The 63,899-nt window shown below is 53.7% G+C and overlaps 1 protein-coding gene across 1 annotated transcript; it reads right to left on the reverse strand.

The window, feature by feature from the left end:
• Positions 1 to 30,919: 30,919 nt before the first annotated feature.
• FGF4 (fibroblast growth factor 4) lies at positions 30,920 to 32,846 on the reverse strand. Its single transcript, XM_069566423.1, has 3 exons — positions 32,507 to 32,846; positions 31,822 to 31,925; positions 30,920 to 31,096 (listed from the first exon to the last, which is right to left on the reverse strand). The coding sequence occupies exons 1-3, from the start codon at positions 32,844 to 32,846 to the stop codon at positions 30,920 to 30,922; spliced, it is 621 nt and encodes a 206-aa protein (XP_069422524.1).
• Positions 32,847 to 63,899: the final 31,053 nt, after the last annotated feature.

Below are 63,899 nucleotides of genomic sequence, written 5' to 3' on the forward strand. Positions count from 1 at the left end.
AATGACGTAGCCATCAGGAGAGGCTAGGTTACGCTGCAGTAGCAAACATCCCCCAAATCTCAGTAGCTTGAAACAACAAATTTGATCTTTCTAGGCCTATGTCCTTCCAGGGTCAGCAGGGGATTATTTATTTGTTGCTCAGAGAACCAGACTGATGGAGGGCCCGCTCCCCAGGTGCCTTTACGGTTACAGAGGCAGGGGCACTGTGAATCACTGGTTCTTAGAGCTTCAGCCCAGAGTGGCCATTTTGTTGGTCAGAGCAAGTCACCTGGCAACAGCTGGGTTCACATGATACCAGGTTCCCAGGATGAGAGAAGTGAGCTGCTCAGACATGGCCACCGTGGGAGTCTGAATCTCCTTGGCTAGCGGGTCACTCTAGTACTGAGCCCAGGAGCCACCAGGCTGTGGGAAGAACAGCTCAGTCTTCCATGTCCTTGTCATCAGAGACCCAGCCCTGACTGAGTCTCCAGTGTGGGAGGAGCCCCCAGGAGGTAGGCTGTCAGGAGCTGAAGACCCCAAATGTGGACAGCCGGAAGTCCCACCCAATGCACCTTAGGCCTCATCCTGAAAAGAAGGCCAGCCCCAAGGAATGGAAGCTGGGGAGAGCATGGTTGGTTTTAAGGGGACACGCTAGCCTGGTCAAGGGTGAAGGTCAAGGGTGAAGGTCAAGGGTGAGTCAGCTGTAAGTAAAGGAAGACTCAAACCCAATTATTTCGGGGAAGAGAAAAATGGAAGGAGAAAATTACTGATTCATGCAACTAGGTAGGTGGGGATTTCTGCCTTCCGCTCTGGTTTGTTCCAGCAGTTCAAAGGGGATCATGAAGACCTTGCTTCTTTTTCTCAGTCTCCTGGTTCTGCCTCCTCTAGGCTGGATCCAGGCCCGGATAATCACTTCCAAATGGTATAGCACCCAGTCCAGAGGATGGGATGAGAGCACCTCCCCAGGCCCCAGGATTTCCCTGCTCGGACGAGCGTGGGCCATGTGCCATCTCTGAACCAACGATTGCTGTTGGAGGACTGACCTGCACTGGTCGGCCAGGCCTGGGTCACATGATCTGCCGGGTAGGGGAAAGAGACTGGGGAGGGAGAGTTTCCTTATCATGCATGCGTGCAGAGTCATGTCCGACTCTTTGTGACCCTATGGACTGTGGCCCACCAGGCTCCTCTGTCTGTGGGATTTCCCAGGCAAGAACACTGGATTGGATTGCTGTTTTCTGCCCCAGGGGATCTTCTCGACCCAGGAATCGAACCTGTGTCTCCTGCATTGGCAGGCAGATTCCTTACCACTGAGCCACCTGGGAAGCCTTTCTTTATCATGAGAAATCTTAAAACAAAATTCCACATTTGAAATTGCAGCTGTGCCCCTTCAAGTTACACAGAGTCCCAAGCCTTTCTTTGGCCTTAGTTTACCTTTGGCATGAGGTACCAGCTGATACACAACATGGGTTTTCTTTGCTTGACCACATCACACAGCAGGTGGGAACTTAGTTCCCCGACCAGGGATCGAACCTGTGCCCCCAGCGGACGGGCAGAGTCTCAACTACTGGACTGCCAGGGAAGCCCCTGATATACTGGACATTTTTAAGAACTTCTTCCTTATTTGTCTTCCCCACCGAAATGTCAGCCCCAGGAAGGAGCAGAGGCCGTCCATCTTGTCTATTCACTGCTGTGGGCCTGCATAGTAGGCTCTCAGGAAGGGACTGTGGAGTGAATGGATGAATGAAGAGGCTCCTGTAGGCTGCAGGAAGGTACCGGCGGCCTTTCTGAGCGCAGCCTGGAGGCCTGGTGCTATGCTAAATGCCGCCCATCAGCTGTCTCAGCTAAGCCCCCAGCAGCCCTCCCCAGTTTCCGATGAGGCTCAGAGAAGCTCCGTCACCTGCTGGAGGACACAGAGGACGTGGGGCCAGAGCCACTAGGTCCCAAGCCCACATTCTCACTCCTCACCCGCTGCCTCCACGGAGCTCGACAGCTAAGAGCAGGGATTGACCCACTGGAGGATTAACCCCCAAGAGGACCTTAAAAATGCCTGTCCTTCAGGACTCTTGGGGACAGCTGATGGAAGTTTAAACCGGAACCACTGGTTTAGGAAAACGATCTGGCGTTATCTGATCCCAGTGAAGGTGAACACATCTTCCCATGAGATGACTCAGCTCCGAGGTGCCGGAGAGATCTGTGCGCTGCAGACAGCATTGCTGGGAAGAGAACAGGACCTGAGCGTTGCCCCTCCTGCCACCAGGAGGGCCATTTGAATCCACGGGGACAGAACCTGCGATCCAGAGAGCCGAAAGTACGTGGCGAAGTTCATGACTGAGCAGATTCCAGCGGCATTTGTGGTCAGGTTCATGTGTAAATCACATGCGCATGCACGGGGCACACGCCTTCACGTGCACGAACGCACGTGTGCTGACATTCACACGTGCGCAGTCCAGCAGGGCTGCGGTCTGGCCCTGGGGAGTATCCCACACATGGCTGCTCAGACCTCCAGGCTGCCCACTGCTCTCCGAGAACGTGTCTGTTCTCCCTTGCCCAGAGCTGATGCTCCTCAAATCTTCAGGCGGCAGGATCCCCCCAAGAAGGGGGGAGGCCCCTAGTGGGGGCTGCTGACTCGGGCCCTGGGCCAGCCATCTGCAATCAGGGGCTTTGTGACCCTATGAAATGGGGCGGAAAATGCCGGCCCTGTGTGTCCGCGTGGGGGAGACACAGAGAGACACGGCGGGGATTCAGACGTCAGATGACAGTCCAGCTGCCAGGCGTGTGGCCAGCTTAGCCTGCTGGCTCCTAGGGAGCTGGACTCCGGGACAAATCTGGGAGGGTGAAGCCACCTGTCGGTGTGGGATCCTGCCTGCCAGCGTCCCTGGGAACACCTGGTCGTCTTGCTCTGCAGTAGCCAGCCTCCAAGACCACCTCTGGTGACCCGTCTCCTGGGGCTCTGTGCCCTTGCAGAGACGGCTCCACGCTGCGGCAGCGTGGCTCTGCGACCAGCAGGATGCGGCAGAGGCGATGGTGTGTGACCTCCCGGGCATCACTGCTGCTGCCTTGCTCCCGGGGTGGCTGGCTGCCCTGTTGCAAAGTGACCCAAGCAGCTGCCTGGAAAAGTCCATGCGGGAGAAACTGAGACCCCATGCCAACAGCCGCGGGAGTGAACCCCCTGGAGGCTCATCTTCCAGCCCCGGTTAAGCCTTCCGATGAGACCGTGGCCCCAGTCAGCTGCTTGACTCCGACATCAGAAGAGGTCTTGAGCCAGAAACAGCCGGCTACGTTTCCCTCACGTTCCCGATGCTGAGCTACCATCTGAGATCATAACCGCTCCTTGCTCTTTCCAGCCTCTACCTGTCCAGATGCTCTGCCGGCAACAATAGATGATGACTTTGCTTCCCCAGTGACTCATCGGTAAAGACTCTGCCTGCAATGCCAGAGCCCAAAGAGATGAGGGTTCAATCCCTGGGTTGGGAAGATCCCCTGGAGAAGGGCACGGCAACCGACTCATGGACAGAGGAGGTTGTCTTGTGGCAGTCCATGGGGTTGCAAAGAGTTGGACATGACTGCAGCGACTTAGCATGCACAAACACCCTTTTCCATTTATTGAACACTCAGCACACAAATGTTTTACATCCCGCATTAGTTTCATCATCACAGAAATCCTGAAGGTGGATGTAATGGTCCCCATTGCATAGAAGAAGACACCGAGGTTCAGAGAGGAGCAGTGACTTGTCAAAGTCTGTGCCCTGGGCAGAGGCAGAGAGCCACACTTCTCAACCCAGACTATGTGTGCAAGTGTGTTCAGCGCTCAGTTGTGTTAGACTCCGCAACCCAAGGACTGTAGCCTACCCGGCTCCTCTGTCCATGGGATTTCTCAGGGAAGAATTCTGGGGTGGGTTGCCATTTTCTACTCCAGGGGATCTTCCCGACCCAGGGGTTGAACCCGCATCTCTTGCGTCTCATGCACTGGCAGGCGGATTCTTTACCACTGAGCCACCTGGAAAGCTCCATACTGTCAACTCGAAAACCTCTTTTCCTTAAGCTCTGCACCTTCCTTCCTAACTTGCTTTGGAAGCAGAGGTTAATGCCAGAAGTCGGGCCCAGGTTTCTGTCGGGACATTTCAGTTGCACAGAGAATTTTTCTAAGTTTGATTTATTTATTTTGGCCATGCTAGGCCCTTGTGGCTGCCCGTGGGGGTTCTCCTGCTTCAGCGAGCAGAACCTGCTCTCGAGTCGTGGTGCCAGGCTTCTCACTGCGGCGGCGGCTCTTGCTGCAGAGAACAGCCTCTAGGGTGCTTGGGTTCAGCAGCTGTGGCTCAAGCGCACCGTTGCCCGCCGCGTGTGGGGTCTTCCCGGATCAGGGATCGAACCCATGTCCCCTTGGCAGGCGGATTCTTAACCCCTGGATGCCGAGGGAAACCCCCAAGAGAATTCTCTAGAGCAGTAGCTACAATAACAACTAGAATTTGTTCTTTTTCTCCAGGGCTGCTATAACAAACTGTTGCAAACTTAGAGGCTTCAAAGCCCAGACATGCACTTTCTCCGTCTGGGAGAGCAGAGTCTGGAATCAAGGTGTCCGCAGGGCCGTCCTCCCACTGAAGGCTCTGGGGGAGAGTGCTTCCTGCCTCTTCCAGCTTCTGGGGCTCTGGTGTTCCTGGGCTGGTGGCCACGTCCCTCCAGCCGCTGTCTCCTTCTCACACGGCCTCCTCGTCTGTGCGTCTGCCTTCTCCTCTTCTTATCTCTTGGTGGTTGGATTCGGGGCTCCTCCTAAACCAGCATGAGCTCATCTTGGTCCTTACCTGAGTTACCTCTACAGAGACCCTCTTCCAAATAAGGTCAAGTTTGGAATCCAGAAAAATGATGCAAATAAACTTCTTTACAAAACAGAAGTAGACTCCCAGATATAGAAAACAAGCTTACAGTTACTAAAGGGGAGAGGGAGAGGGATAAATTGGGATTAACAGACACTATATATACAAAATAGATCAGCAACAAAGACCTACAGCACAGGGGATGATATTCACTATCTTATAATAACCTGTAATCAAAAAGAATATGAAAAAAGAATATATGTACATATATAATACACCTATGAATCACTTTGCTGGATACCTGAATCATTATAAATCAATTATACTTTTTTTTTTTTTTTTTTTGCTGCACTGCCCTGCACATAGGATCTAGTTCCCTGACCAGGGATCAAACTTGCACCCCCAGCCTTGGAAGTACAGAGTCTTAACCACTGGACCGCCAGGAAAGCCCATATACTTCAATTACAGAAAGAAAACGTCCCAAGTGGGCAGGGATTTCGGCAGAGGGGACATTATTCAACCCATTTCACACTTGCTTGGTGTTTTGTATTTATAAGATCCCAGCACGGCTCAGTGAACCCGATAGGTAGGTTTCAGTATTATTTGACACTGACGGTCGTAAGGGGCTTCCCTGGTGGCTCAGTGGAAAAGAATCCACCTGCAGTGCAGGAGATCCGGGTTTGATCCCTGGGTTGGGAAGATCCCCTGGAGAAGGGAACGGCTGCCCACTAAAGTATTCTTGCCTGTAAGACTGGCTCAGCTCCGGGATGGGCCTCAGGCCTCCCAGCCAGCAGGTAGTGGAGTGGGGCTTCTCGTCCCGAGTATGTGACCTGGCATCCATCCACGCAGGTGAGTCCGGCAGCCTGTGTGCTCCGGGTCCACACTGCAGCCCGACAGGGTCCTGGCCTTCCCTGGCCTTGCAGGAGCTGTCACTGCAGGTGGCTGCTGGGGGGCCGCTCCAGGTGGGCTCGGAGGCCATCGGAACCTGGTAATGATTGGGGAGGTCTCCTCGCAGAGTTCCCTAATGGTCCATTAAAGGCAAGTTGGGACCTCATGATTACAGGGAAAGTTCAGCGGGCTTCCTCTTTGAAATACACAAAGGCTGCTCAGGTGATGGCTTGAGCTGCGGCGTTTGAAGTGGCCGTCCTCCTAAGGAACAGCTGGTAGGCTGGGCCGCCAGCACTACAAACATGCCGGGCACAGCTGGCCCTCAAAGGCTGCCCGGGCCAAACACGGGGGCCAGGTTCTGCTTTTTTCTTTGGTTTTGACTCGCCCCAAACTCTCGGCTGCTCACTTGTACCTTGCTTTGGTGGGTGGGTGGGTGGGTAAGGAGGAGGGGTTCTTTCTTTTTATTTTTCCCTGAGCTGAACTTCAGAGAATATTAACACCAAAGAACCCAGGCTTGCCTCATTAATTCAGGATTAGTGCCGAGCCCAGCGATTATTGTGGATTCTCAACAACAGCTAAAAGAACTCACGCAGTCAAGACCAGAGGACTGCCCTGATCAGAGCCCCATCGCAGGAGTCTCGGCAGTATTTTAGGGATCAGCAAATCCCCCTTTTTTCTAATCATCCATGCATTCAGCAAATAGTTATTAAGTGCCTACTACGTGCCAGGTAGTGGGAACACCAAGTGCAAAGGCCCTGGGGCAGAGAGAGCTTGGAGCATTGGAGAGCCAGCAGGAAAGGGCAGTGTGGCCAGAGGGTGGTGGGCAAAGGGGTGCAGGGAGAATGAGGGGCCATGGCAGGAGGTCCCAGCAGAGCCCAATTCCCCAGGGCACATGGGTCTTCGCTGGGCACCGCTGGAATCTGGGGCACCAGAGGAGTGACTTAGGTTTAACACGCATTTCCTGTGTCTACTTTCTCAGATATCTTTCCCAGAAAGCACCATTGAATAGGGAACTCCAAGCAGGTCCCACATCTGACTCTTGTCCAGCGTGCAGCCTTGGGCCTGGCACATAGTGGTGACTTGGCGCTTGTCAGCTTACCAGCTCAGTCAAGTCCAATGCCAGGGAGCAAGGTGCCAGTGATGGACCCAGGAGCCTTCCCCAAGATTGTTAGGGGAAGGGGATGTGGCTAGTTTGGAGAAGATTAATCCCCTTCCGAGGGGGGTGGACCCCTCCGCAACAACACAGAGAGCATCCCCTCTCAGCCCTGGCTGGTGCGGACCAGCACTCTGCTGCCCCCGAGAAGCTCGGAGCACTGCAGGGTGTTCGGAGGGGACAGAGCCTCTTGCAGAGGGGCAGAAGCACCCCTGGCATCCTCTCGTCCCTCCTTTCAGCCTCCCTGCCTCATCCAGTCTCCGGGCTTCCCAGACCCTCACGTGGAACCTGAGAAGACACGCAGCGAGTGTTGGGTCCAACGACAGCTTCAGTGAAAGAGTGGTGGATGAGTGAACGCTGGTCCACAGTGGAACGCCGTCTGTCTTCCCCGGCCCCGGAATACCTTCCCCCGGCCCCTGCAAATCCCTCCTTGGCTCCCGGCCCTCCTGGGCAGGAAGGGCCAATGGCTGGGCGATGTGTAGCCCGCTTGGGCCGGGGAGGGGGCCTGTGATGAGTCGCACATCTGCGTCCTGCGACGGGCTGGAAGGATTTCCAATAAGTCTCTCTTTTTTTAAAGGTCTGTTTGTTTGTTTACTTTTGACCTTTCTGGGTTTTCATTGCTTCATGGGCTTTTTCTCTAGTTCCAGAGAGCCAGGGCTACTCCCTAGCTGCGGAGTGCGAGCTTCTTATCGCTGTGATTTCTCTTGTTGCCGAGCACAGGCTGCAGGGTGCTCAGGCTTCAGAAGCTGCGGCCCGAGGGCTCCATAGCTGCAGCTTCCCGGCTCCAGAGCACAGGCTCAGTGGTCACGGAGCACTCGCGGGCTCAGCTGCTCTGCAGCCTGTGGGATCTTCCCAGATCAGGGATCAAAGCTGTGTCTCCTGCACTGGCAGGCGGATTCTTCACCACGGAGCCACCAGGGAGGCCCTCAGAGAAATCTTGATGCTTTCTCCTTTTTCCATCTCTGAAACGCTTTCTGGTTCCAAGAGCTTGCCATGGACATTCTAGAAATAATCGAGGATGGAGGTGCCCACACAGACGCCCACGCAGTGCTTTTATGACTCCCCCACCCAGAGATGGGCTGCTTAAGTCTTTGGGCCTCTATCCTTCCATAATTTCTATGCATAATCACATCTATTTATATTTTCCAAACACCTTTCTGTTCAAACTGTTGCTGACCTGTCCTTTTCACTTAAGATCTGGGGAGCAAATTTCTGAGGCTTTTCTTTTTGGCCACACCATGCAGTGTACGGGACCTTGTTCCCTGACCAGGGATCAAACCGTGCCCCCTGCGTTGGCAGTGTGGAGTCTTAACCGATGGACTACCAGGGAAGTCCCCGTTTCTGCACCCTTTAAATGTCACAGAAGGTCAATTCAGCATGATTCTCTGCGCCCTTCCGGGAGGCACTGACCTTGCATCCTTCTCTGAGTATAAGTTTTTCTGATTGTGGAGAATACAGGTAACACAAGATGGATCATTTCAACCGTTTTGAAGTGTATGATTCTGATGCATTGAGCCCATTCACAATCTGTGTGACCACCACCCCCATCTAGTTCCAGAACACCCTCATCCCACAAGGAGTCAACAACCCTGAAGCGTCAGCAGTCAGCCCCATCCACCCCTGGCTCAGCCTCTGGGGACCGACCTATTCCGGATGCATCATAGACAGGGAATCCTGCACCACGTGGCCTTTTGTGTCTGGCTTCTCCACGTGGCAGAATGTCTTCAGGGTCCATCCACGCTGCAGCCTGAGTCAGGGCTTTGCCCCTTTTGATGGCCGAGTAATATTCCACTGCATGGATGGACCCGAGTCTGGTTCTCTATGTGTCATTTGGGTGCGTGGGCTCTTTCCAGCCTTTGGTCACTGTGAACAGTGCTGGCTGAGCATCTGTGCGCAGGTTGCTGTGTGGACATGAGTTTTCATTTCTTATTTTTCACTTTGTATCCCTGGGAGTCAGATTTCTGAGTCCTGGGGTGTTTCTACTTTTAACTCCCTGGGGAATTGCCTGAACGTTCTCCACAGAGGCTGCCCATTGCACAATCCCTCCAGCAGATGTGCAGCAGCTTCAGTGATCCCGAGACCCCAGGCCTCAGGGGCCGAGTCACAGGTGGGTGCATGGGGGCACTAGCTTTCACTGCCATGTTGCTCTCCAAGAAAGGCTCAATCCCCGTAGGCCCTCTGGGGGGCAGGCACCTTGAGGGGATGGACAGCCCTGGGCGACCTTGGGCTCATCTGGCCCCTCTCGGGGACCTCATTTTAGCCTCTGGGCTGGTGCTGTGCACACAGAGGCTGCCCTGAGAATCAGTGCTTCTAGGGGGAGAACTTGGGAGGTCAGGGCTCCAGCAGGCAGCCCAGGGCCTCGGGCTGGAGGCAGGGAGACTGGCCTCATCAGGGACCCCGAGATGGGGTGGGGGGAGGGCCCTCTGCACCCAGATTCTTCCTGGGCAAGCGCTGGTCATGCCCAGAAGCCCGCTTTCTATAAATCGCTGGTGCGGAAGCTGGGAGGGGTCTGCACCCCTCTGGATGGGTCGAGGGAGGGGACTGGAGCTGCTGGCGGCCAGGAGGTAACGTGTGAGTCTTCAGCCAGAGTTTCCTCAGCGCCATCCCAGGAGCCTGGGCTGGGATCTTGGGAAAGTAGAGGAAGAAGGGGAGTCTAGCGTCTTCCAGACAGTGAGTGAGGTCCTTACAGGTGGGAAGATGCTCCCAGAATGTTGGGGGACACGTGCCCTTGTGATGGGGTGTGATCAGGCCAGGAGTTGGGAAGTTAGCCCATGTCTGGGGTTGGGATGCGACCCCCAAGGACCGCTGGGATGAGGAAGTACATGTGATGACATGCCCAGGCAGGGGGGTCCTGAGCCCCCGGGAGCCAGGCCTGGAGCCTCAGGTCAGCACCCATTATGGAGGGGCAAGGATAGCGCCCCTGGCGGCCTTGAAGAAGAGCAAAGCCTAGGAGGGAGGTGAGAAGGGGGATCTCTGGGCGTGTGAAGGGCAGGGCGGAGGCCTGGAGGCGGCCTGGACCAGGACAGAAGAATGGGCTGGCGGGGCTGCGTGCGGGGCCTGGAACACCAGTCCAAGGCAGGCGTCCCCAGCCCCTGAGCAGGACATCACATCCCTTGGTCTGCCCTGAGGACAGCCTGCCCCGGAGGCTGCAGTGCCCGTGGTGGTGCCCAGGGAGGGGACAGGGGCAGGCTGGCCTCACCTCAGCACAGGCGGGTTGGTGCCGGGGCCCGGGTGACCTTGGCCACCGCCTCCCTTCTCCTCTCATGGCCGTCGCTCCCACCTGGGCCCGAGAGGGTGACTGGAGGCTTTGTACTTCAATAGGCCCTTTCATCTGCAGCCTTTGGGGGCCTCTGCAAGCCTGCCTTAATTACGGCTCCCAGCACCCTGGCCTCCTAAATGCTGTTTTGCAGTTGGATGGCATACAGAACAGAGGGATTAAGTGATTTGTCCAAGATTGCACAGCAGAGCTGGGCAGACTCCCCTCCCTGGGGCGGGGGGACGGGTTGGCCAGCCTCGGCCTCTGCCTGCCTTCTCTCTCCTCTTGTTGGGTCCCATCCCGCCGGGCCCCAAGGGCTCAGCTGATGGCCCTTGGAAATCCACGCTGTCCCCTGCTTGCCAGCAACCAGCCCACGGGCGAGCCAGGCAGGGAACATTTCCCGGACGGGGCAGCCGAAGGCAAGGGTGGCTCTCTGGGCGTGGAATCCACTCCCACAGGGCCTGCTGGGTCCCGCAGGGCTGCGGCTGGCCGGGAACCTCTGGGGACTGGACACAGCAAGGGTGAGGGGGCCGGGCAGAGAAGCAGGGCTGCGGGGAGGGGAAATTCCTGACGTTCTTTCTTTGGGTCTGTGAGCTCATGAGCAAGTGTGGTGGGTGCATTTCATAGACCGGAAAATAAATCATTCATTGAAAAGGAGAAAAACAAATGCATTTCCAATCTGAAGGGTCAGCGGCCATTGCAGTCAAGGACAGGGAGGCGGCCTGGCTGTCTCCACTGGCTGGGCCAGCGTGGTATTTGCAAAGAACAAGCTCTCTGAACCTCCCACCTCCCAGCTCTCCTCTGGTGCCAGCCGTGGACCTGCTGCCTTGGTGACTTTAAGAACCTCCAGACCAGTCTCCGCTTCCCGTTCCACCACGGTCTGTTCCCAGACCAACAGCCAGAACGACCCGCTTACGGAACAAGTCACACTGGGCTCCTGCTCTGCTGCAAATGACCGGCAGCTCCCACTTCTCTCCAAGCGCATGCTCTTGTCCGCCTCTGCCCTCTGCGCCCTCACCCCCTCCTGCAGCCACTGAGCATCTCCGTCCCCACTGCACCCTTGGCCTGGCAAACCCCCACCCTAGGTCTACCCCCTGCTCAAAGGCCTTTTTACCCCCAACAAGTCCTTTCCCACCACTTGAGTTTAAATTGCAGCTCCTGCTTCCATCCCGTGTATGCACCAGCATTCCCAACACCCCTTTCATCTAGGATGCTCTGTTATTTTCTACTTTTCTTTACTTTATTAATCACCACCATGAAAAATGCCCCCCTCTCCTACCCTCTCCTCACTTCAAGGCAAAGTTCTGAAATTACAGAAAAAAAAAACCCGGTGTAATAATGGGGGACCCCAAGAGGGTGTCCTCAGCAGAGAGGTTTACAGGGAAGTGAGACTCCATCAGGAGAGCTCGTGAGAGCCTTTCATTCTTCAAATGGAGAGAAAGACCCCACACTGTGAGGCTGACTCCTCAGGGAGGCTCCTGGCTTTTTCAGGAGAAGCATAATCAAGTTCTGGGAAAATGAAAAAGGAATAAATTTGGAGTTCTCATCCACGGTTTTCATCATGCTCAGTCATATCTGACTCTTTGAGACCCCACGGACTGTAACCCACCAGGCTCCTCTGTCCACGGGGTTTCCCAGGCAGAAATACTGGAGTGGGTTGCTCTTTCTTCCTCCAGGGATCTTCCTGATCCAGGGGTCTAACCTGGGTCTCCTGCATTGCAGGTGGACTCTTTACCATCTGAACCACCAGGGAAGCCCAAGAATACTGGAGTGGGTGGTCTATGCCTTCTCCAGGGGATCTTCCCGACTTAGGAATCAAGCTGGGGTCTCCTGCATTACAGGCAGACCCTTCACCATCTGAGCCATCAGGGAGGTTCACTAGAGTAGTACCTGGCATACCATGGGCAGCAGGAAATCCTTGCTGGATCCTGAGTGCCCTGTGTTTCCTTGGACGAGGGGGCAGCCAGCCGGAAGCCAGGATCTTTAGTGTGTTTCGTTCAGAGTCAGCCGTGGGGCATTTTGCTCAGAATCACAAATCTGGGAGGTCCCCAAGGATGGGAGAGAGAGTCAGGGCTGGAGTCCAACCCGAACACCCCAGGCCAGGCAGGACCACCCAGAGCCTCATTCTCTGGGCAAGGCAGGGTTGACTGCGGACCTGCCCCCCTCCTCACCAGATTCTAAGGATAGAAGACAGCGGTTCTGCCAAAGAGGAGACTGCAGAAGACAAGAAGCCAGAGGGGTGGGAGTTAGCAGGGGTTTTGAGCAAAGGTCCGCTTTGGCTATACCTAGGTCATCCCAGGGAAAGGGGTAGGGAGGCCCCAGCCCTCAGGACCTCCTTGGCAGCAACAGACATCTGTGATCTCCGGTGCCCGCAGCACGGCCCCTTGAGAAACGTGAATTTCTCCCAAGCTACGGTGATCCATAAAATGACTTAAGGCACAGCCCTTCAATTAGGACCACATAGAAGCGGGACCCCAACAATTCAGGCCAACCCAAAGCTTCGGTTGGGCCCTGCCCTTCCTGCCCTAGTCTTGCAGGTCAGTCTCCCTGTAAGATCTGTCCTGGAGAGAGGGGTATAGAAGTGTCCCCGAGGCCCCAGAAAAAAGGGAATTAGAATGGCCAGACTTCACAAGTAAGAACAAGACACCCAGTTCAATTTGAATTTCAGGTACCTATCAAATACTTTGTTAGTATAAGTATCTTCCAAATTCAGTATGAGTATGGCCTATGGAAACAGTGAGACTATTTTTTGGGGAGTGGGGCTCCCAAGTCACTGCAGATGGTGACTGCAGCCATGAAATTAAAAGACATTTGCTGCTTGGAAGAAAAGCTATGACCAACCTAGACAGCATATTAAAAGGCAGAGACATTACTAGCAAAGGTCTGTCTAGTCAAAGCTATGGTTTTTCCAGTAGTCCTGTATAGATGTGAGAGTTGGACTATAAAGAAAGCTGAGCACCAAAGAATTGATGATTTTGAACTGCGGTGTTGGAGAAGACTCTTGAGAGTCCCTTGGACAACAAGGAGATCCGACCAGTCCATCCTAAAGGAGATCAGTCCTGAGTATTCACTGAAAGGACTGGTGCTGAAGCTGAAACTCCAATCCTTTGGCCACCTGATGCAAAGAACTGACTAATTGGAAAAGACCCTGATGCTGGGAAAGATTGAAGGCAGGAGGAGAAGGGGACGGCAGAAGATGAGATGGTTGGATGGCATCACCAACTTGATGGACATGAGTTTGAGCAAGCTCTGGGAGTTGGTGATGGACAGGGAAGCCTGGCGTGCTGCAGTCCATGGGGTCGCAAACAGTCAGACATGACTGAGCGACTGAACTAATGGCCCATGCACCAAAACGTTTGTTGCTTACTTGAAACTCAAATTTAACTGGGCACCCTGGATTGTATCTAACAATCCAGAGGTCCCCGCCCCAGACAGGGCAAGAGATAGAGGCCCTGGAAGTCTAAGATTTTCAAGGTCAGAAGTAGGAGAAACAAGCAAGATTCGTTCTACAGATGAGGAAACCGAGGCCTTGGGAGATGGGCTGACTGGCTGGTGCTGAACCCACGCGCCCAGCCTCCCTGCTCTCTGCACACACCCACTGCCTGGAGTGAGTGTGGACTAAGGTCTAGTGTGAGTGGGGCCAGAGTTGGGGGCCACAGCAGCCCCCGGGAGCCCAGCAGCCTCGTCTCCCACACCAGCAGGGTGAGAGCTCCCCAGGAGAGGGACCGTCTGGCCCAGCCACCACTCTGCCTGGCCCTGTGTGTCTGCCCAGCCTTGGCTCCTGGCCCCCGAACCAGCCTTTAGGGTCTGGTGCCCCTCACCCCCCCTGCCCCTAGCTTGTCAAAGCCAGCCTCTGGGGACCCCAAGCGGCCCGGTGTTTGCACATGAATAGGTGGAGATTTCCTGAGGGCATCTTCCCCCCAGAAATGCACATTTCTCACCAAAAGGGTCCAAGTCGGGCACTGCAGCAAGTGGCTGCTGATCCTGTCCCCAGGGGTCTGCCTGGCTCAGCGGGGGAGTCTGCAGGAGCCAGGACCGAAGTTCCCCCAACATTCCCCAGGGCCCTGCCGGGGAGCCGATTTTCAGGGCTGGGGGTGAACCACAGACTACAAAGTGATGCTTCCCTGTTTGTGCTTATTCCTTCACTCAGCAAACAGTGGGTCCTGTTCCTGCCCAGTGCTGGGCGCTCTTCCAGATGCTGGGGCTGCAGGGACCTGCTCTCATGACACAGAACACAGTGAACGTCATAGTTGGGGTTGTTAATACGGGCTGGGGACTGCTGGGGAGCATCCAGAAGGCTGATCCAGCTGGGGTCAGAGGAGGCGGCATTCAGATGTAGACGAACCCATCTGTGAAGATCGGAGATGAGAAGACCCCAGGCTAAGGGAGCACGTGCAAAGGCCCTGGGGCTGGATGGTAGGGAGTGCTGCAGGAAGCTGAGACTGGGAGGTGGCGGGACCTCGAGAACCGGCGCCAGCTGGCTGGTCTCATCTTCCTCCACACTATGTCTCTGCCCCGAGGGCACCCACTGCCCCACGATGAACTTGCACCCCTGTCTGGGCTGAGGCATTGGATGGGGCCAGCCAGGTAGACATCAGTCTTGCTCTTCATCCAGAGCCCAGGAGAGTGGCTCCTGGTCCAGCCAGGCTGGCCAAGGTAGGGTTGGGCTTTTGCCTCCCCATCTGCGTAGGAATGAAAGGTGACCCCCAAGGAGACATGTCCAAGTCCTCACCCACCAGGGCCTGTGTGTTAGTCACTCAGTTGAGTCCGATTCTTTGCAACCCCACAGACTGTAGCCAACCAGGCTCCTCTGTCCATGGGATTCTTCAGGCAGGAATACTGGAGTGGGTTGCTATTCCTCTCTTAAGGGGCTCTTCCCGATCTTCCCGACCTAGGAATCAAATCCAGGTCTCCCATATTGTAGGCAGGTTCTTTACCATCTGAGCTACCAGGGAAGCCCTGTAAAAGGGACCTTAATTGGAAATAGGGTCTTTGCAGATGTAACTATGGTAAGGATCTCAAGATGAGATCGTCTTGGATTTAGAGTGGACCCTAAACCCAATGATAGGTGTCCTTGTAAGAGGAGAGAAGGGGAAACCAGAAGCAGGACAGAGGGGAGGAGGCCAGGTGACAGTGAAGACAGGGGCTGGGGGAATGCAGCCGGGAGCACGGGGGGCCCCAGGAGCTAGTGGAGGCAGGAAGGACCCTAATTTCAGGGAGAGGAAATAAACCTGACATCTTCTTAAGCTATCTGGCATGTCATCACTTGTTACAGCAGGCTGGGGACGCTCAAATGCCTGCCTTTGACCTAATCACTGGACAGGAGGCTCAGATACCTGTGAACCTTCTTATCTTTTCTGCCTGGACAGTCTATTGAGTCCCTCACTGGGGAGAAGGGGTTACAGGAAGTTTAAGGGTCAAAGTAATTTAGGGGTTGAAGGGACCCCCTACTACCAGACTGGCAGGTAACTGTAGGCTGTCTTGCCTACCCATGAAGTGGGGTACCACAGCACCCCCTCGCTGGGTCCGCAGGGTCTGCCTCTTCAGAAGACCCCAAAGCAAGCATTTCAGGAAAGCTTCAGAGCTCTGGAGATGGCCGGACTGGGCTCTGGTCCTCCTGGGCAGCACCCCTGGGAAGGTGACTGGGGGCTGTTTGGGTTCATTAACATTTTCTGGCGACAAACTCGACCTTAATCACATTAGCTCTGAAGTACAAATCAGGCTGGGCCCTCGAGCTGGTTTCAAAGACTCTGGGGGCTTGGCCGGTTCTGGGTTTTTCTCCAGGCACTGTTTGCTCCTGTCTTGAAATCCACAGCCTCCTGGGTTGGTGTCAAGGAGCCGGGAAGAGGTCAGGGGGCTCCCCTAGGAAGTGTTAGTGTGCCTGGGGGGCATGGGCCAGACCTCTGGGGAGAGAGACCAGCTGGTGGCCTGGCCCCGGAGCCTGGGGTCCCCCACCTGGATCTGGGCTTCCGCCCTTGGTGGGGACTCATATACCCTTCCTCTCAACCTGCGACTTGCAGGTGGATCCGTGATGATGATGGAAGATGGCTCACCTGTGTGTCTGGCGGCCGGCAAGCTGTTGGAGGGGAGGGGAGGCATAACTGGGCCACCAGCAGACAGCCTGGTGGGCCTCTTCATGGTGAGAGCACTAGATTCCCACGGGCAGTAAGAGAAAGCAAGCTCCAAAGCCCAGGCAGCGCTCAAGCTTCGACCGGTATCACGCTGACCGACCATCCCATTGATCACACGGCCAAGCCCAGGTTCAGGCAGAGACAGAGTCCGCCGTTTAATGAGGAAACTGCAAAGGCACAGTCCAGGCAGAGGCTGCAGGACTGGGAAGAGTCTGGGGCTATTCCATCTACCAGAGTTGCTCTGTTGTTTTCTTCTTTTTTAATTTCCAGGGTGTGGAAATTCTAAAATTCATCTTAGATTCATTTAATGATTATCTTATAACATTATACTTTTCTTGGGGTTGTTGTTGTTGTTCAAGCACTCTTGTCCGACTCTTTCTGATGCCTTGGACTGCAGCACGCCAGGCTTCCCTGTCCTTCACCATCTCCCAGAGTTTGCTCAGACTCATGTCCTTTGAGTCAATGATGCCATCCAGCCATCTCATCCACTGTCGTCCCCTTCTCCTCCTGCCTTCAATCTTTCCCAACATCAGGGTCTTTTCCAATGGGTTGACTCTTTGCATCAGGTGGCCAAATTATTGGACCTTCAGCTTCAGCATCAGTCCTTCCAATAAATATTCAGGACTGATTTCCTTTAGGATGGACTGGTTGGATCTCCTTGCAGTCCAAGGGACTCTCAAGAGTCTTCTCCAGCACCACAGTTCAAAAGCGTCAATTACTCAGTCTTCTTTATGGTCCAACTCTCACATCCACGCATGACGACTGAAAACACCACAGCTTTGACTGGGCAGACCTTAGCTGGCAGAGTGATGTCTCTGCTTTTTAACGTACTGTCTACATTTACCACAGCTTTTCTTCCAAGGAGCAAGCGTCCTTCAATTTCACGGCTGCAGTCACCATCCGCAGTGATTTCAGAGACCAAGGAAATAAAGTGTGCTGATGTTCCCATTTTCCCCCCATCTCTTTGCCATAAATTGATGGGACTGGATGCCATGATCTTAGTGTTCTGAATGTTGAGCTTTAAGCCAACATTTTCGCTCTCCTCTTTCGCTTTCATCAAGAGGCTCTTTAGTTCTTCTTCACTTTCTGTCGTTAAGCTGGTGTCATCTGCACATCTGAGGTTATCGATATTTCTCCCGTCAATCTTAATTCCAGTTTGAGCTCCACCCAGCAATACAAACTGAGTTGATTTAAAGAAAAAGATGAAGTAAAAGAGCCAAAAGGTTAAAAAAAAAGATTAAGTAAATAAACCAACAGATTATGCAAAAATGGCAACCGTAAGTCTAGGTGATTATTTACCTTAGTAAACAGTCAAATTTATTCTGTTTCAAAGATCTGTTCTTAACTACGTGTAAGCACCTCCAATCCAGCTCTCATCAGATGTCACATATTAATTCAGTTATCCACTCAACAAGCACACCACAATCAAGCTCAGCTGGTGAAGAATCTGCCTGCAAGGCAGGAGACCCCAGTTCGATTCCTGGGTCGGGAAGATCCCCTGGAGAAGGGATAGGCTACTTACTCCAGTGTTCTTGGGCTTCCCTTGTGGCTCAGCTCATAAAGATTCTGCCTGCAATGTGGGAGACCTGGGTTCGATCCCTGGGGTGGGAAGATCCTCTGGAGAAGGGAACAGCTACCCACTTCAGTATTCTGGCCTAGAGAATTCCACGGACTCTATAGTCAGACACCACTGAGCGACTTTCACTTTTCAACCACCTCCAGCCCAATTATGATCAGACATTCAGATCTCACATATTAATTCAGTTATTCACTCAACAAGCACACAACGGAGGTCCCCTGTGCTCACTGCCCTCCCGCTTAACCCAGGAAGGCAAGGCCTGACCCAGGAGCTCACCACCAAAATGGGGCATAAATGCAAGCTATGCATAGACAGAAGCAACTCTGGTCATTCAGACGCTTGCACACAAGGGGAGAGCGACTGGGAAGGCAGCTTATCTGCGGTGTTCTGAGAGCCTCCCTGAGCTGCAGCTGAGAGTTGGAGGCAGAAAAGAGATGTCGTCAAAGGGCCAGGAGGAGCAGTGTGCAGGGACCCAGGTGCAGGGCAGGACGGAGGCCGTGGATGCTGGAAGGCGGGAGGCAGAGCAGAGTAGGGGGAGGGCTGTGAGCTGTCTCTTCCAGGTGAGCCTTCAGATCTCGGATTCAGTTATCACTCCCTTTTTTCTTTTTGTAATCTCCTTATTTCCAAAATCCATCTACTGAACACTTAAAACCCATTTGAAACAGCACTTGTTCTGTGGGCTTTCCTTGCATCCCTTTAAGAGATGTCCTTTTTATTTTGGGTCAGTTTCCAGTTGCATCTCCGTCACGCACCAGCTGGGCCTTCCTACCCAGGCGGCCAAGGAGGCGCACCGTCCCTTTTCTTGCCTGCTTGTGACTCCGTCTTCCCCCAGTTCTTACCTGCTCAGCTGAACAGTGGAGGGTGATGCGGGCCGTGGATGGCCCCGAGGCACCTTCCTGAGGGCAGGAGAGCCAGGAGGGCAGAAGAGAAGGGGGCCAACCATTCTCTCTGCTGACTCCATGGAAAGTCAGCTCCTGGGCCCCTGGTACAAGTGGCAGCCCTCTGCCAGCTCCTGGGGTCAGAAACAATTGACCCTGTAAAGTGGCCCCTTCCTGGGGCCCAGGGCTCAGAACGGACTGCGTGCCATCCAGGAGACCCATCAAGAAACATTGGCCCTTGATCCTGGAGTTCCCCCAGAGCACAGGGGAATCCTGGATTCTCCCAGAAGCCTTGAAGGCCAGGCAAGCTGTGTTCTCTACCCCCGGTCCCTGCTACCTTCCCAGCACCAAGGAAGCAAAATGCCCAGCCAGCCAGCCTGCCTGCCCTGGGTGTCCATTGATCTTGTGCAGCAAGTGGGCTGCAGAGTGCGGGCTGTAGGCGTCAGTCCGTCTTCCCTTCCTCTGTCTGGCCCTGCTCCTCTTATCTTCTAGAGTATAATCAACTCCCCCCAAACTTCGTGGTATAAGACAGCCATCATTTTCTTCAGCTAACTGAGTCTGTCATAAGGGACCTGCACAGGACGCAGCAGGACGGCTCGTCCCCAAGACGTGGTATCTGGAGCCTCAGCTTCGAGGAAAAGCACCCAAGAGTTAGCATCATCCAGAGGCCTCTTTACAAGTCTGGTGCCTGGGCTGGCATGATTTAGACTCCAGACACAGCCAGGCCTGTTGCCAGACAGCAAGGACACCCGGCCTCCTCATGCAGCTCGAGCTTCCCCCCTAGTATGGCAGCCGTGGGTGGCACGGCTCAGGGCTGCAAGCATGCGGGGTCCGGGGGGCGGAAGCTGAGTTGCTTTTCATGACCTAGCTAGGGAGGCGTGGGGGCACTTTCACAGGTAGGAGCGCTCAGAAGCTCACCCAGTTGCAGGAGAATGGCCACTTTCAAGGCTTCACCGAAGCTCACCGAGCAGCGATCCCCAATCTTTCTGGCACCAGGGACCATTTTGTGGAAGACAGCTTTCCCACGAACGGGGTCGGAGGATGGTTCCAGGGTGATCTGAGCGCATGGCGTCTCTTGCGCACTTCATTTCTCCTATGATTACATCAGCTCCACCTCAGATCGTCAGGCAGTAGATCTCAGAGGCTGGGGACCCCCGTCATATACCATTTTACCCAAGAGTCTGGGCTTCTGCAGAGAGAGGGATAGGGCTGACAGGTCCTTGTGGAGAGGGGACTCTGGGGTTTGGCTCCAGGTCTGCCCAGAGTCGCTGCCGTTTTGGCCCCATTTGTGTATTAACGGGGTTTTATCCAAGCGCAGGGTGTCACGCTTGCCTCCATCAGAGGAGGGGGTTTTAGGTAAGACAGGGAGGCATTAAATCACATGGAATCCCACAGGGAGAAAGATACTGCCTTTCAGCCATTTTCATTAAGAGGAGAAAGTTTCTGTTTGGTGATAGTAAGCCCTTAACACACCTCTAACACTTGCAAATCTCCCTTTGGGGTGGGGGGTGGGGGGAGAGGCCGTGCCCTGGCTCCGAGCTTAGAAAAACTTCTCAGCATCATTTTATGTCTGTTTTCCTGGGTTACCGTCTGGGTATGGCAAGCGACAATGTGTCTCCATTTCGGCTGGAGTTGTAAAGTTGTTTTTTTTTTTTTTAAGTTTTATTTATTCATTTGTTTTTGACATGTACACGCTGCTCTACTTGTATTTGTTTATTTTTGGCTGTGCTGGACCTTGTTGCTGCACGCAGGCTTTCTCTAGCTGTGGAGAGAGGGGCTGCTCTCTAGCTGCGCTGCGGGCTTCTCACTGCGGCGGCTCCTCTTGTTGCGGAGCGCAGGCTCTAGGCTCCCGGGCTTCCGCAGTGGCCGCCTGGGGCTTCAATCGCTGTGGCACGTGGACTTAGTTGCTCAGGCATGTGGAATCTTCCCGGACCAGGGATCGGACCCGTGTTCCCTCCACTGGCAGGCAGATTCTTATCCACTGCTCCACCAGGGAAGCCCTGGAGTTGTGAAGTTTTAGAATACAATTATTTAAGTAACAAAGGGATTGATGGAAACAAATGTCAGGTAAATGTAAGTTAAGACCGCATGGTCACAATCAAGCGGGTGGCATCCCCCAGAGGTGTGCAGCAGCAGCCTGGAGCCTGAGTGTCTAAGGCTCTGGTAGTGCTGCCTCGGCTCTCTTACGCCTCCTCCAACCCGTGAGAAAGGGGTGCTTATGATCATAATTTCCACCCTGGTGTTGAAGGAACATGATTCAGGGAGTTCAATCTCTCTGCTCAAAACTCACAGCAGGTGTGGGGCAGCACCAGGAGTCCTCCCCACCTCCCAAACCCAGGCTCTCCTTCTAGAAGCCCTGGGTCTGGGGAGTCCAAGACTGACAACCCAGAGGGGATGTTTCAGGACCAACATGGGAACGCTCTAGAGATGGAAACCCTGGGGCCAGACCAGAGGGAAAGGTGTGGGCACTGGGGCTCGGGGTCCTGAGGGGTGACCTGATCACTGGGCCCCAAGATAATCCCATGGGGGCAAGTCCTGAGGCTCTTTGGTTCATCTGGGCAACCCCATGTGGGGTGCGTGTGTGTGTGTGTGTGTGTGTGTGTGTGTGTGTGTGTGTGTGTGTGTAGGGGAGGTAGAGGTCACTGCACACCCCCTAAGGGAAGCAACGGGGATTGAGATTGACACGGGTCTCAGTCTGGGTTTTCTGCACCCCATAAGGATGGCACTGCTGGCCCCAGCCAGCCCCCAGCACCGGAAGTACGGAAGGCAGTCTCAAGTGTGAGACCCTCTCACTTGTGGGGCCCGGGGTCTAAGGGCATCACAGCCAAAGACCCTGTGTCTCTAGATGTTTATGCCACAGGCCTCCTGGCAAGGCTGGGCAGGCTGGAGGAAAAGTTGGCTCAGGAGGGGAGATATGCCCCATTACTTTGGATGTGACCTCCAGGAAAGGAAGCCCCCCTGCCCAGGCGCATCAAGGTGTGACCCACGAGGAGGTCAAGACCTGAGACAGCAGCCATGCCCTGTCCCCACCTCAGCCCAGTGGACACCCTCCATCCTGTCCCCATCAGCCCAGTTCACTTTAAAATGCAAGAGAGTGGGACTTCCCTGGTGACCCAGGGGTTAAGAAGCCACCGTGCAATGTGGGGGGCATAGGTTCAATCCCTGGTCGGAAAAGTAAGATCCCATGTGCTGTGGAGTGTCTAAGCTCGTTTGCCTCAACTACTGAGCCTGCGCCTGCTCTGGAACCCATGTGCTGCAGCTGGAATTCTGGTTCCAAAACGGAAGATCCTGCGGGCTGCGACTATGATCCAATGCAGCCAAATAAATATTTTCTTAAATTACAGATACAAGAGATTGGGAGGAAAGAAAGACTTGGAAATAAGTGAGCTATCTGCTATGTTACATAAATAAATAAGTCCCTCCCCCCCAAAAAAAATAAAGTCCCCTTTATCTAACACCATATACAAAAAGGAACTCAAAATGGATCAAAGACTTAAGTGTAACACCTAAAACTATAAAACTCTCGGTAGAAAACATAGAGCAAAATCTTCAGGACATTGGATTTGGCAATGACTTGGTTATAACACCAAAGGCATAGCCAACAAAAGAAAAAAAAAAGGGGGTTATTATGGGATTATATAAAATCATTGATGTGAAACTCTTGAAAATTGGAAAGCACTATAGAATGTAAAGAATCTTTCATTCAATTAAAAAAAATAGACAAATTGGACTTTGAGAAAATTTTAAATTTTTGTGCAGCAAAAGACACTGTCAGCAGAATAGAAAGGCAATCCACAGAATAAGAGAAGATATTTGCAAATCCTGTATCTGAAAAGATATTAATAGCCAGAATATATACAGAACTCATAAACTAAACGGCAAACAGCATGATGGAAAAAGTGAGCAAGGGACTTGATAGACATTTCCCCAAAAAAGACACACAAATGGCCAGTGAGGACTTGAAAAGATGCTCAGCATCACTACCCAGCAGGGGAGTGCGAATCAAAACGACAATGAGGCGCCACCTAGCACCCAATAGACAGCTACTATCAAAGGAAAAAAAAGCACAAAAATCAAATGTTGACAGGGATGTGGAGAAAGTGGAACCCTTGTATACTGCTGGTAAGAACGTAAAATGGGGCAGCCCCTACGGAAAACAGTATGAAGCTTCTTCAAAAACTTGAAGCTACCACAGGATCTAGCAATTCTACTTCTGGGCATGTTCTCAAGTGAAAGGAAGTAAGAGCAGGGTCTTGAAGAGATATCATAGCAGCTTTATTCACAACAGCCAAAGAGTGGAAGCAACCCAAGGGGCCAGGGATGTGGGCGTGGACAAGCAGAAGGGGAGTGTCATTCAGCCTTCTGAAGCAAGGGGCCTCTGACCCAGGCTGCAACAGGCGCGAACCCCGAGGACACGATGCTCCATGAAATAAGCCGGAAACTAAGGGCCAAAGACTTTGTGACTCTGCTTATAGGAGGTCATGGCAGTCCCCCACAGTGTTCTTGTCTAGGAAATCCCATGGGCAGAGGAGTCTGGTGGACTACAATCCATGGGGTTGCAAAGAGTCAGACACGACCTAGGACCCAACAAACAAGAGGAGTTAAGTCCACAGAGACAGATAAGAGAGTGCTGGGCTAGGGGAGGGGGAAGGGGGGTTACTATGTAACGGGGACAGAGTCTGGCGTCCCCGGCAGCTCAGAGGGTAAAGAGTTTGCCTGCAACGCAGGAGACTCCGCTCAACCCCTGGGTCAGGAAGGGAGGAGGGAATGGCAACCCACTCTCGTATTCTTGCCTGGAAAATCACATGGATGGAAAAGCCTGGTGGGCTACAGCCCACGGGGTCGCAAAGAGTCGGACATGACTGAACAGCTAACACGCATAAGGGGACAGAGTCTCAGCTGGTCAGGATGAGAGAGTTATAGGGGACGGGTGGGTGCCGTGGTTGCACAATATGATGAAGGTATTTGATGCCATTCAATACCTGAATGGCATTTAAGTTGACTTAAAACTCAACATTCAGAAAACTAAAGGTCATGGCATCCAGTCCCATCACTTTATGGCAAATAGACGGCTAAACGATGGAAACAGTGAGAAACTTTATTTTCCTGGGCTCCAAAATCACTGCAGATGGTGACTGCAGCCATGAAATTGAAAGACACTTGCTCCTTGGAAGAAAAGTTATGACCAACCTAGACAGCATATTCAAAAGCAGAGACATTACTTCGCCAGCAAAGGTCTGTCTACTCAAAGCTATGTTTTTTCTAGTAGTTATGTATGTATGTGAGAGTTGGATTATAAAGAAAGCTGAGTGCTGAAGAACTGATGCTTTTGAACTGTGGTGTTGGAGAAGACTCTTGAGAGTCTCTTAGGCTGCAAGGAGATCCAACCAGTCAGTCCTAAAGAAAATCAGAAGGACATCAGAAGGACTGATGCTGAAGCTGAAACTCCAATACTTTGGCTACCTTATGTGAAGAACTGACTTATTGGAAAAGGCCCTGATGCTGGAAAAGATTGAAGGCAGGAGGAGAAGGGGATAATGGAGGATGAGATGGTTGGATGGCATCACCGACTCAATGGACATGAGTTTGAGCAAGCTCCAGGAGTTGGTGATGGACAGGGAACCTGGTGTACTGCAGTCCATGGGGTCACAAAGAGTCGGACATGGCTGAGCAACTGAACTGAACGGACTGCCATCCAAGCGGCTACACTTTAAATGGCTAAGGTGACAGATTTATGTCTTAGGGGGAGTTTGGGGCTTTTTTTTTGTTTTGTTTTTTGCTAATGCAGCCCGGAGTCTTTATTTTTTCTAATTTATTCTTAATTGGAGGATAACTGCTTTCCAGCGCTGTGTTGATTTCTGCTGTACAACAAAGTAAATACAGGTCTACATATACGCCCTCCCTCCTGAAGCTCCCTCCCACCCCTTCGGTCATCTCAGAGCGCCCAGCCGAGCCCCCTGTGGCTGCGCAGCGGGTTCCCAGAGGCTGCCTGGCCCACCTGTGGTGGCGCATATACATCAACGCGCCTCTTTTAACTCACCCTGGCAATCCACTCCAGAATTCTTGCCTGGAGAATCCCATGGATGGAAGAGCCTGGTGGGCTACAGTCCACGGGGTCGCAAAGAGTTGGACACGACTGACCGATTTATTATTATTATTATAACTCACCCTAACCTCTCCTTCCCTTGCCATATCCACAGGTCTGCTCTCCGTTCTTGCCCTACATGAAGTCCGAAAGAGAAAAACAAGTATTGTATACTAACTTATGTATGAATCTAGATTTAAGTTTTGTTTTCCACAATTAAAAAGAAAGAGGAGTGTGTACATGTCCATCCCAGGCTCCCTAACCATCCCTTCCCCCACATCTTTCCTCCCTGGAGACCATCAGTTCGTTATCTAAGTCTGGGAGGCTGTTTCTGTTTCAAAAATAAATTCGTTTGCATCATTTCTTTTTAGATTCCGAGTACAAGGGATGTCATGCGATATATGAATCCTGGTCTCCTGTCCAGCAGGAAACTGGCTCCTGGTCTCCTCTCCTACAGGGCAGAGTGTGGCCTTGACTTGGGGGAGGGCAAGCAAATAATGACATAGTTCATTAATCAGTTGATAACTGTGGAAGAGTTACAAAGAGCTGCCAGTGTGGTAAATGCTCGTGGTCCCCACCCAGACCCCTTCCCAGGATGATGCCTTTATCCCCAAAGCTGCTGATGGCTCCTGAGTCCCCCTGCTCCTTGATTTTCCCGGAAAGGAGGAACCACCTCGCCTGTCTATGCCTGTGAGGGTCTGCCACTGGCTACCAGGGAATTCCTCCACTTATTATTTTTTTCTAAAGAAACATTTAGGTTTCAAATGCTAAGTCAAGAACAATTAAAATTCATTCTCATTGAAGAACGACCCTGAGTGCCCAGGACCCCCTTGCCAGGTCACATTCTGGAACAGAAAGGAGTGCATCAGTGCAGGGTTCTGGGTGGGAGGTGGGTTTCCCGAGTTCCCTGCAGGAACCTGGCGAGCCAGCCCTCCTCCGAGAAGACCCCACCACGCCCAGATGAGGGCCTTTGTTCTGCCTGACAGCGACTCCTAACACCTAGCCAGAAAAATCATCCCATCAGCTCGAAGATAAAAAGGATTGAGACCTTAAGACTGTAATTAAGTCTCTTAGGAGAATAACAATGACGATAGGGAAGCGTGACTGTCTGTTGTACCCAGCACTTCACAAGCTCTGTGTCCGCAATCCTGACACCGGGCCCCTGAGGCACAGGGAAGTCACCTGGCTTGTCCAAGGTCACACAGATGGAGGCCCTGAGGCTCACCCACCCTCCGCCTGGGCTGTTTGGTCACCAAGGATGAAAAGAACGGAGGAGGAGATGCCCTAGAAGTCCCCCCACCCCTGCCCGCTTCGTGGCCATCTATTCTCAGCCCGCCAGCCACGTCCTTCCCCTGGTGCCCCCAGCCGACCATTGAGACGGGGCCCCGGGACCCAGCCTCTCTGCCTTACCTCCTCCCCGGCTCCAGGATGAGGGCCCCACCCAGGCAGGGATCTCTGTTTTCCTCATTCGAGTATCCCGAGCTCTTAGGACTGCGCCTGGCACACAGTAGGCACGCAACGGATAAGTTAACAGAAGTGAATAAATGACTTTTCAGCCCCCTCTTTGGAGAGGGCCAACATAGCCGATATCAGCCTAGGTCAGAGGCCGGAAGGCCAAACGGGAGCTCAGTTCAACTGCAAGATTCTGCCAACCGTGCGCAGGTTCTCACCCAGAAGCTGGATGAAGCTTTCCGTGTTTGGCTGGGACAGACCTGGACCTGGAGGACCGCTGGAGAAAAGGCCAAGGCTGGGTACGGGTCAGGGATTCACTCCTCCCCCACCCACATCCCAAGGAGGAGAATTACGCCTCTTAGTTCCCCTAGGGCTGCAGCAACCAAGGACCACGGACCCGGGTGGTGTCACGTAACAAGAATGTGTTGTCCTTCAGTCCTGGAGGCCGGAAGCCCGAGATCGAGGTGCAGGCAGCTGAGCCCCTTCTGAGGCTGACGGAGCCTGGGCCAGGCTTCTGTACGCCCGCTAGGGGTCTCGGTGCCTTGGCACTTCCTTGCTTGCAGATGCCTCACCTTAGCCCCCCTCCATCCACGGCTGTCTCTCCATGACCTTCCTTTCGTAAGCATGCCAGTCGTATGGACGATTACAGCTCATACTAAGGACCTCACTGTCACTCAATTCCTTCTGCGAACACCCTGTTTCCAAACAAAGTGCCTTCTATGTATGGTGGTTAAGACTCCAGTGTGTCTTCTTGCAGGGCACACAATTTAACCCATAACCTTGTCCATGTATTTTTGTCCTCCCTAGATCTCGGGCATCAAAAATAATAATGTGATGTCTTAGCAACATAGGTACCATTAAGGAACCCCACAGCTTGTTTTTCCAGGAGTCATGTACAGATGTGACAGTTAGACCATAAAGAAGGCTGAGGGCTGAAGAACCAACGCTTTCAAACTGTGTTGCTGGAGAGGATTCTTGAGAGTCCCGCGAACATCAAGGAGATCAAACCAGTCAATCCTAAAGGAAATCAGTCCTGAATTGGAAGAAGGACTGATGCTGAAGCTGAAGCTTCAATGCTTTGGCCACCTGATGAGAAGAGCCAGCTCATTGGAAAAGACCCTGATGCTAAGAAAGATTGAAGGCAGGAGGAGGAGGAGGTGACAGAGGACAAGATGGTTGGATGGCATCACCGACTCAATGGAAGTGAATCTGAGCAAACTCCAGGAGACAGTGAAGAACAGGGAAGCCTGTAGTTCACTGGGTGGAAAAGAGTGGACATAACTTAGGGACTGATCAAGAACAGCCCTAATGGCTTTTTGTGGGTCTTTTTGCCAACCAATTGGATATATTTTATGGGGGGAGGGGAATCCAGATTCTTGGACCATTAGGTCAGTACTTTTTTTTTTTTTTAATTGCTGTTGACACGACTGAGACGTCCTATACCACATCCCAGTAGAGACCAGTTGGATATACATATAGTTGACACAGAGCTCACGAAACAATCTGTTCCTTTACGGTGACTGGTGCACTCTGGATGGTTCTAGTCTGTACGATTTTACTCTAGTTACTTTCGTTAACATTAATTGATTTGTTTGGTTGTGAGAGTCTTAGTCGCAGCATGCAGGGTCTTTAGTTGCGGCATGCGAACTCTTGGGATCTCCCAGGTGGCTCAGTGGTAAAGACCCTGCCTGCCAAGCAGGAGATGCAGATTCGATCCCTGGGTTGGGAGGATCCCCTGGAAAAGGAAACAGCAACCCCACTCCAGTGTTCTTGCCTGGGAAATGCCATGGACAGAGGAACCAGGCAGGCTACAGGTCACAAAGAGTCGGACATGACTTTGTGACGGGGCATGCACGCGCACGGGAACCCTTAGGTGCAGCATGTGGGATCTCGTTCCCCTACCAGGGATCGAACCTGGCCCTCAGCACTGGGAGCTCGTAGTTTTAACCACTGGGCCACCAGGAAAGTCCCTCCAGTTCCTTTTAAGGCTAGCTGGGGTTCATTATGTTGATTTCAAGACCCCTTGGTGAGAGGTTGAAAAATCTGCTTATGACCAGTTCTGGGAGCTACGTTCTCCACCCGCAGGAAAGCACACAGAGCAGTTAGCTTGGACCAGGCCAAGGCGGTGGGCATGGCTCTGGTTAGTCCCCGGGTGGGCACAGTGTGGATTGGCCCCATCTGGAGAATCAGTTGCAAAAGTCAGAGTCACCGAAAAACCCTGACATTCACCACCCGCCCACCCCCCACCCCCCCACCCCAGGCTCCTGTCTCCAAGGGCACATTTGTGTGGACACAGCTGGCTAGAATTCGTCTCCCCCGCCCCTAGCCCCAGGCCCAGCGAGGCAAGGCGCAGGGCCTCAAATAGACACTGGGAGACAGGGAGTGGGGAGTCCCATATTGGCATTTCAAGGCAGGTTTTAATCATTTGCAATACCTTCCCCAGTTACATTCATCAAGGCCAATGGGACTCTTTATACGTGAACGTTTTCCATTTATTCTGAATTTCGATGTGCACAGCACATACATCACAGTATGGGTCAGCACCTGTATAAAACTACAGACAGATTCTGAAAACAGCAGTAGGTGCAGAAACCGCAAATCCCCATCACAGCAACAGAAACACTTGACAATATTTCAAAGATTCAACGACACCTCTAAACACTTCACATCTGATTCACTGACTATATACACATGGTCAAGGATGGCTGAGTTCTCCCCTTAAGACATCTGAGTTCCTGACGATCTGCTCGGGCTCTGAGACGAGGCGTCGCGCAATATGTAAGGCATCTGAAACAATCTGGTTTGTTACTATGTGAATACAGTAAATACAGAACAGCCATCAATTCCAGCCCCTGCTCCCCCCACCAAAGCGTCCCCCCTCCCCCTGCAATCGGCACCCAGATCTCTGAGCATCGCTTGATACTCCTGGAGTCTAGGGCGTGGTTTAGAATTTTTTTAAAAATTTTTACTGCCAGGTCTGAACAGGAGTGTGAGATGTAGCGTCCCGTCTTAAGTGGCTTCTTTCTTCTAGGCTTCAGTTTAAGAACAGTATTTTAAGTAGATGATTTGCATTTGAACAAAGAGTTTTAAAAAGGAATGTGAAAGACAAAAACGCCAATCCAATTTTCCAGTCTTGCTGTCTGTAGACTCCCATAAAGTTAATTCGGGAGACAGTTCAGAAACATCTTAGGAGAGTATTAAAGTCTTGAGGAAACATTCGGAGCATTTCTGGTAGCAAGCTAAGGTCATTTTGTATAAACTCGAAAAAGTCATTCATTAAAATTAAATGTTTGCCATCACCTCGGAACTTTTTTTAAACCTCACCGACCCTTGCCTCTTCCATCTTTGCTTCCAGGACAGGGGTTACATTTGTAAAATATATAAAGAAAAATATAAGGTTACTTGGTGGCCATATAGTGTACTCTAACAGCTGTCTGCAAATATTTTCACGATGATTATCCTTACTAAAAGTAAATCGTGGGGTAAAGATAGCTCAAACGTGACAAGGTTCGAATGGGGCGCACCAACGCTATCTGCAATCCTTTTTGGCTACATATGGAAAAAAAAAAAAAAGCCACTTGGGATGGCAAAACTCTACACTAGGTCTGAGCTTTCTGCAGATTTTGCCAGATGAGCAGTTGAAGGGCTTTTGAGGTAGATGTGAAATCCACTTAATCAGGAATGCAACTGACAGAAGCAGCACCTTCTTGCATGCAAACTGCCTTAAGTGTTTTTGGACAATTACAAGGACATTTCACCTAAATGAACAGCTAGTTCCAGCCCAAAGCTTCCCAAACACGGGGAAGTGTGTTTTTAAAAAGAAGGCGCATATATATATATATGCTATTACTTATCAGAAGTCTCCACTACCACAAACTGTCTCTCACCCCTCGGGTTTTGGCGGTGGTTATAAATCCAATCTTGTCCATTCCCAGCCTCCCAATGTAATATCAATTCCTCTCCATCGGATTTTACAAAATCACTTTGTATTTGCCCTTTCCCAACGGCCACAGACAAACAGTGGCTGTGGCCAGTCCAAAACAGGAAAACAGGAGTTTATAAAGTTGCCCACGGGTCTCCCCCATCTGGTACACTGAGGAAGATTGACTGCAGCAAAGTTCAAAGGTCATACACGGCAGATCTAAAAACGGAGCGGCAGCGGTGGCCTCGCCAGTGCGCTTTCTGCACCCGAAGTAAACCGATACGTCCCAAGGAATATCTTCAGGGAGAAAGGGAGTGGGGCACCGCAGGATGCGAGGAAGGAAGCCAAGCCTGGGAGCTTCCTTCACTGGCTTCCAAAGCCCCCGGAAACCTTTCCAGGCACAAGGATGCTCACTCCCAAACCAAAGGGGACAGTGCAAAAGCGGGGGTTGATGTCGGACGCTGACATCATCGGTTTTAAAACATGGAGCAGCAGCAGCCACTTGTGACAACTTTCCAACAAGTGGAATAAACCCAGTGGAAGGGTCTCTACTGTTTTACCAGCAAAAGTCAGGCTTTGGTTCGGGGCAGGGAGGGGGGAGTTGCTTTTGTTCTTTCAGAAAAATACAAAACACATCCACAGAACCATAAATAATTTGGTGGCAATATATACACATTTAAATAATTAATTTAAATATCTTACACCTTCTCTTGCATTCAACTGTCCATTTGAAGAAAGTGCACCAAGGGGACCCTAGGTACTCCCCTCCCGGGGGGCGCTAAGGATCACAGCCTGGGGAGGAAGTGGGTGACCTTCATGGTGGGGGACACCCGGTTCCCCTTCTTGGTCTTCCCGTTCTTACTCAGGGCGATGAACATGCCGGGGTACCGGTAGCACTCGTAGGCGTTGTAGTTGTTGGGGAGAAGGATCTCTTTGAACTTGCACTCGTCGGTGAAGAAAGGCTGGGAGGGAAGGAGGAGCCGGGTCAGGGGGCCATCGCGGGCCAAGGGACCTCTGGGGCAGTGGTCAGGGACTCCTCTCTCTCCCAGCCCCTCCTTGGCTGGGGGGTCCCTCCTGAGAAGTCAGGGTATCCAGACTTTCACAGGGTGAGGAGAGGGACCCCGCCAGTCCCTAGCACCTGCCCGGCACCTGGAAGCCAGAACAGTGCATCCTCACTGGGTCTGCCTAAAGACTGCCGTCCTGCCCACTGGGACCTGCCCCAGGGGCTCCAGGCAACGGCTCCCAAGGGCACCCTTGACCCACTGGCAAATGACCACTCAAGGATGGCGGGAGCACTGTCCCTGTCTTGGGGCTGGGCCTCTCCTTTGGGCTGGTGGGTGTCCCAGGTGGCTCAGTGGTAAAGAATCCTCCTATCAATGCAGGAGATGCAGGTTGGACCCCCAGGTTCAGGAAGATCCTTTGGAGAAGGAAACTGGCAACCTATTCACTCCAGGATTCTGGTCTGGGAAATCCCACGGACAGGGGAGCCTGGCAGGCGAGGGTCTATGGGATCGCCAAAGAAATCCAATAGGACTGGATGACTGAACAACAAGGGTAAGCGGCACTGCCTCAGGAGGCGGGGGTTACTTTCAGTCCCGCGACCCCCACCGCAGCTCCACGATCCTGGCGTCGGGTGGCCTGGAAGCGTCACGATGCTGCCCGGCTCGGCGGGGCCCACGGTACTCACCGAGCCGTAGAGCCTGCCCCGGCTGCTCATGGCCACGAAGAACCGGCTGGCCACCCCGAAAATGCTCACCACCCCGCGCTCCACCGGCGACAGCTCCAGCAGGCCTGGGGGCAGGGCGCGGGTTATTCCCGGGCACCGGACCCTCAGCCCGAGCTTCCCACCTGGCCCCCTCCTCCGCCTGCGCCCCTCCGGGACCCCCACTTCTGGGGGTGGAGATCTAAATGGCCCTGCTCCCTCCGTGGTGCAGGCCGCTCCCCAAGGGCCCCCGCAGCCCCGCGGACTCGGCCCCTGTCCCGGCCCCGCGCCGGCCGCGCCCAGTCCGGGACTGCAGGAGCGAGGTGGCCTCCTGGAGCCCCCGAGTCTGGCCCCGACGTGGGCGCTCGGGCCGGCCCCCCGCGAGTTGCCGGTGGCTGCGCCGCGCTCCTGGTGCCCACGAGCGAAGGCGCTGGAATCCGGCGCCCAGATTCCGGACTTCTGAAGGCGGGAGGCGGGCTCCGCCGCCGGGTTGCACAAAGCCAAGAGTGTTGGCGTCCCCGGCGTCTCTACGCCAGAGGGGACCGGACCCCAAGTCCGCTCCGGTTCCCATAGCCCAAGAGCAGGTGCCGGCGAGACCTCCCTGTGCGAGCTGGAAGGGGCGGCCGCTGCCCTGGGGCCCGACCCTCCCCGTCCGGCCCGCCCCACTCACTGTCACTCGCGTCCGCGTGCACGCCGCCGATGCGGCCGTCGGGGAGAACCTGGAGGTGGAAGCCGATGCCCACGTTGCAGTACAGCCTCCGCAGGCGCTTGATGCCCAGCAAGTAGTCGCCGGCGCCGCTCTGGACGGCAGCCTCCTTGGGCTGCGCGGCCACCGGCAGGCGCGCCAGCGAGCGCGCCACCAGGCTCTCCCAGCGGCGCTCCAGCTCGGCCTCCAGAGTGCCGTTGGGGGAGGTGGGCGCGGCGGCGCCCCCTCGGCTAGCCCAGGGCGCCAGCACGGCCAGCAGCACCGCCGGGAGCAGCGCCGCCGCGGCCGCCCCGGGCCCCGCCATCCCCGCCCTCGGGCCGTGCGTCCGCGGGTGGGTCAGTGCGCCCGGGAAGCCGGCGGGCGAGCTCGTCTGTGGGTGGGGGGCTTGCGGGAGCGCACTGCCTGGGCCGGGCAGGTAGTGCCCGGCCGGGGCGGGGAAAGCGGGAGGCGAGCGACGGGGCCCCCGGACGCCGGGAGCTACCTGGGCTGCATGGAGAGGCAGGCAGCGGTGGCAGGGCGCACGGCCCAGGCTGGGACCCTGCGGAGCGGTGCGCGCCTCCCTGCGCGCTGGGCCCGCAGCCGCCGAGCCGCTATATATATAGCCGATAGCCAATCCCCCCCACCCCCCCCCGCCCCCTTCTACTCCCGCAGGGGGCCGTTCGCGTTCGCCTGGGCGCCCGGGGCGCTGTGGCGCTCGCGGCGGCTGGTCGCAGGCCGCCTGCCAATCAGGGCTGGGGGAGGGAAGGCGGCAGGGGCCCAGCGCCGCCGCGGCCACCGGGAGGGTCCCCGGCCCCCGCCCCTGGCTTCGCCCGGCCCCCGGACCTGGGAGTCCCGACCCTGGCGTCTCCTCCGCTCTTGTCTTTCCGCCCAAGTTTGGCCTCTTGCACTTTGTCCCTGTCTGTCTGGTCTCCATGGGTGCCCCTCTCCGCCGCAGCCCTCACCCAGCACCCTCAGCTCAGAGAAGACACTCCCGGCGCTTTGCCTTTCAGGGGCTTTCCAGAACCTGTGCTCGGCTGGGACCCCCGGGGACCCACCTGGGAATGAGGGCCAGTAAGGGCAGTAGACACCGGAACGGCCAGTACCAGTGAGGAAGAATCCAGCGCTACAGGCTGGAGGGAGGCAAGGACAGGGGTTGGCCACCTGAGCGCTGGTGGTCAGGGATGGAGCTATGGCCACCAGGAGGAAGCATGCCCTGAGCAGGTTGCCTGGATGGCTGGTGCTGAGAGAAGACAGGGCGAGTCGGTGCACCCCAAGGCCACTGGCCCTGCACCCCCATACACACCCACTGCCACACGAGGACAGGGGTCCGAGCCAGAGAGGACATCGCTGGCCCCCCCCTCCCCTTCCCTTTAATTCTGCAGTGGGAATACTGAGGAGCCAAAGGCAGAATCCCCAGGCCCAGGCCAGGCTTTGGACAGGCTCCCTTCCCCCACCTGCTGTCCCCACCCCCCACCCCCACTGTGCCCATTATGGCCTGATGGGGCGGCGTCCAGCAAGATGCTGGCTCACCCAGGTGTGAAAACCCCTGTTCTCAGTAGTACCTGGAGAGGCTGCTGTCACCTCCCAGCAGCCCCGCCCAGCCGCCACTGCAGGGGGCCCAGAGCCACCCTACCCCCTGCTGTCACCAGCACCTGTGACCAGATGCGTCATCCCGAGGCCGTTTCAGCCTCCCCGCCTCCACCCCATTCCTGCCGAGGAGCCCAGACCGACCTCCGCGGCCTGCTGGGGCTCATTCGCACCACAGAGGGGACCTCAGGGGCTTGAGGTCTCTGGCTTGAGCCCAGAGACGGGGCTCCTGGGGCTCAGTGAGGGCCCTGGCAGGATGGACCCCCGGTCTGTGGTTTCCTCAGGGAGATTCCTTGCTCTTCTCTGGGCCCGTGGCCTGACCGCCCAGTGGCCACCTGGGCCGGGCCTTCCTGGGAGGCCAAGTGACGGCTCTAAGGCCAGCTGTGCAGCTGTGTGGACCCCGGGCCCCCCTCCTGACAGGACGCAGGAGACCAAGACCTGCCCCAGCCCTGAGCTACCCCCTCTAGGTGACTGGGGCAAGACCTGCTGCCCCTGGGCCCCAAAACCCCTATTTACAGAAAAGCCTGGAAGGTGGGCTTGTCTCTGGGTCCACGTGGGTACCTGCTCTGGGGAGGTGGGACCCAAGCCCTCTGAGGTTCCCCCCAGCCCTTGGCAGAGTGTGCTCCTTCTTCCCACAACCCCCACGGGGAGCTCCCTCCCCGGCTCCCCTCTTTGCTAGCAGCTTCAGCTCAGTTCCAACCCGGGTTTGATCCCCAGGTCAGGAAGATCCCCAGGAGGAGGAAATGGCAACCTGCTCCAGTGTTCTTACCCGGAGAATCCCATGGACAGAGGAGCCTGGCGGGCCACAGTCCATGGGGCTGCAAAGAGTCAGACACGAGTGGGTGACTAACACAGGTTATGGAGGAGGATGCAACAGGGTGGTCTTTCCGCCTGGCCCTGCCTTGGCAACACCCCCACTCCTAGCCCCACATCTCTCAGAGACTCCCCTCCAACCACTGTCCTCAGGATCTTCCTCCATCTCTCCAGCCTCTGGACTGCTCCCTGCTCAGGGCTCCTCTCAGACACCAGCCGCTCCGGAGGCCTGCCATGACGCCCACCTCGAGGGAGGCCTCCTCCTCCCAGCCCATCTGGCTGCGGTTTCTTCTCGGCCCTTAAGGGGCCTTCCTTTCCTTGCTGACCCCTCCTCTCCACTAGAAATTGGCTCTGGTGCACCTGAAGAGGCTGGTCTACCAGGAGTCCTGTGGTCCCCGCTTCAGGGTCCCACGGAGGGTCTGTCTCTCTTGGTCATGTGATGTTAGCCTTTCACTTCTGATCTTGCTCAGTTTCTCCATCTGTATAATGGGTATAGTGGGCAGGAGGAGAAGGGGACAACAGAAGACGAGATGGTTCGATGGCATCACCGACTCAAGGGACATGAGTTTGAGTGGGCTCCTGGAGTTGGTGAAGGACAGGGAAGCCTGGTGTGCTGCAGTCCATGGGGTTGCAAAGAGTCAGACATGACTGAGCAACTGAACAGCAGCAATGTAACAGGCATACCAGTAACTCATTTCAGGGGTCATCAACCTCTACAAGAGAGGGTGGGCTGTAGGGAAAGGATGAAAGCAGGCAGTCCTTCAAACCGCCAGCTCTTAGGGCCCAGCTCACCATCCACGTTCAGAATGTGTGAAATAATCACTCACATTTTTATCCTATGGGAGGCCCCACTTCGCGTCACCAACCGTGCCTGGAGGGAGAAAGTGGCAGATGGAACAAAAACTCAGAACCGAAACTGGCCAGTCCCCGCCTACAATCCTCTGGTGACCTTTTCTAACCTACAGAAAAATTGCAATGTCGTGTCTTCTTGGTTTCTTCTCCTTTGTAAGAGCGACAGGGCTTCTTAGAGTCACCAGCCCCAGCTGTTAAGGACTTACTTGGCTTCATAGTAATAATAATAATAAAACCGTGCTGCATAAAGATGCAATTCCGGTCCTTAGGGTGGAGTGTCAGGGCCCAGCCTGGGGCAGGGCTCCCAGGCCGCAGGCTTTGCAGACCTGCTCAAATGTTTTGTTCAACTTCCTTTTCTTGACTTTAGTGAGAAGACCCTCACAATGGCCTCGAGGAGAAGGCGAAGACTGTCTACACAGGCTGCAATTGCTGGGAGAAATAACAACAGCCTCAGATATGCAGGTGATACTACTCTAATTGTAGAAAGTGAAGAGGAACTACAGAGCTTCTTGATGAGGGGGAGAAGAAGAGAGTGAAAAAGCTGGCTTGAAAGTCAACACTCAAGAAGCGAAGATCATAGCATCTGGTCCCATCACTTCGTGGCAAACAGAAGGGGAAACAGTGGAAACAGTGGCGGTGTTCATTTTCCTGGGCTCCAAAATCACTGTAGATCGTGACTGCAACCATGAAATTGAAAGACGCTTGCTCCTTGGAAGAAAAGCTATGACAAACCTAGACAGCAGATTAAAAAGCCGAGACGTGATTTTGCCTGCAAAGGTCCAACTAGTCAAAGCTATGGCTTTTCCAGTAGTCGCACCAGTGTGAGAGCTGGACTGTGAAGAAGGCTGAGCGCCAAAAAATTGATGCTTTTGAACTGTGGTGCTGGAGAAGACTCTCGAGAGTCCCTTGGACCGCAAGGAGATCCAACCAGTCAATTCTAAAGGAAATCAGTCCTGAATATTCATTGGAAGGACTGATGCTGAAGCTGAAGCTCCAATAATTCGGCCACCTGATGCAAAGAACCGATTCATTGGAAAAGACTCTGATGCTGGGGAAGATTGAGGGCAGGAGGAGAAGGGGGTGACAGAGGATGAGGTGGTTGGATGGCATCGCCGAGTCAATGGGAGTGATTTTGAGCAAACTCCAAGAGCTAGTGGAGGACAGGGAAGCCTGGCGTGCTGCAGTGCATAGGGTCGCAAAGTCGGACGTGGCTTAGCAACTGAACACTGGCCGCAGAAACTCAATAAGCGTGATTTCTTTAAGAACATCCAAAGAAAGGGGAAATTAAGCCAGTTTTTTGAAAGGCCTTTAGAAATTGCGGCTAAATTCATATAACATAAAACTTGCCATATACCAGGACTTCCCTGGTGGTCCATTGGTTAAGAATTCACCTTCAAAGGCAGAGGACTCGGGTTCAACTCCTGGTCAGGACATTAAGATCCCACATGCTGCGTAGCGGGACGACTAAGCCTGTGAGCCACAACTAAGGCCCAATGCAGCCAAAAAGAGGTAAGTTTATAAATATTTTTTCCAAAAGAGGAAAATTTTTGTTACTATCTCATGTCTGAGTGCACAGCCAGTGGCATTAAGAATGTCCACGTTGCGTGCCTTCACCAACCGTCATTCTTCTCCAGAACTTTTTCTTCTTCCCAAACTGAAACCCTATGCTCAGTAAACGCTAATCCACCGTCCTCCCATCTCCGCGAGTGTGACTCCTCCCGGGACCTCCTCTAAGCAGAATCACACAATATTTGTCCTCTTGTGTCTGGCCTGTTTCACTGAGAGTCAGGGGAGAAGGAGGTGACAGAGGATGAGATGGTTGGATGGTATCATCGACTCAATGGACGTGAATCTGAACAAACTCCGGGAGATGGTGGAGGACAGGGGAGCCTGACGTGCTGCAGACCACGGGGTCAGAGTCAGACACGACTGAGTGACTGCGAGACAACAGTTAAAGTCCTTGAGGTTCATCCACACTGTAGCCTGAGTCAGGACTCCCTTCGTTTTTAAGGCTGAACCGTATTCCGCGGCGTAACTGCAGCACATTTCAGTTTATCCATTCTTCTCTTGGTGGACACGCGGGTTGTTTCAACCTTCTGGTTGCCGTCAGTCATGCTGCTTTGAACATATGTATGCGAATGTGTTTAAGACCTTGCTTTCACTTCTTTTGGGTGTCCATCCAGAAGTGGAATTAGACGATCACATGGTCCTTTCTAAGCCTAATTGTTTAAAGATCCTCCATACTGTTCTCCGTAGCTTTTTGTCTTGTTTTTGGCCATGCCCCACGGCTTGGGGGGTATCTTAGTTCCCCGACAAGGGATTGAACCGGGGCAGGGAAAGGGTGAATCTTCACCTCTGCACTGTCAGGGAACTGCCTGTTCGTTTGATACTGGTTTTTAAAATTGTATTTTATTGATGTGTAGGTGATTTCAGTTCAGTCAGTTCAGTCGCGTCTGACTCTTTGCAACCCCATGGACTGCAGCCGTAATTTACACTGTGTTAATTTCTATGTTAACCATGGTTAAACATAACCACTATGTTCAGCAAAGTGGTTCCATCACACCCATATATATACTCATGGCTTTGTTTTTTTTTTTTTTGGATCACCGTGATTGTGGGGCATCGAGGGGATGGGATTCAGAGATGAGCCTGTGCCCACACCACGCCCACCTTTGTTCCTCGTTTGTGTCGTCTTCAATCCTGGGCTCACGTAGCCAGGTCTGAGTGATAGACACAGGGCCAGTTTTTACAGCTGGAAACCAACAGAGCAGCTCACCAGGCAGAGGCTCGGGTGTGCCGGTCTGCGCACATTAGACACTCAAGCCTGGGGAGGCGGGCTTCCAGGAGAATTGTATGAGGTGAGAGGTGTTCTGCTGGAAGGGTCGGGGCACCCAGTCTTAGTGGGTTGGCGGGTGCTGGCCCCCTGCCCGAGGGCCCCAGGCACAGCCTGGCCCTGCCTCACCTGTGTCCCCTGGGTGGTTTGCTTAGCCTCTCAGCATCCAGTGTCCACCTTCACATGGTCGTGGAGAGAAGAGGATGCAGACTCGTGAGGAGCCCCGGGTGCTGCCTCTACCGGGAGCCAGCAGGGAACGGTAGCATCTCCCCAGACAAGCTTGCGGTGGGCACGTGTTCCGGCACTGGGTGCTCCCGGAACCCCACTGGCTTTTTCTCCTCCCCCAGCCCTGGGAGGTGGGGCTGGGCTCACCACCACCATTTCACAGGGGAGTCCACCGGAGCTCAGAGCCGTCGAGCAGCATGGTCAAGGTCATCAGGTGACAGACAGCAGAGGCAGGACGCACACTCGGGCGCTGGACCCCAAAGCAGACCCAGTTTCCCCGTGTGCCAAGTGGAGCTCGTGGCCCTGACCTTGTCTGCCCGATGGGGTGTTAGGGGTCTAAACTGCAGGTGAGAAAACTTGCCTCAACCTGGATGGAAGTGCAGCTCCACAAGCTAGCACCGTGACCCCGAGAGATCCATCCGCTGAGAAAATCGGGGTGAGAACTCACTGGCGGCCCCGCGGTTAGAGCTCATGAGACCCACGGGCAGACCCAGCTCCCCACCTGCCCCTTTAAACATTTCAGATCAAAGACAGAGCTGGGGGGACGCAGCCCCGGCTACTGAATCTGACCCTCTGGTTTCACAGTGGTCTGCGGAAAGCAGGAGGAGAAAGGGGCCACCGGTGTTATGCCGAAGTCCAGCCCCCTTGCTCACGTCCGTCTCCTCGGCCTTCTAGGTCTCAGGCTGCCGCCCAACTCCCAGAATTTACATCTTGGGGCGGGGGGAGGGACCCCAAACCAGCAAACCAACAAGATCCCGTGGGGGTCTGGCTTATTTCAAAGGGTCAGCCGAGGGTCCCGGGGTCCTGTGAACAGCACCGCTGAGACCTACAGGATGAAAAGGGCCCTCCCCGGAAGGGTGGAGTGCCCTCTGCAGAGCGAACAGTGGGGCAACAGCTACTTGGCTGTTTCAGAAGCAAGAGGTGCTGGGGGAGGTGGGCGAGCCTGTGGACCTGGGCAGCAGGGAGGGGGTTGTCTCCCTTTCCAGAGGTGCTCAGGCCAAACCTCAGCTCACCCTGAGGAGTGTGGCTGGTGGGCCTGGCAGACTGAATACCAGGAAGGCTGGGGTAGGGGCATCAGAGGCATGGAAAGGGCGTGACTCACCCACCCTGAGGCTCAGTGTCCCCCGGCAGCCCCGACCCTGGGGTCCACCCTCTTCCCCTCAACCTCCGGGTCAGCTGCAGCAGCAGGCATGGGACTGGGACTAAGCCCGGCTCAACGTGAGAAGACGGAGGAGGTTCCCCGCACCCCACCCCACCCCAGCCCCTGCTGCTGCCCACCCCCCGGCCCAAAGGTCCTCAGAGGAGTCACCACTTGGGCAGTGGGGGTGGAAGAAAGGTCCTTTGAAAAGTCAGCTCAGGCCACTTCACCCCTCCTTCCCACGTCCCCTCCTCTGCTTGCTCCCTCCCAGTTCCCTGGATGGACTCTCTGAGCCCAGGGAGGGCTCTGGACCCTGTCTTCAGGCTGGGTGCCAGATCTGTGCCCCACTGGGTCTCTTTTCTTTCCCTCTCTCCCCTTCTAGGAAAACAAAGCCAGGAAAAAAACTCAAAATATTACCCTCCCCTGCTCATTTATCTTTCAGGGTAGTGGTCAATCCTAGGCCCTGAGTCAAGGGGCAATGACTTCCCAAAGACTGCTGGGGTGATGGGATGTATGGGCCAGGCTGGGTCCAAATGCTGGTCCCTCCTCTGTGGGGCTGTGTGGCCTCAGACAACTCACTCACCCTCTCTGAGCCTGCTGATTTTTTTTTTTTTTTCCCCTGTTGAGTTGGGCCTATAATGGTGCTCACCACAGAGGGTTTCTGGGAGGGCTGAGTGAAATGAATGGAGGTGGGGTGGAGGGGTAGACGAGGGGGAGGGGGATGGCTGTGTTCCCTGAGAAAGTGGGTTTCTTCAGCCAGACCTCAGCTTCTCAGAGCCAAAATGAAACAACCCACGGCTGGTGTTTCAAGAACCCCTGGTGTCTCTTCCCAAGGCCCACCTGGTCTTTGGGGGCTGCAGGGCTTGAGGCTGATGATGGGGTTGGTTCCCCTCTGCTTCCATCCTAATCGCCCGAAGAGGGGCTGCGAGAGCCCAGATTGGGAGGGAGAGCTAAGAAGTGTCTGCAGTGGTACCCAGACCGAGTATCTGAATGTCTCTGGACACTTCCCACCGGGGGTGGGGGACAGACTCGTGTGGTCTTCCTGCAGAAAGGAGATTTCACCTTTGGGGCTGCTCCCTCGCTTCCTGTCTCCCTCAGGTCTCTTCTAGGCATTTCTGAACTTCCTGTGTCACCTGCCTAAGATGCTTTAAGGCCCACAGAGGGTTGCTATTCATTGTTCATTGCTGTTTGCCAAGTCGTGTCTGACTCTCTGCGACCCCATGGACTGCAGCACTCCAGGCTTCCCTGTCCATCACCACCTACCAGAGTTTGCTCAACCCCATGTCCATTGAGTCAGTGATGCCATCCAACCATCTCATCCTCTGTCATCCCTTTCTCCTCCTGCCTTCAGTCTTTCCCAGCATCAGGGGCCTTTCCAATGAGTCAGCTCTTCACATCAGGTGGCCAAAGGATTGGAGCTTCAGCATCAGTCTTTGCAATGAATATTCAGGGCTGATTTCCTTTAGGATGGACTGGTTTGCTCTCCTCGCTGTCCAAGGGACTCTCAAGAGTCTTCTCCAGGACCACAGTTAGAAAGCATCAATTCTTTGGCACTCAGTCTTCTTTATGGTCCAGCTCTCACATTTGTACAAGGCTTTGACTATACGGACTTTTGTGTATCTGGATACATCTGCCCTGTTCAAATACGGATTTCTACTGACCTCAGTCTGGAAATTACTAATGGTATTTTTTTGGCGGGGAGACCTGTGTATTTCTTTGTCCCTAGGGACAATCAGAGGTGAGGACCTCAGTGGCGAAGAGGGCCCGCTTGTCTGGACCTCCCCCTCAAGCTGGGCAGCCTGCCCAGAGCGGCCTTGCTCAGCCCAGGTTTCTTTCCTTCAGGGCAGCAGGTGTCCATTGGGAACCCCAGCTCCTCTTCTTCGCTGGCCAGATGTCCTCAGAGTCAGTTTCATCCTCATGTGTGTGAACGAGCTGTCTCCCTTGTGCTTTTCCAATCTGAAAGCCAAAATTTGTTGTATATAGTTGCAAAGAACGTCATTTCTAATGTGTTTCAAATACTGACATTTTAAAATAAAATTCTTCTGTTTCTCTTTTCAACGTGTCCAATGGAGTCTAAAAAATCCATAACAGTTTATCTTCCATCTTTAAAAAAAAAAATAGTAACAAGCTTTACACTAACAGCCAAAAATCATAAATCATGTCTTGTTTTCCTTGTATTCATATTCCCCACACAGTTTTATCCAAATTTAAGGTAATTTTAGTCTTGAAAATCTTTCTTGATAATCTTGTCATAATTCTTTGGAACAAAAATATTTCTATGAACTGAAATATTTTAAAAATGAATTTCTTGTGACTATTAGCATTACATATTCTTGCTTTGGATTTTGTTTTCATTAAAATTCTTAGCATACATTGTTGATCAAAATACCATGTGTATGATAGCAAATAATGGATAAGCAGAAAGCACAAATAAAATTGCATTGAAATGAATCTTTTAATTTGAGATATGATTTGAGGGTTTTAAGAATTATTTCATATCGTCATTATTAACTTATTGCTGGAATAATGTGGAATTTGGCTTCCATTTCATTCTTGTTTTCCATTTCTGTTCATGTAAAAGCCAAAAAGCCTATTCACAGAAATAATTAGGTTATTTGGAAGGTTTGTTATGGTGACATCACCCAGGGATTTGAACACCCGCCAAAGTATATGTTCAAAATCACATACAACTCATCATCAAAAATGTATTTCCTGCTGTCTGCTGACACACTAGACCCTTTGTAAAAATTAAACATAATTGCTTAACAATGTTGTGTTAGTTTCTGCTGCACAATGACGTGAATCAGCTCTATGTATACATGCATTCCCTCTCTCTTGCGTCTCCCTCCCGCCCCCTGTATTGATCCCACTTGTATCCCCTGCATTGGCAGGGGATTTCGTTACCACTGAGCCACCAGGGGAGACCCTAGATCCGTTTCTGAATTTGTTGATAGCAAAGACTCAGAAGCTGCCTGAGTTGGCAAAGGTTTTTTTCAGCCAAGCTGTGTGACCAAGTTCCCCGATCAAGGACTGAACCCAAATCCTCTGCAGCAAAAGCACAGAGTCCTAACCGCAGGACTGCAAAAAAAATCCTGGCAAAGGGTTTATCATCAGTCATTAGAGTCACACTTTTTCAGCTTCTGGAAAGTTCATCCAGAGGTCTTTTCACCTGAAAAAGGCCGATTAATTATGCCATTTATTCTTTTACTCAGAGGTATACTGTTAAACCCCTTATCATGGAAGGAAAGAAAAAAAAAGAATGGACGTGGGACAATTGCCAACTTCAAAATGGCTTGGCCACTGCTACACCCTGAAGCTACTGGTTTCGTTCATCCAACATACAGGAAACGTTCATCACAGAACAACACACTCAGTAAGGTCTGTCCTTGGGGTGAGAGATCAGATTACCATCAGAAGACATCCTACAGATTTTTTTATTTTTAAAAATCTGTTGATTTATGGCCGCCCTGGGTCTTTCTTGCTGTGTGGCGCGTGGGCTTTCTCTAGCTGTGCCGCGTGTGCGCCTCTCTTTGCTGTGATTTGTGGGCCTCATTGCCGTGGCTTCTCTTGTTTTGTCGGAGCACCAGCTCTGGGCTGCTCAGGCTACAGCAGCTGTGACTTACTAGCTTTAGTTGCTCAGCAGCACGTGGACCCTTCCTGGTCCAGGGATCAAACCCGAGTTCTCTGCATTGGCAGATGGATTCTTACCCACTACACCACCAGGGAAGTCCTAGCTACATTTTTCAGTTCAGACAAGCGAGCTGACATGCGTGTCCATAGCAGACTCCCTACTGTGGACTTTAACCCTGAGAAGGGCCCTAGGTGGACACATCGGTACACAGAGAGCAAGGGCCAGATGTCTGCCCCGAGCTGGGAGCCTGCTGACCTCAGGGGCCTCTCTATCAGAAGTGCATCTTTGCCCACCATTGGATTCGGGGGGCGGCAAGATTGACTGGAGTCGTCCTGCCTTTGGCCCTTAGCTCCCCAAGACGTCTGCATTCCCCACTCCCCCAGGCAGGCCAAGCAGCCTTTCTCCAGCCAGCCTTGACCCTAGAAAGGGCTGCTTCCAGTTCAGGGAGAGCCGGAAGGAATGTCGCTTGCTGCTTCTCCTTGTTCCTTTGCTTGCCAGAGGCTTTTGCACCAGACAAGAACTCCCAGGTGGGCGAGGTCTAGTTCAGGAGCTGAGCCTTTTTCGGGACGTGGGAGGAAGATCCAGTGAGCAGAGACGGGAGGGGTCCATCCTAGGAGAGCACAGCTTGGCAATGGGCCCTGTACTGTCTATTCACCAAGTATGACCAACCTGGACAGCGTATTAAAAAGCAGAGACATCGCTTTGCTGACAGAGGTCCATCTAGTCAAAGCTATGGCTTTTCCAGTCGCCGTGTACGGATGCGAGAGTTGGACCGTAAAGAAGACTGAGCGCCAAAGAATTGATGCTCTTGAATTATAGGGCTGGAGAAGATTCTTGAGAGTCCCTTGGACTGCAAGGAGATCAAACCAGACAATCCTAAAGGAAATCAATATTGAATGTTCATTGGAAGGACTGATGCTGAAGCTGAAGCCCTAATACTTTGGCCACCTGATGCAAGAACCGACTCCTTGGAAAACACCACGATTCTGGGAAAGACTGAGGGCAGGAGGAGAAGGGGACGACAGAGGATGAGATGGTTGGATGGCATCACCGACTCAATGGACGTGAATCTGAGCAGGCTCTGGGAGATGGTGAAGGATAGAGAAGCCTGGAGTGCTGCAGTTCATGGGGTTGCAGCGAGTCAGACAAGACTGACAGGCTCAGCAACAGCAGAGGTGGCGAGGGCTGGGGCTGCAGGGTGTCTGGGGGACGGAGCAGAGAAGCTCTGCGTTCCTTCCTCTCCTGTCCCAGCTAGCCCCTACTCCCCTTTCAGCCTCTAGCTCCACCTCGACCTTTCAGAGAAGCCTTGCCTGACCTCTCAAGTCCAATCCCCACCCCAGGGCACAGGGTGGTCAAAGCAAAGCCCAACCTGGGGCTTTTAGAGAAAGCAGGTGATCTTGGCTTCGGCACACACCTGGCCGCTCCAGGCAGATGGAGGCTCACTCGGACCCATTAGCTGCGCCAGCTCCCATCCTCCACCTGCTGAGTCCTCAAGGCCACCTCGTCCTTGGTTTGTACTCCCTCGGAGCCCGCAGAGCGTCTGCTCCCCTGTGCCCAGTGCTGCCCCGGCCAGGGTGCCCACTGCAAGGGCTGCCTGTGCCTGGCCCTGGGAGAGGAGCCCAGGATGGGGACCAGACCCGGGCAGGATCCAGCAACAAGGCTGGGAGCAGGGAAGCTAGGGAAGCGTGGCCTGGCCTTGGCCCGGCTGGCCCGGACCCGTGCCCCGTTTCACACGGGGCTACAGTTGTATCAGGCAGAGCACAGCCTCACTGAGTCAAAAATGTCTGGAACTGCGCTGTGCAAGCTGCTTGTATATTTTGGAAATTAATTCTCTTGTCAGTTGTTTCATTTGCTGTTATTTTCTCCCATTCTAGGGGTTGTCTTTTTACCTTGCTTGTAGTCTCCTCTGCAAAAGCGTTTAAGTTCAATCAGGTCCCAGCTGTTTACTTTTGTTTTCACTTCCGTTACTCTAGGAGGTGGGTCCTAGAGGATCTTGCTTTGATTTATGTGGTCGAGAGTTCTGCCTATGTTTTCCTCTAAGAGTCTTATAGTTTCTGGTCTTACGTGTAGGTCTTTAACTCATTTGGAGTTTATCTTTGTGTATGGTGTTAGGAAGTGTTCTAATTTCTTTTTTTTACATGTAGCTGTCCAGTTTTCCCAGCACCATTTATTGAAGAGACTGTCTTTGTCCCATTAATTCTGTAAAGCAATTACCCTTCAATAAAAAAAAAATAATAATTTTTTTTTAAAAAGAGAGAGAGAGACCAGAAAGAAAGGGGGAAAAGAAATGCCCAGAAGCCAGGGCTCATCTGACTTCTGGAGGCAGTTTTCCCTCCAGCTTCGGCCCCATCGGCTGCACCCCGGGTGCCCACGTGGTACTGCTCACTGGTCCCTACTCAGGGAGGGTGGGGGGAACACAGGTGCACCCAGCCCCCAGGTAGAGTGACGACGGATTCCAGGCTCACAGGAGTCCTTACACAGCAGGGGGTAGACTGTATTCCCCCATCACCTTTGCTATATTACTGCTGCCACTGACGAGGGCGTCCAGAGGTGGCTGCGGTCCATTCTCGGCGGCTGTAAGGGCTGTCTGACTCTACCCCTTTCTCTGGCGGTGAGGCCCTTGGGCAGAGTCTAACTCAGCCTTCCCATCTGCAAAATGGGGGGAAGATCTGAGGAAAGGCCTAAGGAACAGACTTTCCTTTGCTCAGTCCGCCTTTGCTCCCGAGCCTCTGACGTCATGCCCGTGGGGCCTGCCCGCCGCCCCAGGCCGGGGATGCTCACCCTCCCAGGGCCGACACAGGCCTTCCCAGGCCCCCGGTCTCGACGACAAGAGGCCTCTGCCGCCTGCTCCTTGACATCCCACGCGCCTGCCTCTAAGCCCGAGATGCACTTCTAAGCCGGGGCAGACCCAGACTGCTATTCTGGGGTCTTCTTTCAACTATTTTGGCAAAGACCAAATGGCAGCCTCCTTTAAAATAGATGCTCCCAGCCAAGAGGTCATTCCCCGAGAACCAGGTCAGAGCAGGCCTGGACTTCTTCCCAGCCGCTCATTCTCGTTACACCCGGACCCTGGCATGTGTAGCTAGGACGAGGGCCCAACCGAACCTGGGCCAGAAGCCAAAATAAAATCTGGCGGACCCTCTGTGATGCCTCAGGCTTCTCCGTTTTACAAATACTCTGCCTTTCTTGTGAAATCGCAGGGCCGGCCTAGGAGGCGGCCAGGAGGCCAGGGTGAATTGGGATCCGGCAGCCACAGCTGCCCAGCCCGCTCCTCTCCAGGACCACCCCATGAGCACGCATCTGGGAAGAAAAGTCTGTGTCCTGAGGCCTGGGAGGCCCGCACCGCAGCAGAGTTCCTGAACGAGGGCTCTGGTCCCTGGGCCCCACCTCTCCTCTGGGTCCTTTGCCAGAGGAGCAAGCTCGTCACCTGCATGGTTTTGGTCCCTTAAGATCACATCCATCCCTCCCAGGTGGCACTGGTGGTGAAGAATCTGCCCGCTACTTCAGGAGACAGAAGAGACACGGGTTCAGTCCCTGCGGGGGTAGAGGCGGGAAGACCCCCTCGAATAGGAGATGGCTGCCCACTGCAGAATTCTTGTCTGGGAAATCCCAAGGGCAGAGGACGAGATGGTCGGATAGCATCACTGACTCGATGGACATGCGTTTGAGCCAACTCCAGGGGATGGTGAAGGACAGGGAAGCCTGGTGTGCTGCAGTCCACAGGGTGGCAAAGAGTTGGACACAACTTAGCGACCGAACAAGATCAGATACACGTCATAGCAAAGGAGACTTAAAAAATCAAAAGCAGGAATTCTAACAACAGGAGGAAGCCATGTCAAACTGTGCTGAAGGTCGCACTCCGCCACATCCGGACGTCAGATTGCCAAACGGCTCAGGTGTGTATCCCACGACCTGGTACCGAAACGCTGGCCATTGACGAAACTGGCCCCTTCCATTCCTTTGGCTCGAATGGTTTCACTAAGTATTTTAGCAGTCTCGGCTATACCCTCCTTCCCACTCTGATCTTGGTAAGAGAATCCTGCGGTGGCACCAGGCCTGCAGGGCAAGGAGAATTTCGCTCATGCTGAAGCTCAGTAAGTCATTCAACAAACCTTGGCTGAGCCCCTGCAGGTGCAGGCTCTGTCCCAGGTATAGGGATGTGGCGGAGGTGCCGTCACCCTCCCTGCCTCTCAGAGATGCCTTTCCACGGGGAGGAGACACTGAGCAAGGAGCGCCCCATGGATGGGAGTTTAGAAATGGGATCCAAGGACCTACGGGTGGGGTATGATGGGGGCAAGGGGCCCTGACCTGGTCTGGGCGTCAGGGAGGTGTTCCTAAAGAAGAGGCCTGCAGTTGACATGAAGCTGCAATCTGGGCAGAGCAGGTGATTTAGGCAGAGTACAAGGCTGGGAGGTGAGACCCAGGGGCCTCTGGGGTGGGGGTGAAGAGCAAACAGCCCAGGCGGGCAACACCGAGAGGCTGAAGGGACCAGCAGGGCTTTGAAGAGGCCCCAGGCAGGTATGGGTGGGGAAACACTGGCTTTCCCTTAAAGGCGGGCCCTCTGGCCTCTGTGAGTCCTCCAGGGATGGGGGCAGGGGAGGTTGGGAGACATGGGGGGCGGGGGTCAAAGGACTCCAGCTCAGGGGAAGAAGAAAAGGCTTTCCTTTTCACCCACATGAAACCAAAGCTAAGGGGACTTGCCTGGTGGTCCAGTGGCTTAGACGCCTTGCTCCTAACGCAGGGGCCTCGGAGGGTTCGATTCCTGGTTGGGGACCTAGATCCCACATGCCGCAACTGAGAGCTGGCACAGCCAATAAATAAATAAAAAGAAACGTTTTTTTAAAAATTTAAAAAATAAATAAACAAACCAAACCCACAGGGCCTTCTGAACCTCTGAGGGCCATCAGCCTTTGCCCTCCCTGTGTGCCTGGGTGGTCCCATGGGTGCAAGCCGGGCCTGAGAATTCGCCCTTGACCTGCTCACCCCATGACCAGCCTGGGCCTGCCTTCACCTCGAGGTCGCAGAGTAGGAAAGAGGGCTCGAGTCACGGGGAATAGGGACCTAGGAGGTGGGCCACAGGGGTCTCCTGAGCCCAGAAGAGGCATTTTTATCTCGAAGGAACACTGAGGCTAGAGGAAGGCTCCTTCCTGTCGGTCTTTCTGAGAGCTACTGCCACGGCGCAGGGCAGGGCGGACGCTCAGTTTTAGAGGGAGCCGGGGAGGAAGCATTAGCAGCTGTATGGGCCACACAGCCTCCGCTCCTGCCGCTCAGCTCTGGGAGCCTAGCCTGAGACCTGTGCGGTGCACTCACTGAGGCGTGTCTGACTCTTTGTGACCCCATGGACCACAGCCCACCAGGCTCCTCTGTCCATGGGATTCTCCAGGCAAAGACTACTGGAGTGGGTCTCCAGGGGATCTTCCCGACCCAGGGACTGGACCCAAGTCTCCTGCCTTGGCAGGTGGATTCTACCACTAAGCCACCTGGCAAGCCCCGGCCAGGAAAACTCCGTTTACCAAAGTGGGCGGTGGGCCTGCTCCAGTCTGTGAGTTTGCAGAGCTTTGATGAAGAGGACGCACTGGAGGTGTGGGGCGTGGGGCTCAAACCGGAGGGGACAGAGCCACAAGGAATCACAGGAAAGTTAGCCAGGGGATTCGGGGGAAGCCAGACATCTGAGCTCAGAATCGTGGATACCAGTGATTTTCATCCTCTCCTGGGACCCCTCCCCCTCCTATTTCGACAGCACTTTGGAGGAAGTTGTCTTCTTCACTGTCTTCCAAAGCCTTGTCTTCATGGGACGTCAGCTCTCTTCTCACCTTTGTGTTCCATCGGTGTGGTTTTTACTCCTTAGATTTTCCAGCCGGGCTTCCCGGGTGGCTCAGATGGTTAAGAATCTGCCTGCAACGCAGGAGCCCTGGGTTCGGTCCCTGGGTTGGGAGGGACCCCTGGAGAAGGGAATGGCAACCACTCCAGCATCTTGCCTGGAGAATCCCATGGACAGAGGAGCCTGGTGGGCTATGGTCCATGTTGTCGCAAAGGATCAGACATGACTGAGTGACTAACACGCACACACACATGCACACAGACAGATACACACACACACACACACACACACACACACAATTTCCCAGCTGTCCTGACAAAGACAGTGAACCCAAGCGACTTGGGAACAAACCCAGCAACTGTTACTGAAGGGGACGGAAGCATATCGATGGTAAACCTCTGTGGGGCTCTACTTGCTGTGTGACACTCAGCGTTTCTGAGCCTCAGTCCCCTCCTACCCTCCTGGTAGGGATTCAGCAAGAACGAGGAAGATAAGCGCCCTGACCTCTATTCACAGGGGCCTTTCAGAGTAGCCAGGGCCTTTGTGGGTGGAAGGACCCTGCATTGCAAGGCGGCGGAGGGGTCCGGAGCTTCCACTTTAACTCAGGTGCCCCAGGCCTGCTAAATTGGGTTCCTACCAACCTCAGTTACAGCCTGGGCCCCCTGACTGCGTGACTCTGCTCCCCAGGACCCAGGGCTCAGTGAGACTGGGATGTTTGGTTTCTCGTGAGCCACTGTGGCCCCCGGGGGCACGGGATGTGGACACGCCAGAAGCAGTGGCCGTGCACTCCGAAGGGGCCCAGCCTCTGTCCGTCTTCATCACCCCGCCCGGGAATGCAAGAGCAGAAAGGCCCGTGAGATGGAGGCCCTGATAGTGCTGGGGGTGGGGAGGCCGCTTCCTCTGGCCGAGGGCACAGGTCACGGTGAGTGGGCCCCCACAATGCGGGAGGGGTGACGGGGCCAGAGCCCGGGCCCTGACTCCGGAAGCAATTTGATCTGGTCATTTCCTCTTTTTTCTTTTTTTTAATTTTATTGAACTATTGAGCTTGCTAAATCTCTTCAGTCATGTCTTTGCAACACTAGGGACTGTAGCCCTCCAGGCTCCTGTGTCCATGAGATTCTCCAGGCGAGGATGCTGGAGTGGGTGGTCATTTCCTTCTCCAGGAGAGATTCCTGACCCCGGGACGGAACCTGCGCCTCTCCTGCCTTCTGCACTGGCAGGCGAGTTCTCTATCACTAGCGCCTCCTGGAATTTATCGAACCATAGTTGATTTACAATACTTCAGGTATAGAGCACGGGAATTTGGACATCCGTATATACAGGAGACATATATTTATTCTTTTCTCTGATTCTTTCCTAAGATGTATTATTACAAGATATTGACTATAGTTCCCTGTGCTTCACAGCAGTCTCTCCTTGTTGATTTATCTGGTGTAGAGCAGTGTGTATCGATTGGCCCCAAGCTCCTGACTTGTCCCTCCCTCCTTTTCGCCTTTGGTGGCCGTAAGTTTGCTTTCTGTGTCTGTGAGTCTGTTTCCGTCTTGCAAGGAATCTCCTTTTTGTCCCTTGTTTATATTCCGCATATGAGTGGCATCATACGGCGTTTCTCTGGCGTGCTCCCCTTGGTATGATGACCTCTGGGTCCTCCCATGAGGCCGCAAATGGCAAGGCTTCCTTCTTTCTCGTGGCTGCGTAGTATTCCGTGGTGTATATACGCCACATCCTCTTTATCCATCCTCTTGTGGGTGGAGTGGTCTCTGCACCTTTACCCCCTGTGGCTCCACACACAGGACGGAGAAGATCCGATGACCTTGGCTGTGCCTCTAAGTCTTGTCTCCCTGCATGGTCCCCACCCAACAGGACTCCAACCCCTCTGCATCCCCCCGGGAGACCTCATCCCCACTTCTCGGTAGGCTGATTGACGCAACACCGGAAAGCCCCTCCCCCGCTTCAGGGTCCAGCATGATCACGTCCATTGACACCCTTACCCCAGGGGGCGATAACCTCTGGCTCCCTGGGTCATTTCTTTTAAGCATAGGGGGCCCGCCTAGCACAGCCAAGCCTCAATAAATATTTATTTGGTGGCTAGCCAAACGTGTGAACCATCCTGCAAATAAAATCTTTGTTTTCACTTCATAAATGTACCCCACCACCACCCCACATCGTGGCGTGCTCTTTGTAAGCTTCTGACTTCTATAGAGGTTTAACCATTCTGCTCTGTTTCTGATATTAGATAGTTTCTGAGGTTTTTTTTTTTTCTCTCTTTGCTATCTTTTTTTTTTTTTCTATTATCAACAATGCTGTGATGACCACCTTTGTGCATGAACTTTTTTTTTCTTCCTGCATTTGAGGTGTGATCTTCAGAAGCAGACTCTCTGGATTCAGGCCAAGAATTTTCTGCTGGAACTTTACGCTCCTTGAAAGTTCCCATGTACTCTGACTGCAGTATGTCAGAAGCTGCCCATTTAACCACATCCTCGGCAGCTCTGGGTAAGTTGGTTTGGCTTTTGTCTTTTCCTGCTTTGTTGCCCCTGTAGCTAAGTCACGTCCAACTCTGCAACCCCGTGGACTGCAGCATGCCTCCTCTGTCCTTCACTGTCTCCCAAAATTTGCTCTGATTCATGTCCATTGAGCCAGTGATGCCACCCAACCATCTCATCCTCTGCCACCTCTTTCTCCTTTTGCCTTCAATCTTTCCCGAGCATCAGGGTCTTTTCCAATGAGTCAGCTCTTTGCCTCAGGTGGCCAAAGCTTCAGCTTCAGCATCAGTCCTTCCAATGAATATTCAGGTTGGGTTTCCTTTAGGATTTACTGGTTTGATCTCCTTGCTGTCCAAGGGGCTCTCAAGAGTCTTCTCCAGCACCACAATTCAAAAACATCAATTCTTTTGCACTCGTCTTCTTTATGGTCCAACTCTCACATGCATAGAAAAACCATATCCATAGAAACATCCGTAGAAAACCATAAAAACATCATCAGAAAAACCATAACTTTGATTATAAAGACCTTTTCCCTACTAGTCTTTACTAATATGACAGGCAAGCAAGGAAGCTGGATTTTTATTTTATTTGTTAATAACTTTTAATTTCATAGTTGTTTTGCATTTATAGGAAAGTTACCCAGATAGTGCAAGCAAGGATTCCTGCCTGTCCCACACCCAGGCTCCCTATTATTAGCATTTCGAATTTGTGTGTTCCACTTGTTACCATTAATGAACCAATCCTGACACACTGTTATTAACTAATATCCAGGCTTTAAGCAGATTTCATTAGCTTCTCCCTAAATCCACTGCAGATGGTGACTGCAGCCATGAAATTAAAAGAGGCTTACTCCTTGGAAGAAAAGTTATGACCAACCTAGATAGCATATTCAAAAGCAGAGACATTACTTTGCTGACTAACGTCCGTCTAGTCAAGGCTATGGTTTTTCCTGTGGTCATGTGTGGATGCAAGAGTTGGACTGTGAAGAAGGCTGAGCGCCAAAGAATTGATGCTTTTGAACTGTGGTGTTGGAGAAGACTCTTGAGAGTCCCTTGGACTGCAAGGAGATCCAACCAGTCCATTCTGAAGGAGATCAGCCCTGGGATTTCTTTGGAAGGAATGATGCTAAAGCTGAAGCTCCAGTACTTTGGCCACCTCATGCGAAGAGCTGACTCATTGGAAAAGACTGTGATGCTGGGAGGGATTGGGGGCAGGAGGAGAAGGGTGCAACAGAGGATGAGATGGCTGGATGGCATCATGGACTCGATGGACGTGAGTCTGAGTGAACTCCGGGAAATGGTGATGGACAGGGAGGCCTGGCGTGCTGCAATTCATGGGGTCACAAAGAGTTGGACACGACTGAGCAACTGAACTGAATGTCCCTTTCTGCCCCAGAAGCCCTCATCACATCTCGTTGGACCCTTGCCTTAGGCCCTTCTCTTGACAATTTCTCAGACCTGCCTTATTTTGATAACTTTGACGGTTTTGAGGTGTTTTTTTTTTTTTAATTTATTGGGTGTGTAGCTGTTTTACAGTGCTGTGCAAGCCTCTGCAGTACACCGACAAAGTGAGTCACACTGTGTGATCCACATTAAAGTGAACCGGACGCACACATACAGCCCTTCCCGCCTGGACCTCCCGCCGCCGCCCCCCGCCCCCCCCCCCACCCCCGCCTCATCCCACCCTCTCGGGCATCGCAGAGCACCGAGCTGAGACCCTTGTGCTCTGCAGCAGGATCCCACTGGCTATTTTATGCATGGTAGTGTGTAGATGCCAATCCCAACTGAGATGGTTTTTGATGTTCATTTCTGTGTCTTTGACGGAGGCCAGCGCTGACCCTGGCTCTGTGAGTGTCTGTGCTGTGGGCGTCCCCTTTTATCCCTTGTGGTCTCAGCTGTTCCCCCAGAAATCTGAGCGGCTCTGAGACGGTGAGCATGGCCCTCACCGAGCATGCAGACAGCCCACTCATACTCACCTGCTTTCCTCTTCAGAGAACTTGGGGCTGGGTTTTCAGGTAGATGGTGCCGAGGGTTCAGGGAGCAGAGCTGATGTTGACATTGGTGATCCCGAGCTCCGGGGGAGATCCAGGGAGGGCCCGGCCAGGAAGCTGGGGTCGGGGTGGGGGGGGGTCGGTGAGCAGAGGCAGGAGTGGCACCAGTTGCCTTTGGGGAGCAGCAGGGGTCTCTTTGCCAGGGTGGGCCAAAGCAAGGTCCTCTCACCCCCCCGACAAGCACAGAGGGACCTCTCCCCCTGCGCTCAGAGCCACCGGCCCAGACCCAGCCCCTGACCACAAAGAACAGCAGGCAGAGCCCAGCCAGCATCAGCGTCAGCAGCCCTCCCTGCCTCCCCCCACCTCCGCCCCTCCACCCTTGCTCCAGGTGCCCCTCAGCTGGCCTGGCTGCCTGGGACCTGGGCCAGGACTCTCCCGACCCCAGGGCCTTTGCACTTGCTGGCCCCCTTCTTCCCATCACTCAGGTCTCAGCTTGGAGGTCACCTCCCCAGACAGATCTTCTTGGTCAAAGTGTCACCTGTCCCCGGACCATGTCACTCTCCAAGCTTGACTTTATGACATGGCAGCTCTGAAAGTAGCTATTTGCCCCTTGTGTATCCTATGGGGGCCTCCACCGCATCCGCTGCTCAGATCTGGAGCCGGACTGGCCCTCCCTCCTCTCTCTGCCAGGACGGTGCCAGGCCGGCACGCAGGAGGGTTAGTGATCTTCCGCCATAGGAGCAAGAGGAGGTGTGGGTGGAGAATGTGGACAGGACCACACAGGCCTACCCCACCGTCGGGGAGACAGCACCACCTGCTGCTGGGGGTGGCCGTGCCACGACCACCCCTTGGCGCCAGCGCTGGGGACAGAGCTCCATCCACGTGGTGGGGACCCAGGTGAGACTGGGGGTGGATAGGGGTAAGTTTTTCCCAATGACAAGGGGTCGCCTCCTCTTTGACCAGGACTGCAGTTCCAGCCTCATCCCCATCAACAGCATTTCCTACAGGACCCCAGACTCTCAAGGTGGGCCAGCCCTCCAGAAACCCACCTGGGCCGGCATGGACATCACATGGGAGGCTGGAACCAGTGACCTTGGGGACCCTCTCCCTTAGAGATCCACAGACCTTCTCACCTGAGGGTCCCCAGCTGCCTGGCTTATAAGGTTCTCGAGCAGGGAGTGGAGCAACGATGGGCACCCTCATTTTACAGGGAGAAGCAGGCTCAGGTCCCACCCATGCAGCAGTGAAAAGTGGAGCCAGATCTGAACTCAGGCCGGTGCTGTGCTCTGACCACTCAGAGCCAGCGCTGTGTGACCTCAGGCAGAAGGCTTCACCTCTCTGAACTGTTCTTTGCTGGAAAAAATGGGGACGATAATAACAGTACCCACCTTTTAGAATAGTCAGGAGGCCCACGCGAGAAGCCATGTGTCCAGGGCTCAGTGGGGCCAGCCTCTCACGTGGCAGGTGCCAGGCTGGCAGGACAAGAACCTCCACTCCTGGCCCAAGGCCATCCTCCCTCTAGGCCACCCCAGTCTTCCTGAGTCATGGTGGCATTCTGGCCACAGGAGAAGGGGGCCTACCTGGTTCTCTCTGTCAGGAAGAAGCTGCTGGCCTGGAGCCGATGTCCAGCCATGACAATGCAGGTCCTGGCTGGGTCGCCATGATCACGGTCCACAGAGGACAGTCCAGAGGTCACACAAGGCCCCTGCCCTGCTCCCGCCTTGCCAGCATCACTCTGGGAGGTGCCGAGAGCCTCAAGCCCAGGAGGAGCCAACCTGGGGACGGAGACTTACCACCTGTCCCCCCTCCCCACCCCCCACCACCAGGAAGATGCTAGAACTTCTAGAATCAGTGAACCGTCAGCTCCTGGGACCGGCACATGGCTCCTCCAAGGGGCTGACAGCCCTCCCTGCCCCTCCCCTGCCCTGCCTCCCCACTCACTTGGGGCTGCGATTTTGAGGAAGATTCTGGCCTGACTGGCAGCCCTCTAGACGACCCCAGTCCAGGGGAGGGTGGGAGTGACAGGTGAGGACACCAGCCCCTGGCCCTGCGCAGGGAGGGGCCTCTGACGACAGCCGCACAGCGTCCTGTTGGAAAAGCCTTGAGCGCCCCTTGGGCCCGGGGTAGGGACGCTCCCAGGGCCAGGCTCGGGGTGGGGCTGGCAGGGGCTCTGACCTCCAGCAGGTGGCCTCGGGCTGGCCTGGCAATAAATCTTAACTCTGCTCTTGCAGCAGGGACGACACCCAATGGCCACGCATTGTTCTCCTGACATTTGAAGAAGCCGCCGCTGAGAAAGGACTCGATGGCCCAGAAGGCACACAGGTGCGGAGGCATCCCGGTGTCCACTCTGAGGAGGCAGAGACGCCCGATACCCTTTCTCTCTTTTCTCTTTGGAAATAGAAACTTGCAGTTTTGCCAGAGTAATACTGCCTGGAGTAAAAACTACATTCCCCAGTTTCCCCCGTAGCTTGGAGCAGCCATATGACTGAAGCCTGGCCAGTGAACGGCAAGCAACGCCTAGTGAGTATTCCGACCAATGGGAGGTAAACAACACCTTACCTGTGGCTTCTGGGAGATGTCCTGTGAAGCTGGGGACCTGCCTGTCTTCTTTGCTGCTGTTATATGGACTGTGGATGTGATGATCGGAGCCCAGGCAGCTATTTTACATCTTGAGGTCAAACCCATATGATGACTATGAAAGAGAAAGATGGGACGAAGGTGAGTCCCCAGTGAATGTGAAGCAGACTCATCAGCCTGGGCATCCTTTGCATGAGAGATATACATCTTTATCTTGTTTTAAGTACATTTGTCTTGAGTTTTCTGACCCTCATAGCTGAGCTGAGGGCTGACTCATAGAGGGAAAACAGATACCCCGGGAAGGTTAACTGCAGCCAAGATGAGCTATGAATCCAAATCCATTTGGTTCCAAAAGCAATCTCAAGGTGGGGGTGCAGGGGTAAGAACTAGAGGGACCCAATCAGATGTTGATGGAGTTTGGGACGCCCCAGACTAGGTGTGGTGAGTTATAGGGGAACCGTTATCATTGCTCCCACTCCTGCCTGTCTGCTTCCAGCAGAAAGCCCAAGACAACCCTAGAAAAGTATGCCCATATTTCAGGGACCATGACTTTCTCAAGACTCACATACCTGGGTAAAGGCAGCACTTCTTTACCCAGCTCTCAACCTGCCCTCTAGCCGGCAGAGAAAGAAAGCAAGCGTGTTGGGGGGCAGCCACGTCCCCCAGGGCCATCGTCTGTCCACAGGGCAGCAGTCATAGCAGTCTCTTAGATCCAGCATTGTCTAAACTCACGCCTCACCACTAGAGACTTGGGGCTTTCCCCTGAGCCTCAGTCTCCCCTCCTGTAAAATGGGGAGCATAACCACCAGCCTAGCAGAGTCACTGGGAGAATTCAGTGTGCTGCTGGGCAGAAGAAAAGCTGTGACTAAACTAGAGAGCATATTAAAAAGCAGAAACATTTCTTTGCCGACAGAGGTCCATCTAGTCAAAGCTATGGTTTTTCTGAGAAGGCAATGGCACCCCACTCCAGTACTCTTGCCTAGAAAATCCCATGGATGGAGGAGCCTGGTAGGCTGCAGTCCATGGGGTTGCGTAAAGTCGGACACGACTAAGCAACTTCACTTTCACACATTGGAGAAGGAAATGGCAACCCACTCCAGTGTTCTTGCTTGAAGAATCCCAGGGACGGCGGAGCCTGGTGGCCTGCCATCTATGGGGTCGCACAGAGTCAGACAACGACTGAAGCGACTTAGCAGCAGCAGCAACATGTATGGATGTGAGAGTTGGATCATAAAGAAGGCTGAGCACAGAAGAACTGATGCTTTTGAACTGTGGTGTTGGAGAAGACTCTTGAGAGTCCCTTGGACAGCAAGGAGATCAAACCAGTCAATCCCAAAGGAAATTAGTCCTGAATATTCATTGGAAGCACTGATGCTGAAGCTGAAACTCCAATACTTTGTGCACCTGATGTAAAGAACTGACTCTTTGGAAAAGACCCTGATGCTGGGCAAGATTGAGGGTTGGAGGAGAAGGGGACGACAGAGGATGAGATGGTTGGATGGCGTCACTGACTCAATGGAGGACATGAGTTTGAGTAAACTCTGGGAGTTGGAGATGGACAGGAAAGTCTGGTGTGCTGCAGTCCATGGGGTCGCAAAGAGTCAGACTCGGCTGAGCGACTGAACCGAACAGATGAGTAGAAAGCACACAACTCATAGCAAAGCATTTTATGTCCTAAATTAAGACATGTGAGCAACCCATGGAGATGTCCCTCTAACCCAGGGGTTCCCAAATGCTAGAGCATTGCCTGGCGATCTGGTTAACACCCAGACTGCTGGGCCCTTTTCCTGGAAAACAGGTCACATTTTGAGAACCACTGGTTTAAATCAAGGCCCCAAAGACAAAAGTGTGAAATTGAGCCCTTTTTTAAGATGACTTGAGCCTAAGAAGAAGAGGGCAGCAGAGGATGAGATGGTTGGTGGCATCGCCAACTCAATAGACATGAGTTTGAGTGGGCTCTGGGAGTTGGTGATGGACAGGGAGGCCTGGCGTGCTGCAGTCCATGGGGACTCAAAGAGTCGGACACAACTGAGCGACTCAGCTGAACTGACTGAGCCGAAGATTGGGTCTGGAGCCAGATGGCTGGATTTGAATGGGAGCTCCAACCCTTGGCAGCTGTGAAGCTGTGTGACCTTGGGCAGGTAGCCTCCCTTCTCTGAGCCTTGGCTCTTCATCCATCACATGGAGAGAATTAGAACCAAGCTCAAAGCTGAGATGCAGATCAAAGTGATGTGAGCAGGCACCCAACATGCGCGTCTCTTTTTCCTCTTCCTCCCCGCCCCCGACTGTCATCGCCACCACCATCATCTTACACAGATGAATGCCTTCTCAGCGGGGCGAGGAGCTCACTCTCTCCCATCCAGCCAGCAACAGTAGGTCCCGGATGCACACCTCACCCAGGACCCAGGTCCACTGCCTGCTCGCTGCCTTGCCTGGTCCTTGTGCCTGGGGAAGGACCCTCTGCCCTCTAAGTGTCGTCCTGGGCAGGCAAGTCGGGGCGGCGGGCGTGGTCCCGTCCTCTCAGGTGAAGTCAGTCCTGAACTGATGACCGACTCCTCCCCGACCGCCTGACCCAGGGTGCTACCCAGCAGGGACGGAAGCGCCAAGAAGCCCCTAGGGTCCTCAGTCAGTAAGACCCACCTCGGGCTTGACGCTGAGGTCACTGCCACCTGCTGGTGGGCGGTGGTACTACAGTCAGGGGTGCCTTGGCCACGGCTCGGGATGACCCAGCCCCCACCCCCTGTCCTCCTATTGCGCCCAGAGCATGGGAGGCCCCATCAGTCCCACCCTCACAGAAAGACGTGCAGCCCTGGCTGTGACGATCAAACGTACCGATTTACAGATTCACCCATTTAAGGCGTGTGATTCGATGGGCTTGTATCCTGCTGTGCTCCATCACCGCATCAGTGTCAAAACGTTCTCCTCACCCCAAAGAAGACCCACACCCACTGCCAGTCTCCCTCCAGCCCCTGGCAACCGTCCACCCGCTTTGCGTCTCCACCGACTTGCAGATTCTGAGCTTTTCATATAAACGGGGTCCTAAGTGTTTGGGCTTTTGTGTCTGGCTTCCTTCTCGTAGAGTAATATCTTCAGAATTCATTCACATTGTATTAATAGCATTTATCCGAACATCATTCTGTTTCATGGCCAAATACTATTTCATCGTATGGCTATAGAGCATTTTCTTTCTCCGCATCAGCTGATAGACATTTGGGTTGATTCCGTTCTTTGACTATTGCGTGTGCAGGATTTTGTGTGAACCTATGTTTTCGATTTCTTTGGGCACCTACTTAGGAGTAGAATTGCTGGCTCACAGGAAACTAACATTGTAGAGAATGGCCAGATGGTTCTCCATGGTGGATCCACCGTTGTGCCCCCTCCTTGGGGAGTGCCTGTCCTTGGGGATCCTGTGGGTTAGTAGTACAAGCCCTGGGGCCCAAGAGACCTCAAGGAAAATGCTTAATCTCTCTGAGCAACTTTCTCATCCGCAAAAAGTGATGAGAGGATGTAGCTGACACTGTAGGCGTTCCAACATGCAGACCCCAGGGCTTCCTATCACAAGCTCCTGGGTTTCTTTGTCTGAAGGGAGTGGGCCGGAAGTTCAGTGAGTGGCTGTCACTGTGCTGGCGGATAAATAGGTCGTGTGCCGCACCCCTTAGTGGGGGACCAGCTGTGAGTATACAGTTACTTAAAGATTTTTCTTTTAAAGCATGGGCTTTGCAGCTGGAAGCACATGTTAAAAATATATTTATTTACTTATCTGACTGCGTCGGGTCTTCGTTGCCGCACACAGGTCTTCTATCGAGGAGCACCGACTCTCTAGTTGAGCTCAGTAGTTCAGCACTCGGGGTTAGTCGCTCTGTAGCTTGTGGGATCTTAGTTCCCCCACCAGGGACTGAACCTGAGTCTCCCGCATAGCAAGGCAGAGTTTTAATCACTGGACCACCAGGAAAGTCTCTCAATTACTTACAGATTAAGTTTGATTATGTGAATGAAAATAACACAGCGCGATGGGGGGAAAATATCCCCAATTTTGGATAGAATGGTCACAGAAAGTCTCTCTGAGGAGGCAACACCCTGAGAAATGAACGTCAAGAAGCAGCCAGTGAGGCGAAGGGTCAAGAGAAGAATATTCCCGGGTGGCAGCACGAGCAAGGGTCCTGTGGCAGGGAAGAGCCTGGTGTGAACGGAGCAGTGGGGCTGGAGTCAGGGATGGGAGAGAGAGCAGAGGAGGCGGGAGGAGCTAGAAGAGCCTCCTGGTGAAGAGACGACCCTTTTCCAAAAATCGCTGACGCCTGTTTCATGCCTGGACGTTCAGTCTACTCTCCTGAGACAAGAATTTGAGCTTGCATGTGAAGAGTTTGTGGCGGCAGGAAGGTCATTCTTTAATGTCTTGTAAAGAAAAAGGAACCCAGTCTTAAGGATCAAACAGGTGGGGCAGGTTTCCCCTGCCAGCCTCCTCCCCTTCACGTATTCTGCCGGTATCCTCCAGGGGCTCCAGGGGTGTCCTCCCTCCTGGGAGAACTGGGAGGTCCACCTCACTTGGTCGAGGCAGGCTGGCCTGGCAAGGGGTGCTCTGTGGAGGAGGCAACAGGCTCTAGAGCCCACTGCCCGGGCAGGAGCCCCAGGCCCAGCCCGGCCAGCTCTGCCATCTTGCCTGTGTTCCATTTCCATCCTGAGAGTCGTTTCCTCACTGAGCAGTGGAGACCGAACCCCTGTCTCCCAGGGTTGTTTGCAGACGACCTGAGATGTCAGACAGTGTGAGTTTGGAGAACACTTGAGTTGCCTGGAATGGTCTGGCCTTGAGTCAGTGCTCAGCGAGGGGGAGATTTTAATCATTCTCACCATGACGATCTCCACCCCAGGCCACAGTCGGGTGGTGACATCACAGCTGACACGGAACCCCTGCCGCCTGCATGCCAGGCACCAGCTTCCATTCCTAAGCAGCACTGAATCTTCAAGACAGCCCTGTGATGTGGTATCATTGTTGTCGCCATTCCACAGAGGAGGAAGCTGAGGCTTAGAGAGGACAGAGAGCCATACCCAGCCCCAGAGCCCATCAGTGGAGCATCATTCAAGGCACCTGGGTGGGCGGGCCTCAGTGGAGACTCAGGTTGGCCCAAACCCAAGGCCTGCGGTCCTAAACAGCCCTCGCTGTGAAGCCAGTCCTTCCTGGACCCCGTATCTCACCACCATGCTCCCAGCCCTTCAGTCTTCACCTCGCCATGTCCCAGGGTGGCTCCAAAGGAAGATAAGGAAGCTGGCAAGTTCTGATTATCACGGAATCATCTCGATGATGGCTGACTAGCCACAAGGCACTGGCTCTTGACAAGGGGTCCAGACTGATGCTGCCCCATGGTCCTAACTGGAGCTGCTCCACATTCCCTGAGTTTCTCCAAGCCACTGCTCCTAACCCACTTCTTGAGAGTGGTGCCTCTGTCTCCCGTGGGGCTGGAAGCCACTGATGGACAAGCATAAGCTGTTTTACCCGTGTAGAGGGCCTGGTTTTTGGCTGCTGTAAACTCAATGGATGGATGGTAATTGAGTGGATAGATGGATGGATGGATGTTTGGGTGGATGGAGAGATGAATGGATGATAGGTAGGTAAATGGATGGATGAATGTTTGGATGGATAGAGCGAAAAATGGATGAATAAGTAGATAACTGGATGGATGGATGGATGGAAAGATGGATGGATGGAAAGATGAGTGGGTGATAGGCAGATAAATGGACGGATGGGTGGGTTTTTGGATAGATGGAGAGATGGATCAGTAGATGAATGAATGAATAGCCTGCCCAACGCATGGAGTTTCCCAGGAATTCCCACATCGCTATTAGCACTGTGCGTTGCCCCATGAAACTCTCCTTTCACTCCTCACCGTTGAGCCCGTTAGAGGAGAGCACCACACGGCAAGCTCGCTCTGTTCTTGGTGGGTCTCCCAGATCTCACCCGCTCATGGCTGTGCAGCTCTTTTCATAGGCCAGTCGCCATCTGTGTCTCCCCAGTGGATCTGGAGGGTCGCTGTAGGAGCCCATTTAACAGATGGGAAGATCGAGGCTGGGAAGGGGAGGCAGAGCTGATGCTGGGCTCTCACAGCCGGTCGTGAGACCACAGATGTGGCTGAGGTCATATTTGAACCGGTGCATCTGAATCCAGCACCTGTGCCGTCTCTCTCCCAACCCGGAAGCCCGTATCCCAAACCCCATTCCGAGGGACGGACGCACCACCCGCCAAGACCGCTCAGGCGCCAGTGTGGTTGCCTGGACATTCAGCTACTGCAGCCAAGGGGGCTGTGGGTCAGCTTCAGGCTGTATCGGACTCTGCCGTGGACGGCGGCCCAGGCAGGGTCACCCTCCAATGTCTGGGCGCTGATTGTAAACCCACCTCTTCACCTTTCAGAGTCCTTCAACCCCCTTTGAACCTGCCGCGGGGTTCGAAGGCCCACTGCCAGCAGCGGAAACTTGGGCACCCAGAGCCTGTCCTGCCTTGCCCATCGGAGGCAGAGTGGGACCACAGGGCCAGGGCTCAGGGGCCAGCAATGAGTGCTCAGTCTGCTGGCTTCATGCAGGCAGGGAGTGGACTGGGCTAAGCAAAGAGGCTCACAGCCCCAAGGCTGGCCAGCTGCCTCTCCCTCATATGAGCTCTGGGCAGGCAGGCATGATCAGCCGGCCAGACCCTAAAGATTCTTTACTTCCCCAGTCTTCTCAGCCCTGTTTACTGAACATCCCTGATGCTCTTCTCAACTACCTACTTTTGGTGGGGAGGACAGTAAGACCAGGTTCCCAGGGCCTGCAATCAGCGCTCTACAGCTACTTCTGATGCTCTTTTGTCATTTCATCCACTTTTTTTTCAGCTAAGACGGCAAAAGAAATGTGTTACATTCAGCCACAGCAGTGAACAGAATGTCACAGGTCCAGGGCCAAGGCCAAAAGGGGCTGTGTTGATATGAGCAAGGTCTGTCTCTCAAAGGTGGTTGACGCGATAAGAATGGCCATAAATGTTCTAGATCCCCTGAGATAAGCTTAGACAGGAGGCATGTTGTCCGGCACTTTGTTCCAGGGTCTCTAGCCTCAGGCTTCCCTTGTTTCTGCTCCATGGGGAACAAGTTGTCTTGGACCTCTGCCTCACCTTTTTTTTTTTTTTTTAAGTTTTGCTTTGTGTTTTATTTTAATGTGGGGACCATTTTTAAAGTCTTTATTGAATTTGTTACAATACTTCTCCTATTTAATGTTTCGATTTTTTGGCCACAAGGCAGGTGGGATTTTAGCTCTCCAACCAGGGACGGAATCCCTGCATTGCACGGCGCAGTCTTAACCGCTGGGATGCGAGGGGGTCCCCCCTCACCTTTCTTATTTTCTGCTTCAGCCCGTGGTTCTCTTCTCTCTCCATGTCACTCTCACGGCGGGGAGGTTTCTCAGAAGGTGCCACTA

This window comes from Ovis canadensis, chromosome 21 (assembly GCF_042477335.2).
Source record: "Ovis canadensis isolate MfBH-ARS-UI-01 breed Bighorn chromosome 21, ARS-UI_OviCan_v2, whole genome shotgun sequence".
Lineage (NCBI taxonomy): Eukaryota > Metazoa > Chordata > Mammalia > Artiodactyla > Bovidae > Ovis > Ovis canadensis.

What these genes read in the sequence shown, in the direction of transcription:
- FGF4 (XM_069566423.1), bottom strand. Translation starts at nt 32,846, where the DNA reads ATGGCGGGGCCCGGGGCGGCCGCGGCGGCGCTGCTCCCGGCGGTGCTG. An exon ending in GCACGCGGACGCGAGTGACA is followed by an intron (nt 31,926 to 32,506) that starts GTGAGTGGGGCG and finishes CCCTGCCCCCAG; the next exon opens with GCCTGCTGGAGCTGTCGCCG. An exon ending in GGGGCAGGCTCTACGGCTCG is followed by an intron (nt 31,097 to 31,821) that starts GTGAGTACCGTG and finishes CTTCCCTCCCAG; the next exon opens with CCTTTCTTCACCGACGAGTG.